A 72,089-nucleotide genomic window follows, 5' to 3' on the forward strand; every position below is an offset into this window, starting at 1 on the left:
GATGAAACGAAAATGGGGTTCACCTTACGGCCTATGAGGGGGTGAATTTGCTGAGCACAGTTGACAACAGGTGGGGGTGGGGCCTCAGGGGTGGGGCCTTGAGGGTGTGTCTGCCCAGGGCCTCGGCAAGGGTTAATACGGCCCTGAGCCATTTATTTTTTATTAGTTTATAATGATTGTTTAATTTAGTCTTCAGGAGAGACTGCCTGCACACAGTACTAGTATTAATAGTTTTTTTCTTACATAAAAGCTGAGGCATTTATATTATATTTTAAGGTAACTTCATGTTGTGCTGTGAGGTTCTATGCACTTTAACTTTTGAACCAACAGGTGCATTTGGATAAGTAAAGTCTATTTTTCTGCATTTTTGTAGTCCTGGTAATCTTTTATATTGGTAAAGTTGTTTATAGGACCATTAATATTTAACATATCACTCAATTTTAATCACAAAAAGAGAAAATTGCAACAATTTCTCACAACTTTCACTTCCTCCCACAATGTAATCGCAACAAAACCTAAAAAACACCGCAACTTTCATCGCGATTTTTTGGAAAACCCCCCGCAACATCAGACATTTTAGCCCGCAACAATCACAAAAAAGGCCTGCGAAATCCTGGGGGGACTGGTTAATATGACTGTCAGTGCTTTTACATTCAGAAGAGATTCATTTTTTTGTATTGAATTCTTGTGAGTATGCTATCATTTCAGGTTTGCCCTGGCTTAGAAAATATAACCCCATCATATCTTGGTCTGATAAAGAAATACTCTCATGGTCCAGTTACTGTTATGACCACTGTCTAGCACTTCCCACAGTTATGGTATCATCAACGACTATAGAAAGCCCCAATGCCAATGTTGTAGTTTCTGTTCCCCCCAAATACAGTGACCTGTTAGAAGTATTTAGCAAGGAAAGTGCTACCAAACTTCCCCCTCACAGAGAATATGACTGTTCCATTGAGTTAATAGATGATGTTATTCCACCTAAGTCTAGGATTTATCCACTTACTCAGGCGGAGGAGCGAGTGATGGAGGAGTATGTTCAGGAGGCTTTATAACAGGGTTTCATCCATCCTTCTACTTCTTCTGTAGCTGCAGGGTTCTTTTTTGTCAACAAGAAAGATGGGGACTTAGGCCCTGCATTGATTATCGTGGGTTAAATCAGATCACTAAACCCTATTCTTACCCGCTGCCTTTAGACCCCGTAGTGCTAGAACAACTTCGTGGAGCATCTATAATCACAAAACTTGACTGAAGAAGTGCCTACAATTTAGTCCGCATAAAGGAGGAAGGTGACAAATGGAAAACTGCATTTCTTACCACTTAGCGGGCACTATGAGTATTTAGCAATGCCCTTCGGGTTGCATAATGCCCCGTCCGTATTCCAAGTGTTTATAAATGATGTCCTCAGGGACATGCTTGGCTAATATGTTATTGACTAAATCGACAACATCTTGATTTATTCCTCTAATCTCGAAACTCATATTAGTCACGTTCATTCTGTCCTTATGCATCTGCTTGAGAACCAGCTGTATGTTAAAGGGGAGAAGTGTGAATTTCATCTCCCTTCTACTTCTTTCCTAGGCTACATCATCAGTCCGGAGGGTGTTGTTATGGACAATAAGAAGGTAGAAGCCGTAACTAATTGGCCCGTCCCTACTTCCATAAAGGAACTCCAGCAATTTCTCGGGTTTGCTAATTTCTACCATCATTTCATTCGCAATTTCAGTAGTCTAGCAGCTCCTCTTACCACCCTCTTGAAAAGAAATGCCAAAAAACTCTCATGGAATCCCCAGGCGCAGGAAGCATTTGAATCCCTCAAGGTAGCCTTCACCTCTGCCCCCATTCTGAAGCATCCTGATCCCACTCAGCCTTTCATGGTGGAGGTGGACACCTCTGAGGTAGGCACTGGAGCTGTGCTGTCCCAGCGTGTAGGTGACCCCTGTAAATTACATCCGATAGCCTTCTACCCCTATAAACTGACCCCTGCCAAATGTAATTACGGTATAGGAGATAGAGAATTGCTGGCCATGAAACTAGCTTTCGAAGAATGACACCATTGGCTAGAGGGAGCTACGCATCCCTTCCTAGTGTTAACGGATCATAAAAACCTTGAATATTTACAGTCAGCTAAACAGCTCAACCTCCGTCAGGCTTGGTGGTCCCTATTCTTCTCTTGATTTAATTTTTCAATTTCTTATCATCCTGGTTCCTGTAATACTAAAGCAGATGCCCTTTCCTGTATATATCCCAGTCCCGAGTCCTCCCCTGAGGTTGTTAATATACTACCCCCATCAGTTGTGGTCGCCCCATTAGATGGGAGATAGATGAAGAGATTGACCAGGAACTATCTGTCACTCCTGCCCCTGAATTTTGCCCTGTAGGAAGGAAGTATGTGCCCACTCAATGCAGGGGCAAATTAATTATGTGGGCCCACTCATCTTTGACTTCTGGCCATCCAGGAGAGACACGTACACACCAGTTATTGTCTGGCAGATATTGGTGGGAAAATATGCTGGCAGATATCCATAGGTTTGTCTTCTCATGCACCACCTGTTCAAAGTGCAAAACACACAAAACTCTCCCTGCCGGTAAACTCATGCCCTTGCCTGTCCCTTCTCATCCATGGTCACATATAGTGGGAGACTTTGTTACTGACCTACCCCCCTCACAGAACTACATGGTCATTCTGACCATTGTTGATAGGTTCTCACGAGGAGTTAAATTTATTCCCTTTGTTAGCCCACCTACCACCTTTCAGACAGCTGAAGCCCTTTTTAACTATGCGTTCCATATGTTTGGTATCCCAGAGAATATAGTATCTGATTGAGGGCCTCAATTCACCCCTCATGTATGGTCAGCATTCTTTGAGAGACTGGGAGTTAACATCAGTCTCACCTCCGGTTACCATCCCCAGTCTAATGGTCAATGTGAAAGGGTCAATCAAGAACTGGGAAAGTTTTTGAGAATGTACTGTCACGATAATCAAGCCGACTGGTCAAACTATTTGCCCTAGGCAGAAATGGCCCAAAACTCATTAATTAGTTCTGCTACATGGCTCATACCCTTTCAATGTATGCTGAGTTACCAACCCCCCTTAATGCCATGGTCTGCCACACCCTCTGACAACCCAGCCATTGATGATTGGATGCAATAGAGCGAGCAGGTCTGGAAACAGACCCACCAGTGGATCGAGAACGTCCTCTGCCGACACAAGAGACTGGCGGATCATCAGAGGTGACACACCTACCTACCTCCCTGGGGACCAAGTGTGGCTGTCGACCTGGGACTTCAGGTTTCCTGAGGGAGGTAGAAAATTATTGCCCAGATACATTGGTCTGTTTAAAATTCTCCAGCAAATTAATGAGGTTACTTACAAATTAGATCTGCCTGTGCATTACCGTGTTTCTAACTCATTTCATGTATCTCTCTTGAAACCTGTTGTCTCAGGTCAATTGGACAAGGCCACACCCAATATCACGCCCCCACCTCCAGTGTACACAGAAGGCACCCCAGTGTATGCTGTCCGCCGGTTGCTGGACTCCAGAAGGAGAGGAGGGACTCTGCAGTACCTTGTGGACTGGGAGGGCTATGGGCCCAAGGAGCGTAGCTGGGCTCCCACACAAGACATCCTGGATCCGGGGTTGGTGGAGGAGTCCCATCAGCATCATCTAGAGAAGCCCGCGCCTCGGCCTAGGGGCCGTCCCAGGCGCCATGTGTCCAGCCCTCCCGGCAGTCTGTGCAGCAGTGGTTCCAGAGGTCATCCGTGGCAACGGCCCTCTGTCCAGCACCACGGCAGTTCTGATGGCTCACTCAGGAGTGTTCCCGGCAATGTGGGTGGCGGTCGTCGTGGTTGTCCTCGTCCCTTGGCCTTCTTGGGGGGGTTACTGTCACGCTCCCGGGCTCATCCAACACTCAGGATTCCACTTCCCACAATCCCCCTCACACCAACCTGGAACCACTTCCTAGGAGTGGTTCCCCCGAGTTCTAATCACCTGTACCTTTTTGTTTCCATTTGTATTTATACCCCTTTGTTTTGTTCGTTGCACAGTATTTCCTCTACATTTTGTGAGCCTACTGAGCATTATTATTCTGATTGTTTACCTATGTATGACCCTTTTTGCCTTCCGTTTTTTTCCCATTTCGCCAAGCCCTTGTGTTTGTTTGCCCGTTTCTCTTGCTTCCCGGTTTTTTTGATCATCGCCTTTTTCCTGACCACGATTTGTCTAGCCCTCGTTACTGTTTTGGATCTCTCGGTATTGACCTGGCCTGGCTTTTGTACACTGTCTTTTGTCATTGTTCTGATTAAAACCTTGGGTTTATTCACAATCCATGAGCGTCTGGTTTGTCACAGCCATGTTATAGTATTAAGTGTATAAATTAACATACTTTTCAGAAGTTGGACATTTCTGTATTGTAAATCTTTTTTGATTGATCTTAGGAAATGTTCTAATAATTTGCGATACTGGATTTCTGATTTTCATCAGCTATAAGCCATAATCATCAAAGTTAAAACAAAAAAGGCTTGAAATGTTTCACTTTATATTTAATGAATATAGAATCTATGAAAGTTTACCTTTTTGAATTAAATTACAAAAAAAATAACTTTTTCACGATGTTCTAGCGGGGCGGCACGGTGGTGTAGTGGTTAGCGCTGTCGCCTCACAGTAAGAAGGTCTGGGTTCGAGCCCCGTGGCCGGCGAGGGCCTTTCTGTGTGGAGTTTGCATGTTCTCCCCGTGTCTGTGTGGGTTTCCCCCAAAGACATGCAGGTTAGGCTAACTGGTGACTCTAAATTGACCGTGAATGTGAATGGTTGTCTGTGTCTATGTGTCAGCCCTGTGATGACCTGGCGACTTGTCCAGGGTGTACCCCGCCTTTCGCCCATAGTCAGCTGGGATAGGCTCCAGCTTGCCTGCGACCCTGTAGAACAGGATAAAGCGGCTACAGATAATGAGTATAACATGACTTCAGCATGACATGACATAGTTCTGCAGGAAGCAAAACTGGATCTTTGTAAAGGGATTGTAATAGAAAATGACTGCCACTAGAGGGCAGTAAAGTCGTACATATGTAGGACTCATTTCTGCCAACTCATTTCCCTGTATCACATGGTGCACTCCTAAACTGTCCTAAATTGAATCCTAAATTGTTTCAGACTGCACATATAAATCACTAGATTTAAATCACTACGGTTTGTATACCTTTGTAGGGCGTGTGGACACAAATTGTTGTCTATTAGAAAGAGAAAACGATTCGTTCTTATACGAGATGAATATATAGTCCACTATGTAGGGTGGAAAAACTATTAATTTGTACTCTATGCATACCCAGTGCACTTCATTAGGCAAAATACTTTATACGCAATACATACAGAAATGCACTATATAGGGGACAATCTACACTCTCGTGCACTACTGAGGTGTATATACAGTATAAATCATAGAGGCTGTTATTATATGCACTGAACTAAGATATGTATTTATATCAAAAGAAATCATCAATAAGAGTCAATAAGTGCTCCATATTTTTGTTTTGCTTCTTTCATATTTCCATTAGTAATAGAATTAGTGCAAAAAATATTGAGATCATATCCAAACTAACGAATTAATAAGGAACTTACAACACAATCTGACATTTGTTGTTGTTATTTATCTTCATTTCTGTGAAGATAAATTATAGGAAGAAATAAATAATTTAAAAATAATAATGATTAGTTAATAAGAAATAATAATAATAACAATAATAATAAGAAGAAATTAACAGGAAGAAATATGCTTATAAAATTAGTTTTTGTTTTGAAGGTGTTCCTGGCTCCTCCTTTCCTGTGTGCGTGTGTGTGTGTGTGTATAAAAGGCAGGACGTGTCTGCAGCAGATGTTCGTGTCTCACTCCATTACCCCATTACAGGTACACAGTGAGAGAACACAAGAGCAAAATGGTGAGTACAAACTTTACAGAAAAACATTTATTCAATATTCCTGAATATAAATAACAATAATTACTCAGACAGTGATAATCTGATGAAAATGTAAATTTAGCACTAATTTGAACTAACAACGTGATTTATTAAATTGACTATAGACTAAGCTACATGTGGAAACAATAACTTTGCTTATTTATTTATTTAGCTTTGTTTCAAACGATAATTACGCCATAATTACTTATTACGCAAAACCCTCGCGCCAGATATATACTCGTGTCCGCCGAGGAGCGGTTTGCGCATGCGCAGAAAAGGGCGGCTGGGCTCTGGGCGCTCATTTGCAATATTTCAAACATCACCATATTATTTACAAATCAAACGTGTTACGTCAGAGCTGAGGGAGTTTGACTTTTTTTTTTTTTTGGTTGTGTGTTTGGTGGCCTGTTTACTTGACAGATGATTATTAGGTGGGGTTTACATTAGAGCGGATCATCAGATTAACGTTTTTAAAAACGATTCGCATACACGGAGACGCTAATCACATGACTAATTCGGCACGTAAGTTGAGAAATGTGTCAGTGCGGCTCATCGCTTCCTCCTCAGCGGCTGCGCTCCAAATCACTCCGCCCTGAACAGCGAGTGCCCTCTGGAGGGTGCGCACTCCGGCCCTGCGCAGCTCACAGAGCGCGCGAGTGTAGTGTAGTGCACGAGCAGTGATTCGGGACTGAGCCGCTGTGCGCAAGTCACTTACCACTTGCAAGTGGAAGGATGGCAAGCCTAAAGACCATCATAACTACACAATGGGCAGTATTTGCATCAGTATTTGCAGTATTTTCATACTTTTATACTCTTTAATGAAAGGTGATACAAGGCGGAAGTCCGCGCTGTTTTTCAGCAGTCGCGTCACATGACCGACGCCAGCGAATCAGGAAGGTGGATGTCACAGTGACGTTGTCCAATGACGACGCCAGCTAGAGCTCAGCACAGCGTATCCGCGTATTCTCACTCACTACGTTTACATGCACGTCCAAATCGAGCTGCTGTCGGTAATCGAGCAAAGGGTCCCAGCAGGGGTGCCAGAGAAATCCAATCCTACATGCACAAGTGAAATCGGGCTATTGTGCAAGGTGCATTGTGCACCCGAGCCACACGTGGCGCTACACGCCCCATCGTGTTGGTACACTTCCGGTTGTCGTCATGAAGAAGAGCTTAATAGTGTTGCCAGATACTGCTGACGTTTTCCAGCCCAAAACATGTTCAAATCCGCTAAAATGCACTTAAAACCCCCAATCTGGCAACACTAGCAGTTCCGTGCTCAAGCTGTTAGGCTTGCTCTAACAGACTGTATGGCTACAAACTGCCCGGCGCAGACCACTGTTTTGTAAGACAACTTATTTTGCACAATATTTTTCTAAAGTCCATTTTTTGCTTACAAAAAAAAAAATATATATATATATATTTTTTTTTTTTTTGCTTACAATTTAACTTATGTCTTAATAAACACACAAAAAGTTAAATTGTTTTGTTTTTATTGACATTCTTCAGATGTTGGACATATATACACACAAATACAATGACTTGTTTATGTACACAATTCACAGCTATGCAACAGCTGTACAGATGTATTTGGTGATACAGTAAGTGAGCTAAATTTTAACAGTGCAAACAATGCCACAAAAAGAAAAGATTCATGCCGTTGTCATGATTCGTTGTCATGCTGACCGAGGCTGTTGTGTTTCCCGCTTGTGGTCTCGTCACTCGTCACTTCCGGAAGTAGCTCGACAACTAGCTCGATAGGGTATACATGCACAACGTAGCTCGGCAGAAATCGCATAAACTAGGTCGTGTAGCTCGAGTCCGAGAAATCAAGTTTGGTTCAATTTCAGCCGAATTAAGGTGTATACATGGCATTTTGAACTTCAATTTCAGTCGAGCAACAGCAGAAATTCGATTCTCTCTATGTGCATGTAAACGTAGTGAATGTTTACACAGCACCGGACCAGACACGATCTGGATTACGTGGACCCTGGCGGATTCCCGTTTCCCGGCGTTTTAATGTAAACGGACAGTGCATCTGCGAAGAAAACGAGACAGATACGGTCTAATGTAAACTTGGCCTTAATGTCGTTCTGTTTTACTGGTGATCAATTAGTTTTCTCTTAGTAATTACTGGTAATTAGTGATTTAATGTTTTGTTTTTTTAACAGTGAGCAATGATTGGTCATGTTCAGTCGTGAACAGCGATTGTTTTTCAGAATGGTTTGTTAATTGGGGTATTTTTAATGGTGATCAATGAATGGTTATTTTTCAGTAATGGTCAGTGATTGGTTGGCTCTCAACTGACGATGAATGATTTTTTTTTTTTTTGGGGGGGGGTTTTAGAGATTTTTCAGAGATTATAATGCTCAATGATTGGTTAGCTTTCAGTGGTGATCAGTGATTAATCATTTTTCAGTCATGATCGTTGGTTGTTTTACAGACTGGGTCACTGACCTGCTGTTTTTATGGTAGCCAATAATTAGTTTTTGGAGTTGATCAATGATGGGCCATTGTTCAGTCTTGATCCATTGTTGGCTGGCTGTTTTTAGTGTTGCTCAGTGATTGGCTCATTATCAGTGATCTGTATTTGGTTATTTTTCAGTGATTTGTGGTTGGTGGTTTTTTAGCAGTGATCCATTGATTAGTGGACAGTGATTGGTTGTTTTTCATAATGGGACACTTTTCAATGGTGGCCAACGATTAGTCATTTTCAGTAGTTATTTCTTTTGCAGGGGTGACCACTATTCAATGTGTGAGGTTTTTTTTTTTTTTAGTAACACGGTTCTCATCCAGTCATTCTAACACAAATTCACTTGAGTAGGTCAGAGAGTCAGACTCGGATTGCTTCCTATTTGGCACACCATGTTCAAGCTATGATTTCACAATATAATGTACTTATGAGCCAAACACAAAGGATCCAAAATGTCTTCCTTTGTGCAACTCCTGAAATAAAACCAACTGACAAACAACATGAAGAGAACTGATTGTTACTGCAGTCAGAAATGATCTCCTCTTTAGTGCTCCTGTCTGTATATCCTCATTAAGGCCTGAGCTGTGTGATTAGTGGGTGTGTTTGTTAGCTTTACAACTTCCTGTTTAACCACTTTGTGACCAGTTGTTCTTCCAGTCATTTTTACAGCTTTATGAATAGTTGTCTGTGCGTGTAAAAAGAAAAATCAAAATTGGAAGGCTGACCTATGAAAGCTGTACTGGACACTTAGACACACACAAAACACACACTAGATTTTTTTGAAGTAGCATTTGTCGTCTTAAATCCTGAGAAGTGACACACAGAGGCTTGTGTGGTTACACTGACTATAAAAGACAAACGTTTCTCACAACTTTTTCAAGCCAGATGTCATTTTTCTTCCCACCACCCCCACTACCACCACCATCATAGTGAAGGAAGTCATTTGGAAGTCATGTTTGTGTAAGTGGAGTTTAATGTCGCCAACAGCTGTTTCTTTAGTTTGCTTGTTCAAGCAATGAATAACCACTAATAAGCATATACACAAACTACTTTATATTCATCTTTAGTAACTGTGTTTATCCTGGTCAGAGTCTCATTGTCTAAGTGACTTTGTTAATATTTTATGAAATAGTACCAACTTTGTTTGATAGATAGTATCTTGGGCAGGCTGAGCAATAAGCCATAACCTAATGGTTAGAGAAGCAGATTTGGGACCAAATGGTTGCTGGTTCAATTCCCTGGACCAGCAGGAATGGCTGAAATGCCCTTGAGCAAGGCACTTAACCCCCAACTGCTCCCTGGGCTGCTCTGAGTATGTTTTACATTGCTCTGGATAAGAGTGTCTGCTAAATGCCTTGGATGTAATATAATGTAATAACCAGGATAAAAATCTTTGTGAGGTCCACATTGCAGAAATGCCGAATGTGTACTACATCAATTTCTAATCTTTGTTATCTTTCTATTTTTCCATAAATTGCTCTGACTCAAGTTACACCTTTTAATTTTAATAAGTTCAATATTTTGGTTAGCAGCCACCCTAGTGTTTATGGATTGCCAACTAAAGGACTCAATATACAGTTAGGTCCATATATATTTGGACACTGACACAAATTTTGTTTTTTTACCTGTTTACTGAAACATATTCAAGTTATAGTTACATAATGGAAATGGACATAAAGTCCAGACTTTCAGCTCTCATTTGAGGGTATCCACATGAAAATTGGATGAAGGGTTTAGGAGTTTCAGCTCCTTAACATGTGCCACCCTGTTTTTATAGGGACCAAAAGTAATTGGACAGTTGACTCAAAGGCTATTTCATGGGCAGGTGTGGGAAATTCCTTCATTATGCCATTCTCAATTAAGCAGATAAAAGGCCTGGAGTTGATTTGAGGTGTGGTGCTTGCATTTGGAAGATTTTGTTGTGAAGAAAACATGCGGTCAAAGGAGCTCTCCATGCAGGTGAAACAAGCCATCCTTAAGCTGTGAAAACGGGAAAAAAACATCCAAGAAATTGCTACAATATTAAGAGTGGCAAAATCTACAGTTTGGTACATCCTGAGAAAGAAAGAAAGCACTGGTGAACTCATCAATGCAAAAAGACCTGGATGCCCACAGAAGACAACAGTGGTGGATGATCGCAGAATAATTTCCATGGTGAAGAGAAACCCCTTCACAACAGCCAACCAAGTGAACAACACTCTCCAGGAGGTAGGCGTATCAATATCCAAATCTACCATAAAGAGAAGACTGCACGAAAGTAAATACAGAGGGTTCACTGCACGGTGCAAGCCACTCATCAGCCTCAAGAATAAAAAGGCTAGATTGGACTTTGCTAAAAAACATCTAAAAAAGCCAGCACAGTTCTGGAAGAATATTCTTTGGACAGATGAAACCAAGATCAACCTCGACCAGAATGATGGAAAGAAAAAAAAGTATGGCAAAGGTGTGGTACAGCTCATGATCCAAAGCATACCACATCATCTGTAAAACATGGCAGAGACAGTGTGATGGCTTGGGCATGCATGTCTGCCAGTGGCACTGGGTCACTAGTGTTTATTGATGTGACACAGGACAGAAGCAGCCGGATGAATTCTGAGGTATTCAGAGACCTACTGTGTGCTCAAATCCAGCCAAATGCAGCCAAACTGATTGGTCGGCGTTTCATAATACAGATGGACAATGACCCAAAACATAAAGCCAAAGCAACCCAGGAGTTTATTAAAGCAAAGAAGTGGAATATTCTTGAATGGCCAAGTCAGTCACCTGATCTCAACCCAATTGAGCATGCATTTCACTTGTTAAAGACTAAACAAACAGCAACTGAAAACCGCTGCAGTAAAGGCCTGGCAGAGCTTTTAAAAGGAGGAAACACAGCGTCTAGTGAGGTCCATGAGTTCAAGACTTCAGGCAGTCATTCCCAACAAAGGGTTTTCAACCAAGTATTAGAAATGAACATTTTATTTACAATTATTTAATTTGTCCAATTACTTTTGAGCCCCTGAAATGAAGGGATTGTGTTTAAAAAATGCTTTAGTTCCTCACATTTTTGTGCAATCATTTTGTTCAACACACTGAATTAAAGCTGAAAGTCTGAACTTCAACTGCATCTGAATTGTTTTGTTCAAAATTCATTGTGGTAATGTACAGAACCAAAATTAGAAAAATGTTGTCTCTGTTCAAATATTTATGGACCTAACTGTATTTCATGTGGAGGTGACATCTGACTGGTTTCAACAAATAATGACATAGCAAATGGATATTGTGTGGAAGCTTTTGTCACCATGTCATGCGCATGGCAGCTGGACAAACTCTGCAGACAAACATGCTACGTGATCAAGCCTTTGATTTGGCAAGTGAGGCATGCCAAAGTTGATTCATTCCAAGATGGCTGACCTTAAGAAGTTGCAATGTTTTTCCTGGAGTTATGAAATTGTCATGAAATTTTGATAGCACCACCTACAGTACTGGAGACCTTGTACACAATGGCTAATACGAAGCAGCAGAGAGTATGCGAGCTAGTAAATTTGCAGCAGTCGTTTGGTCTTCACACAACCCTCACAGACATTTTCTCAGCATTGTTTTCTTAGGCCTTGTGGAGCTTGCACCCTAACATGATCAGCTGGCTAGCAAGCTGGTTTGATTAGCAATGTTGCTCAGTTCTTATGATTTTAGTTCACTGCTGAATTTGCACATAGTAAGCTAAGTTTTGCCACCACATTATCAGGGCTTTGCTGTTTCATATCGAATTTGACAAGTGGAGAGGTAAACATTAGCAAGTTACACCCATGTGGTTGGGTCCAATCAAAAGCAATAACTGGGTTAGTAGGATTAAGAAATAAACAGTAGTCTATGTAGAGAGAGAGAGTGTGTGTGCTGGAGTCATTATTTCCTCCCCCATGTAGTGCACTTGTGTGTAAGGGTTTTGTGTGTGTGTGTGAATAAACCCTTATAGAAATTGTTTTTCATATATAATTAGAAAAGACATGGGGAAAAAAGAGAATGCATGTTTAGATTGTCAGTGGGAAGTTAATCATTGACTAATTCTGGTGTTTACTGTGCCAATAAAGTATAACAGTCTGCCCACATTAACCAATAAAGAAAGAGTGTGAGCTACTCTTACATATATAACTAGCAGATATAGTACCTGGACATTGGATCTAACATTTATGACCTTAAAAAAAGTAATTTTTTGTGGAAGCCGGTCAAATGTCTTCCCTGGAAGCTGTATGCTGGGGTCTTAATGGTCTTACTCAGGCACTGATAAGGTTCTGGCACCTCATCTGGATCTGGAGCCAGTTCTTAGCTGGCAAAATCAGTTTGGTTCTAGTACCAGCTTTTACTGTAGGTCTTGAAATGAAGATGAGTGACATTTAAAGGGTTACACCAAGAACATGAGAAACCAGAGTTATTTCGATGACAAAACAAACAAAAAATTTTGCCATCTTGAATCAATGGTATGGGGAATGAAACAACCATTTTGTGAGTGATTAAACTGAATACAAGCTGCTTACCGTAGCTATATCGCTTATTTGTGATGTGTGGAGATGTTGAAGGATTTGACTTTGGTAAAATATCTTCTCAAAGCTAGAAGATTTGGGGCATAGATGTATATTGCTAATGATTTCCAGAACAATTGGTAAGAAACATCATTCATAACATGTTTGGTTAATGGTCCAGCTCTCAAACTGGAAATGGGTTCACTCAAGTGTTCTTTGATCAAGATAAGACTTCTTAGCTTTTCAAACTAGTTCAATTTGGAATCCTTAACATGACAATCACACAGTTGTAGTATTCTGTATCAAGGGCAGCATTCCCTAAGGATTCCTAAAGAGGGACAAACCAAAGAATGCTTCACACTTATCATTTTAATTTGTATTATAGCGTAGTCTTTTTACTGGTGCCCTGGATAAAATCAAACGAACAAGCAAACTCCTTATGAGCCAGAAAGAGAAGACTTTATATTATTAAACACTGAAACTCTGGAAAGGTCTTGTGATGTGGAGTCCTTAGTTTTGAGGAAATCACCTTTTCAAAATCAAAAGTACAAGCCACAGCTAGTATACTCACGCAAATCAGCTGCTGTGGACGAAACAAAGTCAAGACTCAATGCAAATAACCAATGAGCAATAGAAGGGACAGGCTCTAATGCTTTCCGTGACAGTATTATGAAGTATCCATGATAATCTGTGGTGTGTTGATTGTTTTAGTCTCATACAGTGGTGCTTGAAAGTTTGTGAACCCTTTAGAATTTTCTATATTTCTGCATAAATATGACCTAAAACATCAGATTTTCACACAAGTCTTAAAAATAGATAAAGAGAACCCAGTTAAACAAATGAGACAAAAATATTACACTTGATCATTTATTTATTGAGGAAAATGATCCAATATTACATATCTGTGAGTGGCAAAAGTATGTGAACCTCTAGGATTAGTAGTTCATTTGAAGGTGAAAATAGGGTCAGGTGTTTTCAATCAATGGGATGACAAGGTGTGAGTGGGCACCCTGTTTTATTTAAAAAACAGGGATCTATCAAAGTCTGATCTTCACAACACATTTGTGGAAGTGTATCATGAAACGAACAAAGGAGATTTCTGAGGACCTCAGAAAAAGCATTGTTGATGTTCATCAGACTGGAAAAGGTTACAAAACCATCTCTAAAGAGTTTGGACTCCACCAATCCACAGTCAGACAGATTGTGTACAAATGGATGAAATTCAAGACCATTGTTACCCTCCCCAAGAGTGGTCGACCAACAAAGATCACTCCAAGAGCAAGGCGTGTAATAGTCGGCGAGGTCACAAAGTACCCCAGGGTAACTTTTAAGCGACTGAAGGCCTCTCTCACATTGGCTAATGTTCATGAGTCCACCACCAGGAGAACACAGAACAACAATGGTGTGCATGGCAGGGTTGCAAGGAGAAAGCCACCGCTCTCCAAAAAGAGCAATGCTGCTCGTCTGCAGTTTGCTAAAGATCACATAAACAAGCCAGAAGGCTATTGGAAAAATGTTTTGTGGACGGATGACACCAAAATAGAACTTTTTGGTTTAAATGAGAAGCGTCATGTTTGGAGAAAGGAAAACGCTGCATTCCAGCATAAGAACCTTATCCCATCTGTGAAACATGGTGGTGGTAGTATCATGTTTTGGACCTGTTTTGCTGCATCTAGGCCAGGATGGCTTGCCATCATCGATGGAACAATTAATTCTGAATTATACCAGCGAATTCTAAAGGAAAATGTCAGGACATCTGTCCATGAACTGAATCTCAAGAGAAGGTGGGTCATGCAGCAAGACAATGACCCTAAGCACACAAGTCGTTCTACCAAAGAATGGTTAAAGAAGAATAAAGTTAATGTTTTGGAATGGCCAACTCAAAGTCCTGACCTTAATTCAATCGAAATGGACCTGAAATGAGCAGTTCATGTGAGGAAACCAACCAACATCCCAGAGTTGAAGCTGTTCTGTATGGAGGAATGGGCTAAAATTCCTCCAGACTGGTATGCAGGACTGATCAACAGTTACCGGAAACATTTATTTGCAGTTATTGCTGCACAAGGGGGTCACACCAGATACTGAAAGCAAAGGTTCACATACTTTTGCCACTCACAGATATGTAATATTGGCTCATTTTCCTCAATAAATAAATGACCAAATATAATATTTTTGTCTTATTTATTTGTTTAACTGGGTTCTCTTTATCTACTTTTAGGACTTGTGTGAAAATCTGATGTTTTAGGTCATATTTATGCAGCAATATAGAAAATTCTAAAGGGTTCACAAACTTTTAAGCACCACTGTATGACATAATGGGTGACACTGAAAAAGCAGTTCAGGATCGTTACTGCATAAAAGTTTGATGCTAACAAATGGCTTAGCACTAGTAAAGGTGGAGAAGGTGCTGTATATGAGAAAATGGATAGTTATAGCATGTTATAAATAGCTTCCTGACCAAACTAGGCTGTTCCCAAGTGCCTGACTTGATCTTCCCCAGTAACACACCGCTGCAGGGGGCAGGAGGGTAAAAATAGAGGATGACCCGGATGAAATGAGAAGCTGACTCAGAGACGAACACAGGCACTGTTTTGAGAACGTTGTTAAAGTGGGACAACTCTCTGGAGCACCGTCCCAGATTCCCAAATCATTACTAGGCTTTTAGGATTCTTTTTTAATCATAAAACATGACGTTATGTCTGATGCGTTTGATTTTAAAGTGGTGTATGTATACGTGTAGGATAATGTGCTAGCATAGCATTCAAATTCGAAGCACATGTTGACTAAGCTTCTGAAAAATGCTAGCTTGAATTGTGAAACCATTTTTAGCATTGCAAAGACCCATTAAAACCCAGGATATACTTTTATACTTTGTTTCACTTTTACACCACAATTCCAAAGTCTGTAGGTAACATGTAGGTCACATACAGTATATTTACAATTATAGTAATGGATTTATGGATTTAAATGTTTTATTTACTCTGTTTCCCCATCATAACTAGCAACTTCTTAAATTATTTTCTTTTATTTTGTTGTGGGTTCTGGATTTGTCCTTCTGGTAAAACTCTCAATGGTTCTATGTTTAAACCAATTAGCCAGAACCTTGAAGGAACCAATTTTTCCAAAGATTACACATATTGTCTGTACATATTCATTCTTCATAATACTAATGTCACAATATGTATCATTTCACATTATAGTCATTATAAATGTGTTTTTCCACATAAATACTGTAAATAAATAAATAAATAAATACTCCATCAATGTTTTAGTCATCTGGGAAATTCAACTGGTTGTTTTTAAACCTCATGCCCATTTGCAGTTCGCTCCCTTTTTCTCAAGGGCATGCTGAACATTCCATGTAAGGGCGTAGACTAGTAATGCTTCATCTCTCACCCAAACCTGCTGAGACAGATTTTCACAGTTTTGGCCTTGCGGGCTTGGCAGATAAACCAAACTGGAACTCCTTCTCCTCTGTATGTGTAAACGTAGTTAGCAAAACTTCACAGAGCAATGACTGTTCAGCAGCCTCGATTTTCAAAACAATCCACAACTTGAAGCCTGTGTGGAATTCAGAGGCTTTAAAATGGTGGATGGTGGTTTTGCAACCCGGTTGGAAAGTGTGTGTGTGTGTGTGTGTGTGTTTGCTCTGCCCAGTGTCCTTAACCTAAACTGTCACCTGCAAATGTCAGTCATGTTGTGAAACTCCTCAGAGAGACTCGAATAACTCGTTTCTGCCACCTGGTGGTAAAATTAAAATTAAAAAAAGCATGCCAAAATTAAAAAATGCCCATCAAGAAAGAGCACTGTGCGCGCGCACACCTGTCAAGCGTGCAGTGCAAATTTGCAAAAAGAAGTCCTGTGTATTTCTCCAGAAGTTTATAATCTAATCATGTCTTGCTAGTATCGTGCGAATGACACCAGTTGCCTTTTTTCTTGCCCCTTAGCGTGAGTGCATCTCTGTCCACGTTGGCCAGGCCGGTGTTCAAATGGGAAACACCTGCTGGGAGCTATACTGTCTGGAGCATGGCATCCAGCCTGATGGTCAGATGCCAAGCCAGAAGCCTGTTGGTGGCCATGATGACTCCTTCACCACCTTCTTCAGTGAGACTGGAGCTGGAAAATATGTACCTCGTGCCATCTTTGTGGACCTGGAGCCAACTGTTATTGGTAAATTAGGTCTTATCTTGGATTGGAAACACAGCATACCAAATTTTTACCCCAAATTTGCCCTCGGGGATCGATACATCCATCAATCAATCATATGGGACTGTTAAGATGCAAGCAGATATTTTAATAGTACATAAAAATAAATTGTGGAATAAGATAATCCTCTGCATATTTGTCCATCAATATCCTACAGTGGCATGCAAATGTTTGGGCACCCTTGCTGAAAATGTCTGTTACTGTGAATAGTTAAGTGAGCAAAAGATGAACTGATCACCAAAAGGCATAAAGGTAAAGATGAGACATTTCTTTTCAGCGTTTTATGCAGGATTTGTGTATTATTTTTGTTTTGTACAATTGAAGAGTGAAAAAAGAAAAGGAACACCATGTGAAAGTTTGGGCACCCCAATACATTTGAGTTCTCAGGTAACTTTTACCAAGGTTCCAGACCTTAATTAGCTTATTGAGCTGTGGCTTGTTCAAATTCTTCGTTAGGAAAGGTCAGATGATGCAGATTTCAAAGCTGTATAAATTCTCTGACTCCTCAAACTTGTCCCTAAAATCAACAGCCATGGGCTCCTCTAAGCAACTCCCTCACATTCTGAATAATAAAATAATTGATGCTCACAAAGCAGGAGAAGGCTACAAGAACATAGCAAAGTGTTTTCAGGTAGCCGTTTCCTCAGATCGTAATGTTATTAAGAAATGGCAGTTAACAGAAACAGTGAAGATCAAGGTGAGGTCTGGAAGATGAAGAAAACTTTCTGAAAGAACTGCTCATTGGATTGCTAGAAAGGCAAATAAAAACCCGTTTGACTGCAAAAGACCTTCAGAAAGATTTAGCAGACCCTGGAATGGTGGTGCACTGTTCTACTATGCAGCGACACCTGAACAAATATGACCTTCATGAGAGAGTCATCAGAAGAAAACCTTTCCTGCGTCCTAGCAGGGCTTTCCACAAGCGCCGGCTGCCAGCCATACAACCGACTACACAATTAAGTCCAGCCGGCTACTTTAATGACTATTTTTGTAGCCCACAGGCTCTAAATATTAATTTTCGATTTTAATAAAATTAAATGTTTATCTAACGGACTGACAATAATGTCAAACTGAACCGCACTCATTTAAGTTGTGATTCGCGCTGTTTGTACCGATAATAACCACAAATTCCCCGCCAACTTCGTTGATCAAGGGAGAGTAACTCATCCGCGGCCCCAACATGTGTGCGCGTGCACTCGGCGGAGGCAGTAGTGTGTCGGAGGGAACAGAAGCAGAGATAACGCTTATTGTGTCTCCGGTAAACCAGTCTTCTCTCGTTCAATTACGTGCTGGCATCAAAAGACACCGTTGGTTGTAAATGAAACCAAACTGAGTCGTTGGAGTGTATTTTCATACACAAATGGAGAAATGTTCGCTGAGTGTTTGTGTAGCCCCACTGCAGACCGTTGTCGTTGTTAATTCATAGCATGCTCAGCTGCGTGAATGTGTCATGCACTGAAAATAGATTTACAAGCCAGGAACGCCTCATGATGCAATACGCAAGAAAAGAGAAGATTTACTGCCATTTTACTTTGTATTTGAGTAAAGTGAATAAATAAATGGTCTGTGGAAAATACATTTAATCCTGGGAACTGCGCGCGCAGGAGTTTATTTTGTGTTTACTCCCGATCAACTCTGGAGAAATTCAGGCTTTATAATGGGTGTCTATGGCGTTACACACCAGTGGAGCTCGTTAAGTTAGAGTGTAGAGAGCTTGAAAAAGTAGCTCAAACTTTCTCATTTAAACTGTGTTTTCAGCCACAAATTTCACTCTACAGACATAATTTTCTCAAAAGTGGCAGTCACACTTGTCTTGATTCACACAATGTGTCTACCTAAACGATAGGATTTACAGTTTTTGAATGAGAAGCCTGAAAGTAAGGAGAGGACGGGCGCGCTGCCCCATTGACTCCCATTATAATCCTGACAGCGATTTTACTACAAAATCACTTGTTTTCAACTCACTCTATTGTCCACATTTTTTACACTAGAGACAAAAAAATTACATCAATGTGTTCATGAGAGCCTTGTAGCGCTCAATGTGCAAGAATTTTGTGAATAGCTCCTTTCGTTTCCGTGTAAATCACCGTTGTTCGAGGAGAAGGAACTCTGAGAAAAAGCGCTCTTTGCTTGTCATATTGTGTCTCTTCCCTGCACCTGAGCACCGTTACCAAGGCGCCGAGCTCCACTCAGGGAGCAGAGAGGGGAGGGGCTGCTCTCTCTCTCTCTCAAACACACACAGGCTCATAGCATCGTAGCCTCATAGCCTGCGATAGCGGCTGCTACGCACACTGCATCACTCTCACCATTTCTCATTCTCATCTCATTATCTCTAGCCGCTTTATCCTGTCCTACAGGGTCGCAGGCAAGCTGGAGCCTATCCCAGCTGACTACGGGCGAAAGGCGGGGTACACCCTGGACAAGTCGCCAGGTCATCACAGGGCTGACACATAGACATAGACAACCATTCACACTCACACCTACGGTCAATTTAGAGTCACCAGTTAACCTAACCTGCATGTCTTTGGACTGTGGGGGAAACCGGAGCACCCGGAGGAAACCCACGCGGACACGGGGAGAACATGCAAACTCCGCACAGAAAGGCCCTCGCCGGCCACGGGGCTCGAACCCGGACCTTCTTGCTGTGAGGCGACAGCACTAACCACTACACCACCGTGCCGCCCCACTCTCTCACGATTTCCCACAGGGGAATTGTCATCTCTAGTTTTGTGTTTACTCTCCCCCCCCCGGCTGGCTACTTATTTGTCATGGCTGGCTAGTATGAGCCTTAGTGGAAAGCCCTGGTCCTAGCCACAAAATTCAGTGTCTGAAGTTTGCAAATGAACATCTAAGCAAGCCTGATGCATTTTGGAAACAAGTCCTGTGGACTGATGAAATCAAAATAGAACTTGTTGGCCACAATGTGCAAAGGTATGTTTGGAAAAAAAGGGTGCCAAATTCCAGGAAAAGAACACCTCTCCAACTCTGAAGCACCATCTGTAAAAAAGTTGAAGTTAAAAAGAGGATGGGTCCTTCAATAAGACGATGATCCAAAACACACCTCAAAATCTACAATGGAATACCTCAAGAGGCACAAGCTGAAGGTTTTGCCATGGCCCTCACAGTCCCCTGACCTAAACATCATTGAAAATCTGTGGATAGATCTCAAAAGAGCAGTGCATGCAAGACAGCCCAAGAAACTTGTAGAACTGGAAGCCTTTTGCGAGGACGAATGCGCGAAAATACCCCAGGTAAGAAGTGAAAGATTATTAGCTGGCTACAAAAAGTGTTTACAAGCTGTGATACTTGCCAAAGGGGGTGTTACTAAGTACTGACCATGTCAGGTGCCCAAACTTTTGCTTCAGGTCCTTTTCATTTTTTGGTATTTTAGGGCGTCATTTCACCGAGTACGATCTGGAAAAATTGCACGCGACTATGATCGCAGCTATGTTTCCCCGTAGTTGCGGGCAAAATCCGTGCGACCTAAACCCATTATTTTCTGTGTACGCTCTATGTTCGATGTTATCTCGTTCGACCTTCAATGTGTACGCTCTACCTGCGTCCTATATGCTCTGTAGACACTTTACATACGCTCTACTTGCGTCTATCCACTCGATCTGATGCAATCTTAACACGACCAAGGCTCGTTCTGTTCAACCAATCTGCGACATAGCGTTGATCTCTTGGCGATCTATCCTCGCAAGTGCGCGACCTCGGCTGATCAAGGCTCAATCTTGGCCGATCTAGCTACGTACGAGTTGCAACATACCCTCGATCAATACGATTTAGCCTGCAATATAAAGGTTCTAGCCTCGCTCTGTACGCTCAATTCTTGATTTTTCTAGACAGATTCTCGCCTGAGCTACGCACAAATTTGTCACGGTCACCCGGATTTGCGTGCGACCCACTACGACCGTATAAAAAGGCCCGGCGATCGGTGGCCGACCATCAGTTTTTGACCAGCCTCCGAAGGGACAACATGGACTCAATCGCTCTGCATCATGCTATGTTATGCGCCCTATTTATATGACATTCAGTAGGCGTAGCTTAATCGGATTAGGTGAAGGTAGGTCGCAACTTAAGCGATGGTCGAGCTTTATTGGTTGAAGTAGGTCGCACCTTAATCCTCTTTAGAATCCAATCGTGCCCATGGGAAGAATAGGGAGCGTACGGGTCTAGGGAAGGTCTGGGACAGGTTGCACAGAGCGAGGCTTGATTGCGAAAGAGTGAAGCTAGATCGCATTGATCGAGTGAGTGTCAAGGACGGGCTGAGCATGCGCGCAATCAGTTCTCGCTTGAGAAGACTGAGCATCGCTCATCCCCATTCTAGCCTCGATTGTCTCTTGACCAATGCGTCCTTTCCTCGACCTTGTTCGCTCTTTCGACGCTCTCTGTGCGACTTTTAGGTCGAGGCTCAGTTTTTTGACATGTCAAAAAACCGAGCTACGATCTCTTTGTCAGGGAGACCATTCCTTGACCACGTGCAACCACGGAAGACCAAGGCATGACCAACCCTCGGTCAACCGTCAACTGCGTACAACCTGCGGCGACCAAGCCACGCTCTGAGATCGCGGCTTGGTCTTCCAGGAAGATTTCTCGGTGAAATGACCCCCTTACACCTGTAAATGATGGAAATAAAAATGTAATCTTGCGGAAAATATTAAAGAAATGTGCCATCTTTACCCTTATGCCTTTTGGTGATCAGTTCATCTTCTGCTCACTTAACTATTCACAGTAACAGACATTTTCAGCAAGGGTGCCCAAACTTTTGTATGCCACTGTATTCAGGTTATATTTACAGCCAACGTGCAGGAAACTAAATTTACTTTATGGGAACTTTTTGTTTCAGATGAGGTCCGTACCGGTACCTACCGCCAGCTCTTCCACCCAGAGCAGCTGATCTCTGGCAAAGAGGATGCAGCTAATAATTATGCTCGTGGTCACTACACCATCGGCAAGGAGATCATTGACTCTGTCCTTGATCGCATCCGCAAACTGGTAAGATGGGGAAAAAATGATTACTCAAAGCTAAACTTTTTGTTTATTAGTAGTCATCAGTAGTCTTGTTGGCATTTTGGATGAATGTTTCCTTATCTCTATACATGAAAATCTCTAACAATGGTCAGTCAAGGCAACTGGACCATCTTTGTTCACCCAAGTAGCTTCATTCATTTTCCTGAAAGTTTAAATAAGTAGCAAGACATCCTCAATAGTCTATCTTGACAAATCCACTCAACCTTAAAAGTGAATAGTGCATTATTCTGGGATGTCTTATTAATTTTAATAAGGAGTATTTTCTGAAAATTTACATCTCCTAGCCTAGCATCAGTATTGCATCTGGTCACTTTTTCTGTACAGGCTGACCAGTGCACAGGTCTTCAGGGCTTCCTGGTCTTCCATAGCTTTGGAGGAGGCACTGGCTCTGGCTTCACTTCCCTCTTGATGGAGCGTCTCTCTGTAGACTTTGGCAAAAAATCCAAGCTGGAGTTTGCCATCTACCCTGCGCCACAGGTGTCCACTGCTGTGGTGGAGCCATACAACTCCATCCTGACCACCCACACCACACTTGAGCACTCTGATTGCGCCTTCATGGTGGACAACGAGGCCATCTACGACATCTGCCGCAGGAACCTGGATATCGAGCGCCCATCTTACACCAATCTCAACCGGCTCATAAGTCAGATTGTGTCCTCGATCACTGCTTCTTTGCGCTTCGATGGTGCCTTAAATGTCGACTTGACCGAGTTCCAGACCAACCTGGTACCATATCCCAGAATCCACTTTCCTCTTGCCACTTATGCACCGGTGATCTCTGCTGAAAAAGCTTACCATGAGCAGCTCTCAGTGGCCGAGATCACCAATTCCTGCTTTGAGCCAAGCAACCAAATGGTCAAGTGTGACCCAAGGCATGGCAAATACATGGCCTGTTGCCTTCTGTACCGTGGTGATGTAGTGCCCAAGGATGTCAATGTAGCCATTGCAGCTATTAAGACGAAGAGAAGCATCCAGTTCGTTGACTGGTGTCCCACTGGATTCAAGGTGGGAATCAACTATCAGCCACCCACTGTGGTGCCTGGAGGCGACTTGGCCAAGGTCCAAAGGGCTGTGTGCATGCTGAGCAACACTACAGCCATTGCCGAAGCTTGGGCTCGTCTGGACCACAAGTTCGACTTGATGTATGCCAAGCGGGCCTTTGTGCACTGGTATGTTGGTGAAGGCATGGAAGAGGGTGAGTTCTCTGAGGCCAGAGAAGATATGGCTGCCCTCGAGAAGGACTACGAAGAGGTTGGGATTGACTCTTTTGAGGAAGAGGAAGGAGAAGAATACTAAGATGGAAGCAACCTCTGGAAAGCCACCAACTTCCTACCATCATTACCAAAGAAAGCACAATGTCATATTGTCATAAAATATCAAAATACAGCTACCGTACTACATGTTGTTTGTCATTTGGTCAAATCTTTTTTTTTACCATAAGTGTGCAAATAAATATGAAATTAAAATAAAGCTGTAAATTGTTTCATTGGCTGTTTTATGTTATGTTCTCTTAAGCATATAGTATTCTATCCAAGACATCTTCAGTCATCATTCTAGTTAGACATGCACAGTGTACAATACCCCAGAATCCAGGGATGATTTTGCCTGGATATTTCAAACTACTGTATGACTCCTATATGATGAAATCCATGTCGGGTTTTCTCTGATTACGGCATTCACAAAAAAAAAACCTCCAGCTATGATCCAGATTCTTGCAAGAATTTACAAAGATATCTCCAGATTCTTGAGGTTTTGGCACAGTGAGGATCATGTGCACTGACTATGTGCAAATGTTTAATATTAGCATTGGGACAGCACGGTGGTGCAGTGGTTAGCACTGTTGCCTCACAGCAAGAAGATTCTGGGTTTGAACCTCACAGCCGATGGAGGGCCTTTCTTTGTGGAGTTTGCATGGTCTGCGTGGGTTTCCTCCAGGTGCTCCGGTTTCCCCCACGGTCCAAAGACATGTGGTTAGGTTAACTGGCTACTCTAAATTAGGTATAGCCCATAGGTGTGAATGTGTATGAATGGTTAGGTGGGAACTGCGCCACATCCTTGACAGCCACCCTGGGTAGTGCTCCTGAGCTAGCTAACAAATCTGCAGTAAAACAGTCAACCACAGCTGGCATGCAAGAAAAAAATGTTAGCATTAGCCTCTCTAAATAGTTCACATCCTCAAACTGCACTTACAGTGGTGCTTGAAAGTTTGTGAACCCTTTAGAATTTTCTATATTTCTGCATATATGACCTAAAACATCATGAGATTTTCACACAAGTCCTAAAAGTAAATAAAGAGAACCCAGTTAAACAAATGAGACAAAAATATTATACTTGGTCATTTATTTATTGAGGAAAATGATCAAATATTACATATCTGTGAGTGGCAAAAGTATGTGAACGTTTGCTTTCAGTATCTGGTGTGACCCCCTTGTGCAGCAATAACTGCAACTAAATGTTTCCAGTAACTGTTGATCAGTCCTGCACACCGGCTTGGAGGAATTTTAGCCCATTCCTCCGTACAGAACAGCTTCAACTCTGGGATGTTGGTGGGTTTCCTCACATGAACTGCTCGCTTCAGGTCCTTCCACAACATTTCGATTGGATTAAGGTCAGGACTTTGAATTGGCCATTCCAAAACATTAACTTTATTCTTCTTTAACCATTCTTTGGTAGAACGACTTATGTGCTTAGGGTCGTTGTCTTGCTGCATGACCTACCTTCTCTTGAGATTCAGTTCATGGACAGATGTCCTGACATTTTCCTTTAGAATTCGCTGATATAATTCAGAATTCATTGTTCCATCAATGATGGCAAGCTGTCCTGGCCCAGATGCAGCAAAACAGGCCCAAACCATGATACTACCACCACCATGTTTCACAGATGGGATAAGGTTCTTATGCTGGGATGCAGTGTTTTTCTTTCTCCAAACATAATGCTTCTCATTTAAACCAAAAATTTTTAAAACCTTTATTCGTCACACGCGCACTTCAAGCACAGTGAAATTCATCCTCTGCATTTAACCCATCTGAAGCAGTGAACACACACACTCAGAGCAGTGGGCAGCCACACCAGAGCGCCCGGGGAGCAGTCAGGGGCCAGGTACCTTGCTCAAGGGCACCTCAGCCCAAGGCCGCCCCACGTCAACCTAACTGCATGTCTTTGAATGGTGGGGGAAACCGGAGCACCCGGAGAAAACCCACCCAGACATGGGGAGAACATGCAAACTCCACACAGAAAGGCCCTCGCCGGCCGCTGGGTTCGAACCCGGAACCTTCTTGTTGTGAGGCGACCGTGCTAACCGCTACACCACCGTGCTGTCCAAAAAGTTCTATTTTGGTCTCATCCATCCACAAAACATTTTTCCAATAGCTTTCTGGCTTGTCCACATGATCTTTAGCAAACTACAGACGAGCAGCAATGTTCTCTTTGGAGAGCAGTGGCTTTCTCCTTGCAACCCTGCCATGCACACCATTGTTGTTCAGTGTTCTCCTGATGGTGGACTCATGAACATTAACATTAGCCAATGTGAGAGAGGCCTTCAGTTACTTAAAAGTTACCCTGGGGTCCTTGGAGACCTTGGCGACTATTACACGCCTTGCTCTTGGAGTGATCTTTGTTGGTCGACCACTCCTGGGGAGGGTAACAATGGTCTTGAATTTCCTCCATTTGTACACAATCTGTTTGACTGTGGATTGGTGGAGTCCAAACTCTTTAGAGATGGTTTTGTAGCCTTTTCCAGCCTGATGAGCATCAACAACGCTTTTTCTGAGGTCCTCAGAAATCCCCTTTGTTCATGCCATGATACACTTTCACAAACATGTTGTGAAGATCAGACGTCGATAGATCCCTGTTCTTTAAATAAAACAGGGTGCCCACTCACACCTGATTGTCATCCCATTGATTGAAAACACCTGACTCTAATTTCACCTTCAAATTAACTGCTAATCCTAGAGGTTCACATACTTTTGCCACTCACAGATATGTAATATTTGATCATTTTCCTCAATAAATAAATGACTAAGTATAATATTTTTGTTTCATTTGTTTAACTGGGTTTTCTTTATCTACTTTTAGGATTTGTGTGAAAATCTGATGAGGCTTTAGGTCATATTTATGTAGAAATATATAAAATTCTAAAGGGTTCACAAACTTTCAAGCACCACTGTAAATATCTCTTTGTTCTCCATAACAAGTCCTATTACTGTTTGCTAGATCCACTAATGATGCCAATGTTTGCAATTCCATTTATTAACATGCTAACTATACAAACTATATTAAGGTATTCAACAAAATCATCCATCAAACAGTGATGGCAATATCAAAACCTGCTTTACATATGGGCTCTAAATGTCCTATTACTCTGCCTCATGTTTAATTTTTTTTGTTTAAAAAATTACCTAGTTTTTTTTTTTTAAGGTTTAACTATGATAATATCTAATGGGAAATGGAATTTCTGATATATGATTATAAAATTTGGCAGGAAAAAAAGGAGATTAGCACTCATTTCATTTATCAATATTTAAACCAAAATAATAAATACTGCACATGTTGTACAAAAGTATCAGAATAAAATATGCATCATCCAAATCTCTAAAGAAATGATGCAGAAATCAATTAAGTTGGATGAAAGTGACCTTTGAGTATTTACAGAGCGAATCATTCGGAATAACTGGTGACTCCGTGGGTAGATTTGCCACTTCATAGTTTCATGATCGCCAATTTGACAAAGAGCAGGTTACTATGTGTTTGTGTGCAATTTCATCTGTTTGGGTTTTTCCAGTTTCCTCCCACACCCCAAAATATAAGCGGGTAAGTGGATTGGCTCCACTAGGTTTGACTGAGTGTGTATCCATGGTGACCTGCAATGGACTGAGATACCATCCAAGGCATATTCCCACCTCACGGTGTTCATGGGATAGGCCCCACGTAGATCCACTGCCACCCTGACCAAGACAAATGCTGCATTTGACTTCTATAGCCTGCTACCATGTGACGTCAGAGGTCATGTGATTTATGTTTGCACAGCCATACTGGCAGACCAGCATGAGAGGCAAACACACTTCACAGGGCCTCTGGTGTTGACTGAATACTTAAGGTTGTATTGTGAATGTGAAGTGGTTCTTTTTACTGGAGGTTATTTTTGTTGAGCATTTTCATGCTGCTGCTGATAAGCATAAAAATAATTTAATCTAGTTCCCACGGGAAATTTATTTAACTTTTTACTGATATTAATCTGAATAAAACATTAGAAAATTACCTTGCATTTCACAACATGATTTTCATTCTTCATCATGATAAACACACGACGGACCCAACGACACACAAACTAATTATAAGCATCCAGGCTTTTGTAGACTTTTAGACTGTCCATGGTGTAGGCACTTGGTGAGAATACCAGATAATTTACTCTGTCTGGATAGGTCACAGCTGGCAGGATGTCAACATCTTGCTCCCACTCAGCCCCAGCATCACTGTAAGGGTCAAAACCATCAATCAGAGTCAGTTTCTCTACATATCGCTTCCTTTCAGCAGGCTTCAGGGTTGTGAAATAATCTGCCATGTCCACAGATCATGCACAGACTAGCCACTGTTTCCCCCTCCCCCCCAAGTCTCACACAGGTTTCTTTCAAGTCTACGTTTGAGTAAATAAATCATAAATAAAACACCTCAGATTTGTTTGTTTAAGTCGTTTGCCACTCCACTTTATTCTCATAGGTTCACTTACCACTGCCGTTATTTCCCCCTAACCACGAGTTTGTTGGTCTTCTAACATGGCGAAGAGTGCTATTACTTCCAGTAGTGATGACGTCAATAGTAGCGGTATTCAGTGGGAAGTTTGAGCCAAGAATTATCTTATCTCATTATCTCTAGCTGCTTTATCCTGTTCTACAGGGTCACAGGCAAGCTGTAGCCTATCCCAGCTGACTATGGGTGAAAGGCGGGGTACACCCTGGACAAGTCGCCAGGTCATCACAGGGCTGACACATAGACACAGACAACCATTCACACTCAATTTAGAGTCGCCAGTTAACCTAACCTGCATGTCTTTGGACTGTGGGGGAAACCGGAGCACCCGGAGGAAACCCATGCGGACACGGGGAGAACATGCAAACTCCGCACAGAAAGGCCCTCGCCGGCCACGGGGCTCGAACCCGGACCTTCTTGCTGTGAGGCGACAGCGCTAACCACTACACCACCATGCTACCCCTGCCAAGAATTATGTCATTTTATTTTATTTGAGCTACAAAGTGGGGAAAAAACACCTTTATGTGTGTCTTTTGTTAGCAACCAAGCAAATGGTATAGTCAGTGTTATATCATTTACATTACAGTCATTTAGCAGACACTCTTATCTAGAATGACTTATGATATACCCAGGGTAGCAGTTGGGGTTTAAGTGCCTTGCTCAGTGGTACTTCAGCCATTCCTGCTGGTCCAGGAAATCAAACCAGCAACCTTTTGGTCCCAAAGCTGCTTCTCTAACCATTAGGCCATGGCTTCCCCATTTAAAGGTAGGAAGTACTACACTGTTAATGTTGTGAGCAGCCATGTTAATTTGCTGTCACTTGTTAAACTTGAAGGAAGTTGAGATCATCTCAGTTTCTCAAGATTAGGGTTGCGTTTCCTCTATTTTTCCTGGGAATTACAAGTTACAGTTAATAGCTAAATGCAGCAAAAGTACTTACTGAAGATGAATGAATGACTAATCCAGTGGGGGTTTTTTTTCTAGATGTACATGAGGATAATTTTTTTTCCAAATGTGACACCCTGATACTAACATTTGGTTGTGATTTTTTTTAAGACTCATGGGGAATTTTAAAATTTAAAGATTTGTTCGGTGAGATTAGACCTCTAACAGTTAAAGTGCTGATGACACGTTTTTGACATCTTTGGCGATGTTTTATAACATAAAAAGTAATTCCCGATGATCCATATATTAATTCACGAAGGCGCCTATTTTACAAGTTATGATAAAAAACGCGGCTATTTGGGCAAATTTGACGGGGCTGCAGCACCCAGGAGACGAAAGAGGAGGAGGAGCTATATGACGTCAGCGAAAGAACCTTCCTCCTAACTTACCAGTTTGTTGTTGATGCGACAGGTGTTCAGTTTATCATTATTAGTATTTTTATTAGACATTATTATATATATATATATATATATATATATATATATATATATATATATATATTATTATTATTATGCCTTCACGTTGTGTTGCCGGCTTTTGCTCCAAAACCCACAAGGATGGGATAAGTTTATTCAAGTTTCCCAGAGATCCCGAGCTGCATGCGAAGTGGGTGAAGCAAGTCAGGCGCACTCGTGACAAGTGGGAGCCCTCACCAACATCCGTCCTGTGCTCTGAACACTTCGATTTGGATTGTTTTGACACCCTTCCCAGCTTAAAAGAATCTCTTGGGTGTTCAGTTCAGCACAAACGTGTGTTACTACCATCAGCAGTGCCTACACAGTGTTGCCAGATTGGGAGGTTTCCCGCCCAGTTGGGCGGTTTCAAGTGCATTTTGGTGGGTTTTGAACATATTTTGGGCTGGAAAACGTCAGCAGCATACTGCCAGTATTCCGGAGGGGGTCTATGGGTAGCTATGCCGGATCCAAAGACAGTCCTCCTGTCAGAACATGTGTTGTGAAACAACATAAGATAAAGGTACGTAGAGCTATAGATTCTCCATGATAATCATAAATGTAATCATAAAGTCGGCGTGATATCAGTCATGTATTTGCTTGTGAAAGCTTGCGGCTTTCATGTAACTGCCGCCTAGCAACGAGAGGCAAAGGGTAAAGAGGGTAGGCTATCATAGATTCTATTCGGAAGAGATCAACACAATTCTAGACTCCCAGAAGAGGAAGAGCTAGCACTAGAGAGTTCACCGGCGTTCTTCTTCTTCTTTGGAGTTTTACGGCAGCTGGCATCCAATATGTTGCATTGCTGCCACCTACAGTATTAATCGGTCAAAGAACTAAATTCTGTTATATAAACCAGAATCTCGTAAAAACTTGATCAAATGCCGTTTGCCCTTCACATTTGTTCCCACGTCCAGTACACTTTCCAATGATATCTCTTTCATGCCATTCTGCATCAAGGAACTGGTCAATACTTTTCTATGGCAATCATAGTTCCTACAAGACAATAAAACATGTTGAACTGTCTCCATCTGCTGGCAAGAGCATAGCCCATCCGGATGTTTCCCTATAACAAATAATGAGCCATTCAGACACGTATGACCTATTCTCAATCTAGCAATAATGACATCTTCCTTACGTTTACCACTTCCGCAAACATTAACTGAGTCAGCGACACGACTATTTATTGAGAATAGATGCCTGCCCTTTATATCTTGTTCCCAAAGATGTTGCCATCTCAAAAGAGATTGCTGCCACACAATGGATTTGCCTTCAGACTTTGATAAGGACAGATTAACATCTACTGTTTCCCGTCGCGTCGCCTCCTTAGCCAGCTTATCCACCTTTTCATTGAACTTGATTCCCACATGAGCAGGTATCCATAAAAATGCCACTGTCACTCCATATCTTCCCACATCTCTAATTGTCAAAAGGATGTCATATATTATGTCTTGTCGCCTCTTGGACATTCCCTTCCCAAGACTCCTGATAGCCGACACAGAGTCGCTGCATATCAGCACCTTCCTGTTCTGAAGTTGTCCAGCCCACTGCACAGCCATCAGGATTGCATACAACTCCACTGTAAACACACTCAACAGATCAGAGGTCCTCTGTTCACCGGCGTTTTCATGCGCCATTTCCATTGAGTAGAACAGCCAGTGAACCGCAGCGTGTTCTTCCGCTGACGTCACAACATGGCCGCGAGCCACGGACCCAGTTTTCGCGTAACAGCTTCTTTTCACGTAATTATAACAGAAATCTAACATGTTTGCCATGTTGTATAGTTTATTTAAGAAATTGCATAGAGTCATGTTCGTGTCATCAGCACTTTAAACAGGTGGATAAAACTCTTGAATAGTGTTGCCACCTGTCCCGGTTTTTCCTGATTGTCCCGGATTTTCATGGTCTGTCCCGGAAAAAAAAAAAAAAATCCGGGACACTGAATGTCCCGGTTTTTTTGTATATAATGGGCAAAATGTGTATTTCAACTTGCGAGCCAGCTGAGAACCAGTTTGCTTTTCCGAGCTCGCCGTGCTAAGCGGAGCCACGTCATTACGTCGCTGCATACGTCAGTTACGGCGCTACGTTTGCATAAACCTTGGCGCGAATATCAAAGCAAAAACACGGAAGAAGCAGCAGCAACAACAATAGTGATGATGATGGCTGACTTCGCGTTTGTACAGCTGCTGCTTCTCGTCGCTTAAAAATGGCGATCTTTCGCGGTCTTGTTATTGTTGTTGGTCTTAACAACTCCGCCCCCCCGCTGACGTAAGCGGTTCTTTCCTCTGGCCCAGCAGAGAGTTGGTGCTAGCCTGGAACCGGTTTTTCTGGCCCCAGAGCCAGTTCTTTGTCAGTGGAAACAGAAAACCCGGTTCCAAACTAAGCACTGGCCCCGAACCAGCCCTGGAACTGCTTTGGTGGAAAAGGGGCAATGGAGGATGCTTGGACTGATAAAAGAAACAGACTCTCTGTTGCAATGGTGAAGGCTGAGCTTCAAGTCAGGCTAAACTTTCAGTTGTCCTGTACTGAGTTCAAGACATTCATTGAAAATCAGCCAGGACTCATAGCAGCAGCAAAGAAAAACACCAAATATAAATGGAAGATTAGGTAAGGTTTTGGTGAATTAAATGAAATCCAAGTAGTCTTATCTGCCTACTCCTGTATGTACTGTATGTGCCCAGTTATATGTCCTCCTATGTATTTGTTTAGCCAAGAGCAGCAGAGGCACAAGCAAAGCACACACCACACTCTAAGCAATCAGGTAAGCTGTTTGACACTACACCTTACATTCAGGTATTCTCAGATACAATAAAAAATTAGATTATTTATTTTTATTCCGGGTGGCACGGTGGTGTAGTGGTTAGCGCTGTCGCCTCACAGCAAGAAGGTCCTGGGTTCGAGCCCTGGGGCCGGCGAGGGCCTTTCTGTGTGGAGTTTGCATGTTCTCCCCGTGTCCGCGTGGGTTTCCTCCGGGTGCTCCGGTTTCCCCCACAGTCCAAAGACATGCAGGTTAGGTTAACTGGTGACTCTAAATTGACCGTAGGTGTGAATGGTTGTCTGTGTCTATGTGTCAGCCCTGTGATGACCTGGCGACTTGTCCAGGGTGTACCCCGCCTTTCGCCCGTAGTCAGCTGGGATAGGCTCCAGCTTGCCTGCGACCCTGTAGAAGGATAAAGCAGCTAGAGATAATGAGATGAGATGAGATGAGATTTTTATTCCACATAAGCAAACAAACAGAACTTAATTATGTATTCCCCTTTTACCTGTGCCCACTACTGCCCCCAGGTGTCCACAACCTAAAACTGTTGGAAATAAACCAAAATAATGAAGACCTGCTATATTATGTAAAGCAATTAACTAAACAAATAACTAGCAAAAGCGTCATTTTTACTAATTAGAGCAATACAATTTCAGCGTAGAAGGGCAATTTTTGTCTTGATTTAGATGTGTGAAGGGCGCTGTTGCTTACAAGCAAAAAGGTCGATTGGATGGTCGAAATGTCCAGGATTTTTGTCAGACACAGGTGGCAACCCTACTCTTGAATGATGTTTAGCCTGTAGAGTAGTACTTGTAAAATGACTGACAGGAGGCGGATCCAAACACAAACAAACATTCCTAGACCGGAAGTCAGTTTTCCAATGGGTTTTCTCAACCACAATACACGCTTGTACTGAGGTCATGGTTTAAAACTGTAGATTTTATCATGGTTTACTTTTCTTCCAGGATATTTATACGAGTACGAAACAATTATTGTATTTTTAAAATCTATAATCAGTGCTGAATGGGTTAACTCCAAAAAGCGCGCGCGCTGAACGTCAGGGTGACGTTGTGCAGTACCCGGATGTAGGTCCCTGTAGTGCAGTGTACCCGGAAGTGTTGCGCTGCTGTAGGAAAGCAGCGGAGGAGGGAAGAGTTATTAAATAAAGGTAAATACCTGTGTTTGCGTTTGATAATGTATGATATATTAATTACTGATTAATGATATCCGCCACTAACCCAGTCCCTTAAGGATACTAGTTTTGCTTCTTTTTTTTTTTTTTAACGGGAAATTTACAGTAATAGCGATTTTCTGTCGATATTTCGTCATGAGTGACACGTTATGGATCGGGGCCAAACATTTCAAGAAGAATTAAAAACGTAAACATCATGAGTACGTTCAAAATATAATAAATCATATATTAATTCTGTTTAAGACAGAAAACGTGCCATTTAATGTAGCTGTGCATCGCAACGACATTAAAGGGCGCGTCCCAAATCGATATTCTTCAAACCAAGGGTGAGCTTCAATCTGCATCTCTCTCTTTACTAACTAGTGCACTTATCCTAGTGTAGAAAGCTGACTGCCATTATAAAACCTTTTGCATTGCAAAGATAATTTCTTTTTAGACGGGGTTTAGTGAGACGTACATTTTGACACACACATCCAGAAAACTAGCAGAATAGTTTAAAAATGTATTAGAACGTGTTAATTGTAAAACACTTTATTTATAGTGCATGCTATCCAAATAAATGTGGTTTAAGCCTTTTATTTAATGAAATATCGACACATGCTTGGCTAATATGTCTTGATATTTGGGGATTATGTTTAAGCTGTTGTCTTTAGTATTTGTTTTTCTTTAGTAGCCTAAAAAGGAATGATAATGTTCGCACCACTCCAAAACCAGCATTGTCTTTCATGTGTAAAAGTCAACTGCTGTTAAATATTCTAAGTATATTTATATTTACGTTTGTTATTTTTGGAGGAAAAAAAAAAGTCCAACTGAATCTGGACCTCTGATGTTAACGAAAACGTGAGGAGAAAAACTGTGTTACAGAGCCCCCTCGGCACGGTGGTGTAGTGGTTAGCGCTGTCGCCTCACAGCAAGAAGGTCCGGGTTCGAGCCCCGGGGCCGGCGAGGGCCTTTCTGTGCGGAGTTTGCATGTTCTCCCCGTGTCCGCGTGGGTTTCCTCCGGGTACTCCGGTTTCCCCCACAGTCCAAAGACATGCAGGTTAGGTTAACTGGTGACTCTAAATTGACCGTAGGTGTGAATGTGAGTGTGAATGGTTGTCTGTGTCTATGGTGGGGTTTACATTAGACCGTATCAGCGGATCATCAGATTAACGTTTTTAAAACGATTAGCGTGCACACAGCAACGCCAGTACACGATTCGCGTGCACACAGCAACGCCAATACACGGATACGCTCGGCTCCGCAGGCATCCTGCGCTCCAAATCACTCCGCCCTGAACAGCGAGTGCCCTCTGGAGGGTGCGCACTCCGGCCCTGCGCAGCTCACAGAGCATGCGAGTGAAGTGCACAAGCAGTGATTCGGGACTGAGCCGCTGTGTGTGTGATCCCAGTGCATATCGGGTATGTGCGTCACTTACCACTTGCAAGTGGAAGGATGGCAAGCCTAAAGACAATCATAACTACACAATGGGCAGTATTTGCATCAGTATTTGCAGTATTTTCATACTTTTATACTCTTTAATGAAAGGTGATACAAGGCGGAAGTCCGCACCGTTTTTCACCAGTCGCGTCACATGACCAACGCCAGCGAATCAGGAAGGTGGATGTCACAGTGTCGTTGTCCAATGACGATGCCAGCTAGAGCTCAGCACAGCGTATCCGCGTATTCTCAATGTTTACACAGCACCGGACCAGACACGATCTGGATTGAATACGTGGACGCTGGCGGATTCCCGTTTCCCGGCGTTTTAATGTAAACGGACAGTGCATCCGCGAAGAAAACGAGACAGATACGGTCTAATGTAAACTTGGCCTATGTGTCAGCCCTGTGATGACCTGGCGACTTGTCCAGGGTGTACCCCGCCTTTCGCCCGTAGTCAGCTGGGATAGGCTCCAGCTTGCCTGCGACCCTGTAGAACAGGATAAAGCAGCTAGAGATAATGAGATGAGATGAGATGAGACAGAGCCCCCTAAGAGTCATTGGTTATGTTTTCACCTCTGTTTGTTTGTTCACAACGTAACTCAAAAAGTACTGAACGGATTTGGTTGAAATTTGGTGGACAGCTTTAGTATCATCCCAGGTTCAAGTGATTTGAGTTTTATGTTATGTGGCTTGGTAGAGGTATGCAGTCCACCATGTGCCCGGCCAGTGTTTTTTTTTTTTTTTTTTAGCAACTTTTGTGTTTCCTTGCAATAATCGTTATGAGTTATGATTAGGTTCATGTGTATCTTCAGTTTTTAATCACATAGGGCAAAGGGGGGCATTAGGCCCTGTGTGGTATTTGGCTCCACTACATTGAAAATGTATGGAATTTATCATCAACATGTCACATTATTGCAGGTTACTCAGGTGCCAGTGGGAATGCATGATAACTGTATCCAGTAAAATGAAATAGAAATTGAAAGTTGGACTTTTCTTCTGGGGCCTTATTGCCCCTCACCTGTGAGGAATTGGCTCTACTGTTAAAAATAAATAAATAAATAAATAAATAGTTGACTTGGAAAAGTGTTGCACTTTTTTCATTGGATTTGATGGCAGTTAATTTGTAATTGTTTTTGTTCTGTTTCACTGTTAAGTTACTTTCTTTATACTTTTTTTTTTTGACGTGTAGGGCCGAATGCCCCCCTTTCCCCTAATGGTGTGGTTTTTTTTTTTAAATGCAGTACCAATAATCGCTTATATTAGCTAGCTACTGGACAAAAATCTACCTACTAGTCACTATGCTTCTTTAAACAAAAGTGTATTTGTATTGAACCAAGTGTTTACATGGTCACAGATTAATATAGTTGAATGCAACAGTTGGTGCTATCATGAAAACGTTAACCTAAGGTACTCCAGGATCTTATTTAGCCGTTCACCCACTGCAATTTGAAGCTGGTATGCACGGTCTTAAATAATTTAGCAGCTTTCTTCCTTTTTTTTCCCAACTGACTGGAAAATTCTTGTCACCTTAAGCTCAGCTTTCTCGGCAGCTTCTGAGAGCAGACAGGTATTTATAGACCTATAGAAAAGAATTTTAAGCAAACTGTACTGAAAGTGTTGAACTAGCTTCTGCTGGAAACTACTAATTCCATTGCCAAACATGTTACAGCTTCCAGATGTCTTTTTTTTTTTTGAATTATGAAAATGAGCATGGTAGCTTTTCTAGGAAGTGGTAATCTGAAAGTGAAATTTTCTGAAGTTTTCTTGCTTAAATGGGGTTCTCTGGGATGACGTCAAAGAAATCCCCATGGCCACCGTAATGTTCACTGTCCCTGACATGGATATGCCACCTCATCCCTTCCTTCAGTATGAGGTGATGAATCCAAATCAAACAGCTAGCTTACTAAAGTGGTGTTCAGAATGATTGAAATTGATGGTTACATGAAGCACCAGATGTGTGTTGGATGAATTCATAAGCATTGCTACTTGCAGTGGTAGGGCTGGTGAAGGGCGAAAGTGTTTTGTAAGTATTTTAATACGTCGTTTCGGATGAACTGAATGGTGTGTGTGTGGCAGATCTGCTCAATGTGTAAGCGATGCTAGGTCGAGGATGGGACATGCACTGTGTATCTGCTCTCGCAGTTCCATCACCATCGACAACAAGAGATACTACTTCATCCAGAAACTTGATGAGGGGTAAGACACAATTTAAGCCGTTTAATTTCTTGAATTAATTATTAACCAGGTGGTGTGAGGGTGTGTTCGTTTTTGTGGCATCACTTTGAAGGATCACTGAAAGGAGAGGCTGGATTTATTTGGATTTTGAGCTTTAAATTAGCTAGCTAGAGCTAACTGTGGCTGAATCTTTGCTGATTATATTTATGTAAAATATCACATTAAGTAAGAATGTCTTTGTAATAACCTACCTAAATTTGAAAATCTTTTCAAATTTAAAATTTGTGTATAAAGGCCTATCCATACTAGATTTGACAGGAAATTGTGGTGGAAAAATGAGTCGGATACAAATTTTTATATATATTTAACGTTCTATTTCCTGCCCCTTTCATGCAGGTTTGGCACCGTGACTGTCAGTACTGTCCTGAGTGAATGATGGACTTGTCTATTAGTGATGAAGATGTAGTAATTTATAAGCACATTCTCAAAGTTTTGAATACAGCCATTATGCTACTTTCGATGTAGTTTTGCCGGATGTTTCGGATTAATTGCACCACCAAAAAAAAAAAAACCTGCCCCCAGTGTGTAAAGGCTTTAAAAGTGGTGCAGCTGTGTAGGAGCTTGGTTTGTGATGTCACTCAACAACCTCATTGGGTTCCGGTCCAGTTGTGTCCAAGATTAGAGAGGTGTCTTAACACTTGTATCTGAAGAACCAATGTGCAAACCAACCAGTTAGCCAACTTATCAATGAAGAGAGAAATCACTGAGCAAATGATGATGCAATTTAAAGGAAAAGGCAACTTTTGTACAAAACCAGGTGTGTAATAGGAGAAAAACATATACGTAATCGATTCCGTTAATTATTTCCATTATATATCGAACATGAAAAAATATTTTTAACTTTGAAATCATGAATTGATACAGAGGAGTCGAAGTTGGAGGAGTCAGCCATTTTGAGATTGTGGGCAACTATAAACCAATCAGAATCTTTCGTTAATGCGCCTCCCTCTGATCTGTGACGTCACTGGGCCCATGAAAACAGTGTTTACAGACAGATCACTGTGATTAGGAGTCCCGGCGGGTGGCTTGTATTCGATTCATTTATATCCCGACCTTGTCAGCTGTCAGATTTATGTTCATGGACCCGGTAAGCTGGTAAATAATATTTATTTTTTTCTTTACCAAATTCTAACAGAAAACAAGAGCGCCCGAAAGGGAAAACCGAGCCGAGCCGCTTCACTCATGCGCAGTAGGCTTGGTAGGACAAATCCAAATAGGAGTCATTCAGGATTCAGCCATGTTTTTGCTCCGTGTTTTTACTCAACCAAAGTTATGGGCAATTCCATGTAAATGTCAACCTCACCATGCAAAAATAAAGCAACATGTAATACATCAAAACCACTCCCAGAGATATCACCTAGGCCTGTATTTTACAGATGTGAATAAGTTGAACCAATTTGTAACCAACCTAATATGTCACTGTCAGTCTTTCTTTCTTATAATGTAAACCCCAAGCTAAAATCAACTTTGATCATGTACAATTCTATATTATTGCCACAAGCCACAGAAATGTATGCTAAAATCCACAAAACAGCAAAACAATAGCCATCCTAAATATTATTTAAGAACTTTGATAGTTTTAGCTGATATTTAGAGAGTTTTTCAAAGGGTTATGGTGGTTAAATTGCTGATTTTCTAAACATACGCCATGTCTATTTCAGACGCGTCACATCCATAACGGAATTTCGTCACATCCATAACGCTGACTTTTCCTTCCGAAACTCTGCATGAAATACAAAATATTTTAAACAAAGATTTTTTAATATTCACCTTGGACCCCTCTATCAAATGGATATCTCCATTTCGACATTAGGTTTACGATTTCAGAGTTTGATAAAAATGTACAGTCACCCAAGAAAAGTGATACTTTTTCTGTCCCATCCATAACGCATCTTTTATTGGCGTTTTCTGGCATGCCCTAGATGTACTATGGGAATTGTTCTTGTTCTATCACTTCTCCAGTATGGTACAGCCTTAAAATATGCAACACCTGTTTAAATACTGGGAGACAATAAAACATGCACTGGGTCATTTGTTGCCATTTTGAGTTCAAGTGTCACGTCCATAACGCTGGAATTGCTCTTATACAGTATTATGAGCTTTAAGTTGCATAAATAAAACCATTTGGTGAAACTTTGAAGAAGCGATTGTACTGGTTTTTTACCTTATTACCATGAAGCACTGAAGAGTTCTTTTCAGTGGTGGGCCGCATGACGTCACACAGTAGATCAATATGGCGGAACGCATCTTCGCTGAGCTCAGCGCAAGCCCATATTATTAAAAGTTAAAAGATACTTTTATGCGGTCTGTTCTTTCTCTATAAATTCCATGATTGATTACTTTATATATTTATCTATCTATTTGTGGTGATTTTGTACAAAAGTTGCCTTTTCCTTTAAGACTCCACTTTTCACATTTCAACCTACAATTAACTAGCCGGCTAGTTAAGTTGCTGAATGAACAGATGGTGGTTGCTATTGGTAAGGTTATAGTTTGGCTATTTAGCTGCTCTTAAATAAGTTGCTGAAGAAAATTACTCTGCAAATTTGATATTTTGATTCAGCTTAGCTTTTAACTAGGTGAGTTAGCTAATGTTAGTGATATTAGGCTGTGTATCATGCTTAGTAGAGGGCTTTTATTGTACATCGTGCACAACTATAGATAAAGTCTGAGTGCTCTGGTTTCTTTGCGGTGTTCCTCCTTTAGCGGCTTTAGCTATGTCGATCTGGTAGAAGGAGCTCAGGATGGCCGTTTCTACGCTCTTAAGCGAATCCTGTGTCACGACCGGGAAGGACGGAAGGAGGCCCAGACGGAAGTGGAGATGCACCGACTGTTCAACCACCCCAACGTCTTGAGTCTGATGGGCCACGCCTTCATGGAGCGTGGAGGAAAGACCGAAGCCTGGCTCCTCCTGCCCTACATCAGTGTATGCCTTCTTCACCCAAAAGCTTGTACCAGTAGCCCACTTTAGAGGACTTTTATATGGGAACTCTGCTCCTGAGTGATCCTGTTACACAAATACATCAGTATCAGTAACTGTCTAATCAAGTGCACTAACAGCATGCTACTGATCAAAAACAGGCTCGGTGCAGGGCCAGTTAGCATGATGTTAACCTAAAAATGAAAGCTAACTGGGGAGTTAGTGTAATGATAACTCAGAATTACAACTAGAAAGAGTCTGCTAGTATCATTATATCTGGAGAATTAAAGCTGGTCAGGGCCAGTTACCATAAGGCTAACTAAAGAAATAAAGGTAGCAATGACAAAAATAAGTTGAGGAGGAGGGAGGAGGCCTTTTTTTCTTAAAAAAAAAAAAAGTTTGTTTTTCCCAAAGAAACTACAGCAGGCAGTTTATTTTTAATGTTAGCATAAAAGGCTAAAGATGATGCATTACAAACCAAGTCAAGAAGGCCACACAGTCAGTCGGTGCTCTCTGAAGATGATTAGTTTATTAAATTACCCAAATTAAATGACTGGGCAGAAAAGTAGCCTTTCTAGCTTATTTTCCATTTTTAAAGTTAGCACATGTTGCCTGTTGCTATGCTTAGCCTAGTTATTCCTAGAATGGTTTAATGGCTAATGGTGGTCAAACAGGACTCTCTCAGGAATATTTTATCGTCTAGCATGTTTACTTCAGCTGAGTTGAGGTTTTACCTGTGGGGCTTTGTGTCCTGTTGCAGAAAGGAAGTCTGTGGTCTGTTTTGGAGAAGCTGAGGGAAAAAGGTAGCTCCATGCCTGAGAGCCGGATCCTGCACATTTTCCGTGGTGTCTGTGAAGGTCTAAAAGCCATCCATGACAAGGGATATGCACACAGGTAGTTTACACTCTTAGCTGCAAGGCTACTGTTGCTAGACCAGTGGCTACAATTATCAACACCTTAACAATCTTTTGTCCATTGCAAAAGTTGAAAAGACTTTCAATACATAAATTGTGCATGAATAATTACTGAAACTTCCACTGGAAGGAAAAGAGTTGCTTCCCGATCACTGAGCGTATCAGATCAGGTGACACCATTCCACAATTATCGACATGTTTGTCCACAATTAAACACGTTCCACAATTATCAACATCCAGATGATTATTTATGAAAAAAAATCGGTATGTGGTATTAACAAAACAGTTTTTATTTAAATTTTGTTTTACATAAATGTTTGTATTTCTAGTTTTGTCGTTTACCAATGAATGTCAGCAGGTAATTGACATCATAACCACATTAAAAATCCAGGTCGAAGGTCACGTCATTCCTTGAACCAAAACTTTTTTTATATTTATATATATTTATTATTATTTTTTTTTACATCTAAAAATAGGGGCGGCACGGTGGTGTAGTGGTTAGCGCTGTCGCCTCACAGCGAGAAGGTCCTGGGTTCGAGCCCCGGGGCCGGCGAGGGCCTTTCTGTGTGGAGTTTGCATGTTCTCCCCGTATCCGCGTGGGTTTCCTCCGGGTGCTCCGGTTTCCCCCACAGTCCAAAGACATGCAGGTTAGGTTAACTGGCGACTCTAAATTGACCGTAGGTGTGAATGTGAGTGTGAATGGTTGTCTGTGTCTATGTGTCAGCCCTGTGATGACCTGGCGACTTGTCCAGGGTGTACCCCGCCTTTCACCCGTAGTCAGCTGGGATAGGCTCCAGCTTGCCTGCGACCCTGTAGAAGGATAAAGCGGCTAGAGATAATGAGATGAGACATCTAAAAATAAAAAATGTCTACTGATATTGTAATATGTGGTAGATATTTACAACAAACTGGAAGAAAAAATTTCTAAATGGAATAGAAAAATCTGAATATTTCAAGCATGTAATTTTTTTTTTTTTTAAAACCCCTTCGGACATAATGTGTACAATTGTACACATGACGTTCCAATAGATAGTTTTCACTGACGTCACAGCATTCTGGGGAACACCCTCCAGCCGCCATCTTGTGAGGCAAACGAAACGGACCATCCCATTACCGGCTACATTATCTCGGACGAATTTATGAAGTTATATAGTCAGTTTTCTAAAATAAAGATCAATGTCTGCAAAATCAAGCAAACAGAAGTATATAGATACATTAGACGACATCTCACGACAACGGTATGCAGCCAAACTGGCCTTGATTGGGGGAATTGACCCCTACGAAGTGGACAAAGATGCATTTTCAAGTGACTATGCAGGGCTGCCAAAGCCTGAAACTGCCAAAGCCTGCTCCAAAGCCTGAAACTGACTTCATCAAACTTTAAAGGCTGTCTGATATATACAACTTTTATATATTCACAGCGCGCCTTTTGTCGGATGCCGCCTTTTTCACGGCTGAATCGCGCAGATCCGATTTTTTTTTGGGGGGGGGCGTTGGAGTGTCTCATTATAATTTCAAAGTAAATTCTGTATTAAAATTACTAAATAAGCAAATCCATTACAGTCCATGAAACAGGAAGTATAAGGATGAGAAAAAAACAGTTTAAATCGGAAAGCTGCGCACATTTGCGCAGTCCTGCACAACGCTCGGGCTGCGCAAATGTGCGCAGCTTTGCGATTTAAACTTTTTTTTCTCATCCTTATACTTCCTGTTTCATGGACTGTAATGGATTTGCTTATTTAGTAATTTTAATACAGAATTTACTTTGAAATTATAATCAGACACTCCAATGCCCCCCCTAAAAAAAACGGATCTGCGCTATTCAGGCGGCATCCACCAAAAGGCGCGCTGTTTGCATCCCAAACACAAATCAAATCATACAGAATAGACCTAAAATGTTTTTCAAAAATGACCCTTGCGTGAGTGAAGTGACAAGTTTCAAATAGAAACGTGACAAACGAGCAATATTAAGTGTACATTACAATGTAAACGTACACTCAGCGGTTCCAGTTAGGCATTCTCCAGAGATTGTTCACATGATGTTTTGGTTTCCAAAAACAAACTTAAACACAATTGATTGTTTATTTAAGCAACTTACCTCTTATAAAATGATCAGAGCAGACTTTGCTGTGTTTGGAAGGCTGATAATCCTTGCGGTTGATTCTCGCAAACCATAGATTTCTCCTTTGTATGCTGAGTTTCTTTGTTTGCTCCCATACAGTGGGAGTTCCATAAAAGCTCCGCTTGACGTCATCATCTGACCTATTACGACAGCCGTGAATACAACAGGTGTGCACCATTGCTAGCTTTAAATAGCCTGCTTGGGTTCTTTTGAAGACTTTGTACTCGCGCGTTACAATGTGTGCTCAGTCACCCGTACGGTAAGCTTGACCCGCAAGATGGCCGCCACTAGGGAATCCCCGACTCTGTGACGTCATGTGAAAACTATCTATTGAATTCTGGTCTAATTCTATTTATTGCAATGAGATTCCAAATCCTCTAAGCATTCCATTCTGTTATGAATCAGGAAAAAAAAATTATCAATCACAGCACTTTTTTTAAAAAAAAATTTTTTTTAAAGCACTTCATCTGCTTCAACAATGTTACACAAAGATCGATACACAAGTTGTAAATGTCACTTAATTCCACAGGGTGTCGATAATGGTGGGCACCGGTGAAAGTGATCACCATTATCGACACCTCACATGACTTCTCAAATGCGCGTTCAGATACAAAATGGCGACTGTCAAACGAAAGAGTAGGAAACAAAATAGGTTTCGACAAGGAGATCATGAAATATCGGTGAAGTTGATGAGTATAAACATGTCCATGATCTTTCCATCATGCTTACCTACAATGATGTCCGGGTTTTCCTCAAATTGCTGATCATGCTGAAAAAAAAAAATCCATCTCAGGTAACGAGCTGTGTTATCAGACGACAAGCTCAAAGGGCGAGGGGGGTCTTACTGTTGATTTACCTAACTAATAATAACTGTTGTAACTGAAACTCACCTTTGTAAAATTGTTTATTGGTAAATCTGAAAAGATGTCGATAATTGTAGCTGCCACTCTAATTGGAATGAAAGTCTACTCACCAAACATCTCTTTCTGTAAATATGTATGATTTTAAGCTGTGCTCACCTTGCAACATAAGACATGGCCAGAAGTTTGTAATGGGGAGAAAAAAAGTCTGCCATTTTGTTTGTTAGCAATTTAGTGGTGACTCGCATTTAAGCCTGTTCCAGTAATTGTATGCTTGTTTCACAAACTTTATGAATGCCATTCAACTTTTCTGAAGTAATTTAGGGTCTTGGTTTACAAACCTGCCAAAAATAAACAGTAGAAAAAAAAATAAGATGTTTGTACTATGTAACTGGTACATAGTTATTGATTGCTAACTGTTGTCTTATGTGTTAGCAATTCAACAGTGATTCTGCATTTTAGCCTATTTTACTTGCTTTATCAATTCAGTTCAAGTTTTTAAAATCAATTTAGGCTATGAAACAAGTCCTACATTGGGAGTTTGTTGGTAGCCTGCTTAGCTTGCTAACGCACCCAAGGTGGTTGCTAGCAGGGTAGCTAACTAACACGCCAACTAGAAACACCTTAAGCAATCAACACAGCCAAAGCAGTTGTGCTGTTTAAGTCCTTCCCATGCTGCAAGGCACATTGGGCAAAGCCAATCTCTATTACATAACTCCGGTTACAGTGGGGGGGGCTGGTCTTCTAATAATCACGTGAGTTTGATTCCCTACTCGCATCTGTATTATGGCGTGCCTCGCCAGATGGCAGTAGGTACCATTTTTATGATGGTCTTTGATATGACCCAACCACGAGTAGACCTCATGATTTCCCAGTCAAGAGGTGGATACGCTAACCACTAGGCCAACTCGTGCTAAGTTTTGCTGTTATCTGAATACACACAACTTCACCATCTAGTTGAATAGTATGTGTAACATCATTAAAGCAGGCGGCACGGTGGTGCAGTGGTTAGCGCTGTCGCCTCACAGCAAGAAGGTCCGGGTTCGAGCCCCGTGGCCGGCAAGGGCCTTTCTGTGTGGAGTTTGCATGTTCTCCCCGTGTCCGCGTGGGTTTCCTCCGGGTGCTCCGGTTTCCCCCACAGTCCAAAGACATGCAGGTTAGGCTAACTGGTGACTCTAAATTGACCGTAGGTGTGAATGTGAGTGTGAATGGTTGTCTGTGTCTATGTGTCAGCCCTGTGATGACCTGGCGACTTGTCCAGGGTGTACCCCGCCTTTCGCCCGTAGTCAGCTGGGATGGGCTCCAGCTTGCCCTGTAGAACAGGCTAAAGCGGCTAGAGATGATATGAGATGAGATCGTTAAAGCAGCCATCTTGGATAACTATCCAGCAGTCCATGGTTTCCACTGCACAATATGGTGTCACTTTGAGCAACGCATGTAGGGCAATTCCATGTAAATGTCAACCTCACCATGCAACGTGTAATACATCACGTAATAAAGCAACGTGTAATACATCAAAACCACTCCCAGAGATATCGCCTAGGCCTGTATTTTACAGATGTGAATAAGTTGAACCAATTTGTCACAAGAATTGTTCCCTTTGCCTTAATATGTCAGTCTTTCTTTCTTATAATGTAAAACCCAAGCTAAAATCAACTTTGATCATGTACAATTCTATATTATTGCCACAAGCCACAGAACTGTATGCTAAAATCCACAAAACAGCAAAACAATAGCCATCCTAAATATTATTTAAGAACTTTGATAGTTTTAGCTGATATTTAGAGAGTTTTTCAAAGGGTTATGGTGGTTAAATTGCTGATTTTCTAAACGTATGCCATGTCTATTTCAGACGCGTCACATCCATAACGGAATTTCGTCACATCCATAACGCTGACTTTTCCTTCCGGAACTCTGCATGAAATACAAAATATTTTAAACAAAGATTTTTTTAATATTCACCTTGGACCCCTCTATCAAACGGATATCTCCATTTCGACATTAGGTTTACAATTTCACAGAGTTTGATAAAAATGTACAGTCACCCAAGAAAAGTGATACTTTTTCTGTCACGTCCATAACGCATCTTTTATTGGCGTTTTCTGGCATGCCCTAGATGTACTATGGGAATTGTTCTTGTTCTATCACTTCTCCAGTATGGTACAGCCTTAAAATATGCAACACCTGTTTAAATACTGGGAGACAATAAAACATGCACTGGGTCATTTGTTGCCATTTTGAGTTCAAGTGTCACGTCCATAACGCTGGAATTGCTCTGTATCAATTTACAGCTCGTGATTATGCTTACAATGGTCACATTTTATAACATGACCCCTAAGGCCCCACCTCCTTAAATTTAAAGGTGGAATTGTTTTTAAAAAATGCTAATTATGTGAATGCCCATAAAGTTAAACTTTTGCTAGTCTGCTATAAACTACCTGGCTTTTGTGTTTCGTCTTAAGTGTTTTATGTAATAAATTAATATTGCTAAATTTAACAACTGAAACATTTTGAGGAAAAATGGACTTGTTGGCTAAGTTACATTTGGCCTCAGAATTCCAGGAAAAATGTAAAGGAATAAATGTCCTAGTTGGCGTTTATGCACCAGCGATGAAACCAGTTTATGCTAATTTCAGTGTGTGAAAGCCAATTAATTCAATATACCTTACTGAATGTAATAATCAGGGACTTGAAGCCCACTAATGTGCTGCTGGAGGAGAACGACAAGCCGGTACTGATGGACCTCGGTTCTATGAACAAAGCCCGGATTGAAGTGAAAGGCTCCAGAGAGGCCATGACTGTACAGGTGGGAGGAGAAATCGGCCGTCCTGTTAATTGATTAATTGATGCCTGGTTTTTGTAAAATGCCTCTTTCTCTCTTTCTTTTTCTGGGTCCCCCCCCCCCCCCCCCCCCCCCCCCCGCTCAGGACTGGGCAGCTCAGAGATGTACCATCTCCTACAGAGCACCTGAGCTTTTCAACGTGGAGAGCTACTGTATCATTGACGAAAAGACGGATATTTGGGTAAGAAACCTATGAAGCAAGATTATTTCCTCGAGCTATGCGGTAACAAGTCATGGAAGTGAATGGCTACCAGTTTAGCATAGTAACTGTTCAAGCCTTCTATTCATTAACCGTGATGGAGAAAATACTGGTTAGAACCAGTATTTCCCCCCCAAAAGAGAGCTTCTCATACTTTTCCAGGTACTGTTTTAAAAACACCAAGCATGGACATGGGTACTTAAAGCAGATACGCAGAGCCTTTATTTTTAAAGAAATTTCTGAGTGGATAATATCTCCATCCTTGACTCTTGTATGCTGCATAAATGGGAATAAAAAAAAATATTTTTGAGGGTTAAAATTGACTGCAAATTTGGCATTTGAGCTACGCCACTGAGCCAGCCATGCCTGAGTCCGTGACGTCACTGCGGGAACCGGTTTTAAGACCAAGGCCTTTTACAGCTATAGACCAAAGTCATATAAATAAACATTAATGGTGAAAGGAAGAAATACCGTTACCGACTTGCTCAACTTAGACTGATTTGACTTCACTGATTGTGGGTTGACTCTCATTAAAACAGGATAGGTGTTAACTTATGCAACATACATGTACAGTGGTGCTTAAAAGTTTGTGAACCCTTTAGGATTTTCTATATTTCTGCATAAATATGACCTAAAACAACATCAGATTTTCACACAAGTCCTAAAAGTAGATAAAGAGAACCCAGTTAAACAAATGAGATAAAAATATTATACTTGGTCATTTATTTATTGAGGAAAATGATCCAGTATTACATATCTGTGAGTGGCAAAAGTATGTGAACCTTTGCTTTCAGTATCTGGTGTGACCCCCTTGTGCAGCAATAACTGCAACTAAACATTTCCGGTAACTGTTGATCAGTCCTGCACACCGGCTTGGAGGAATTTTAGCCCATTCCTCCGTACAGAACAGCTTCAGCTCCAGGATGTTGGTGGGTTTCCTCACATGAACTGCTCGCTTCAGGTCCTTCCACAACATTTTGATTGGATTAAGGTCAGGACTTTGACTTGGCCATTCCAAAACATTAACTTTATTCTTCTTTAACCATTCTTTGGTAGAACGACTTGTGTGCTTAGGGTTGTTGTCTTGCTGCATGACCCACCTTCTCTTGAGATTCAGTTCATGGACAGATGTCCTGACATTTTCCTTTAGAATTCGCTGGTATAATTCAGAATTCATCGTTCCATCAATGATGGCAAGCTGTCCTGGTCCAGATGCAGCAAATCAGGCCCAAACCATGATACTACCACCACCGTGTTTCACAGATGGGATAAGGTTCTTATGCTGGAATGCAGTGTTTTCCTTTCTCCAAACATAACGCTTCTCATTTGAACCAAAAAGTTCTATTTTGGTCTCGTCCATCCACAAAACGTTTTTCCAATAGCCTTCTGGCTTGTCCACGTGATCTTTAGCAAACTGCAGATGAGCTGCAATGTTCTTTTTGGAGAGCAGTGGCTTTCTTCTTGCAACCCTGCCATGCACACCATTGTTGTTCAGTGTTCTCCTGATGATGGACTCATGAACATTAACATTAGCCAATGTGAGAGAGGCCTTCAGTTGCTTAGAAGTTACCCTGGGGTCCTTTGTGACCTCGCCGACTATTACACACCTTGCTCTTGGAGTGATCTTTGTTGGTCGACCACTCCTGGGGAGGGTAACAATGATCTTGAATTTCCTCCATTTGTACACAATCTGTCTGAGTGTGGATTGGTGGAGTCCAAACTCTTTTTAGAGATGGTTTTGTAACCTTTTCCAGCCTGATGAGCATCAACAACGCTTTTTCTGAGGTCCTCAGAAATCTCCTTTGTTTGTGCCATGATGCACTTCCACAAACATGTGTTGTGAAGATCAGACTTTGATAGATCCCTGTTCTTTAAATAAAACAGGGTGCCCACTCACACCTGATTGTCAGCCCACTGACTGAAAACACCTGACTCTAATTTCACCTTCAAATTAACTGCTAATCCTAGAGGTTCACATACTTTTGCCACTCACAGATATGTAATATTGGATCATTTTCCTCAATAAATAAATGACCAAGTATAATATTTTTGTCTCATTTGTTTAACTGGGTTCTTTTTATCTACTTTTAGGACTTGTGTGAAAATCTGATGATGTTTTAGGTCATATTTATGCAGAAATATAGAAAATTCTAAAGGATTCACAAACTTTCAAGCACCACTGTACATGCATGCATTTTCACTGATAAAACATAAAAGCCTAATTAAATAATCAGAGGAACTGAGACAATCACATTCTGGAGCAAATTAAATAATCTTATACCGGTAACTTAAACACACAATAAGTGTTTATATTGTTGTTTGTTTTTTCAATTATTCTGTTTTTATTTATTGCATTGCCTGTTTGCCTGTTTCAGTCAGAGAGGACTGAAATTTCATCTGTGCTGTATGTCGAGCATGTATAGCATATTTGACAATAAACTTGACTTGACTTGACAATACAAGTTACATGTATTAATCTCAATGAAAGTAAACGACATTGTTGTTTTGTTTTTTTTTTGTTTTTTTTATCCAAATGAGAGTCGGAGCTTACCCGCCTGTGTTCTCGCTTCTTGAAGGCCGATCTTGTGGCCGATTGTTTTGAAACAATCTGACTTTCAGTTGTTCGTTCAGTTCTCCGTTCATTCACTTCCACGTAAGGGAGAGATGGCAGCAGCATCCAGTTTAGAAGTAAGACGGCTGGTCCACTCTTTCCATGCTGTGTATTCCGCCATTACTGCTAGGCTCAGGCAATTACTAAAACCCGGGACGGAACGAGATGTCACCGGTTTTAGCAACAACCGCGGAGAGGTCATTTCCCGAGCGATATGTCCCGTCCTGTTCCATCCCGGGTTTTAGCAACAACCCTCGGCTCACACTCCAGGAGGACTGGTGCAACTGAACTCACTTTAAAAAACTAAAATACATACTTTCCTTTTCTTGTACTTTTAATTATTGATACTGCACCCTCTTTCAATACGGGCTTATAGCCAACGTTCAACAGATCAGAGGTCTCATACGAGTCTTCAGTAAAATGTGCAGAGGAGAGACCACTTCGTAGGCGCCCAATGTGCCTGTGAACTTGTCGCACAACGCGTCCAAATCTTTGCAGTTTGAACATTCTTGGGCCATGAATGCAACATGAATCCACTTTCTGTCGTGTTGCTGCACCGGCCAAAAACACATCTATGTGGCATGGTGTTAAATTAGCTCAAACTGGAGGATCGGAGTTGCAGTATACCGGAAATGGCGATGAGACCGATAGACTTCCTGTTGTGACATTACGGACGTTAAGGTCATTCACGCAGACCGCTACCTATATAAATCACTTTAATCATAAAAATTACTATATTAGATTTATTGTTAGCGCTTAAAACGATTCCTGTGCCATTCTTGAGGTCTCAAGGCATTTATAAATGAAAGTGAGGCCGTGGCTCTGTGTATATGCTTTAACCAAAGTAATTAACCAATAGTTCTGGATTCAGATTTGTAACTGTGCAATGCCTTTCCACGTTGTCCAAGACTGTGTCTGAAATCAATTTAGCAAACATTAGATACTAACAGATGATGGAGACATGCAATTTGCACAGTGATGCTGAACTGGTAGCCATAAGTTATTACCTGTTTGGAACATTAGCCTTGTGCAGAATGTCCTGATGTAGCTAAACTGAATAAGTGCTAGGTAAATGTGAGACATTTCTGTCTTGTACTGACTCTTCTGGTGTGTGTGTGTGTGTGGTGTTAGTCATTAGGGTGTGTCCTGTACTGTATGATGATGCTCGAAGGACCGTATGATCTGGTGTTTCAGAAAGGAGACAGCGTTGCTCTGGCTGTCCAAAACCCGGTCACCATTCCACAAGTGTGCAGGTCAGAAATCCTGTCAGGTTAGCTTAAGCTGGCTAGCTAGTGTCAACAGTGAAGAGAGAGAATCTTTTATTATGTGCACATTCTTTCATACTGGTCACATTAATTAGGCAATATTATTAGTGCTTATTAATTGTACATGTACAAACCCTTTCATAAACCCTGTCAGATTAGCACACACATTGAATGTTAACTAACTGGCGTTAGCATAGAAGATTATGAACATTTGTGAATGATTTTTAAATCTTGACAGTTGAACTTGTGTTAGCCAACTGGCTAGTGTGAACATTTCAGACAATTGTTTGAAAGTACTCCCAGAAATCCTTAGTTTAGCTTATTCTAGTTAGCTTATGAAAATTTCTGAATAATTTTAAAATCCAGGTCAAGTTAACTCGAACTAAATAGATAGCTAGCTTTACATGTTAAACATTTGTATTAAAAATACTCCCAGAAATCCTGTAAGGTTAGGCCATTATTAAAAAATGTTCTGTTTCCGGTCCACCGGCCGGGTGAGTGCCGTTTGTGCGGTTGAAAATTTTTTTTTTAACGCCGGTTTTTCGACATTTTTTTTCGGGTTCGTAAATCTAAAATCGAACTTGACATTTCCGCATTCCCAGGGCTTTCCACTAAGGCTCATACTAGCCAGCCATGACAAATAAGTAGCCAGCCGGGGGGGTTTAAACACAAAATAAACTCCTGTGCACACAGTTCCCAGGATTAAATGTATTTTCCACAGACCATTTATTTATTCACTTTACTCAAATACAAAGTAAAATGGCAGTAAATCTTCTTTCTTTTCTTGCGTATTGCATCATGAGGCGTTCCTGGCTTGTAAATCTCTTATTTTCGGTGCATGGCACATTCACGCAGCTGAGCATGCTATGAATTAACAACGACAACGGTCTGCAGTGGGGCGACACAATTACACACTCAGCGAACATTTCTCCATTTGTGTATGAAAATACACTCCAACCACTCAGTTTGGTTTCATTTACAACCAACGGTGTCTTTTGATGCCAGCACGTAATTGAACGAGAGAAGACTGGTTTACCGGAGACAAAATAAGCGTCATCTCTGCTTCTGTTCCCTCCGCCGGCCCCGACACACTACTGCCTCTGATATGTTGCAGCGGCCTAACCCAATCAGATCTACCAGATCGCAACAGAAAAATTTAATATTAAAACCAGTTGTTAAAACAAAGTGTGGTGAAGCAGCTTTTAGCTACTATGCAGTACAGCTATGGAACCAACTGCCAGAGGACATTAAAAATGCTCCTGCTGTTGGCAGCTTCAAATCTAGGTTAAAGACCAAGCTGTTTTCAGATGCTTTCTGTTAAATAATTAATATTTTTACACTTTTTTTAATCTTTACTTTCTCTGCATGTTTTAAATTTACTTTAATTTTATTCTATTTTATTCCGCTGGTTTCTTTTTCTTTTTCTCCTTTTTTCTTTTTGGCATTTTATTATTTTATTTCTACTGTTGTTTAATTCTTATTATTTTCTTTTAATTCTTTTAATTAATTGTTTTAGATTAAAAATAAAATTATTTTATGTAATTTTATTTCTCTATTGTTTACTGTTTTTGTTTTTGCTTCTGTAAAGCACATTGAACTGCCATTGTGTATGAAATGTGCTATATAAATAAACTTGCCTTGCCTTGCCTCCGCTGAGTGCGCGCGCGCGCACACCGCATGTCGGGGCCGCGGATGAGTTACTCTCCCTTGATCAACAAAGTCGGCAGGGAATTTGTGGTTATCGGTACAAACAGCGCGAATCACAACTTAAATGAGTGCGGTTCAGTTTGACAGCATTGTCCGTCCGTTAGATGAACACTTAATTTTATTAAAATCAAAAATTAATATTTAGAGCCTGTGGGCTACAAAAATAATAGTCATTAAAGTAACCGTCTGGACTTAATTGTGTAGTCGGCTGTATGGCCGGCGCTTGTGGAAAGCCCTGCATTCCGTGCAGAATATAGAATTGAATCAGCTCTGCGCATGCGCCGTGCGGCACAAAAAAATGGCAGCCACCATGAAGGAAGGAGATCCGGAGTTTTCAAACATTTGCTTAAGTGTGAAATTGCAAAATGGTATTCTAGCGAAAAATTCAGAAAAACAAATCATTCATTGATCATTTTAATAGTGTAATTTCATCCGAACTAGGCCGATTTAGAACTACAAAAAGTCCGTGTGTCAGACATTTTAAGTACCTTTGTAAAAGTTTTGCAAATGTTGCAGTCAGCATTTAAAATGCTAACTTAAAGTTTTTGTACAAGTTTCAGTTGATTAAACTGTCATTTTATTAAATGTGTCTGCTTTTGTAATAAAAAAGTACTGAAAGAAAAAGCAAACACAGCATTGCGATTTCTTATCCATTCATATATAAAAAAAAAAATCCCTCCCTCCCGACTGAAAATTTTTTTGCTCACCCGGTGGACAGGAAACGGATTTTTTTTTAAGGATGGCCTTAGCTGATGTTAGATAACATAATGTCATCAGCAGTCCTGATCATATTTTTTTTTTATCTCTAAATTTTACATTATGGATCCTCTCAGAAAATCCTGTCATGTTAGCTAGCTAGCATTAACAGTAAAGATTATGAACAATTATGAAGGACAAGAAAATCCTCCTACAAATCCTATCATTTAACTTATGTTAGCCAGCGAATTTTACCGGTATAAATCCTCTCGGGACTCTTCTCAGTTTAGCAGATTAGCGTATGATGGCTTTAACTAGCTGAAGATAGATTATGAATGTTTGTTTATTGATTTTGCATGCAAAAGTTCTTGCATAAATCCTGTCGCATTAGTTAGCAATCTTGCATCAGTGGCACTTATAAAGGCTTTTGAATTATTTAAAAATTCTGTCAGGTTAACCCATGTTCGCTAGCATTAGCTGTGAAAATTATGAACATTTATGAATGCATGATAAATCATGTCAGGATAACTTATGTTAGCGTCAGTATTAGCAGTGAAAAATGAATATTTTAATTTTATATGTATAAATCCTCTCACATCTTGTCATATTACCAGTAAAAGATAAGTTTATTTATTTTTACATTCCATATTATGATCCCTCTTGGCTCTAGTGAGCATTAGCAGTCAAGATTATAAACATTTTATGAATTGCTTCATAATTCTGTCATGTTAGCTAACAATAGCCGTGAAACTTGTTAAATCCTAATGCTACTTCACAAGTAGGTTCATAATAAAGAAATTTATATTAGCCCAGTGTAGTGGAAGACCAAGAAGTAAAATTTGCACTGTTGGCTCTGTAACAGCTACTCTGAAGGACTCCAGACGCTCCTGAGCTCCATCATGGTGACGAACCCTCAGGAGCGGCCCAACATTGACTGGGTGCTCGAACGGGTCAAAAACCTCCAGAGTACAAATGGAGGAGCGATCGAAACCGACAGAGTATGACAAAGGGAGCATGCTTTTAATCTTCTTTCTAGACTTTTTTTTTCTTACTTTTACCTCATTAAAGACATCGAGAATACATGCTGAAACACAGTTCCTCTTACACACACACACCTGCATCAGCCATGATGAAGGACATCGTTCATTGCGTTGAAGGTTTTCAAAGTTGCACCATGCAAATTTGGATTTTTAGTGTTATGTAAGCACTAAAGCTAATCGAGTGTGCTCCACCTGCTCGAGTGTTCTTGTCGCAGCAAGGGCAAGAGCATAAGTTGAATTTAATCAGCCAATCACAAAATTGACCATGTGACATCACCACTAGCCTTTTTTAATCGTTTCTTTGACTTGGTGTACTGCTTCGCATAAAATAACATTTAGCATATTGAGCTATGCTAGCCATCTATTTAAACTCTGCTACCTGACAGTAACATTACTTCTGTTGCAGCTAACTACTGTGAGTGAAACTATTGTGCTATATAATTACCAGGAGCCAGACACTAGTTCAAATTAGTTTAATTATATTGTGTAGTTAAGATGGAGAACAAGCACGGTAGCAGACTGGTTGAAATTATGCTAGTTATTATATTTTGTGGTGAAGACCAGTACCTAGCTAACATGAAATTAACTATGGTAGATGATAAGGATTGTCGAATTTTTCAACATTATCATTCTGACAATTAAGCATAACTAGAGGTCAAAAATGATGTAGCTATCCAGTTTCTTAACAAGCTAGCTAAGACTTATTATATTGTTAGCAAGCTTCTTAAAAGTAGGCTAGCTTTTATATTTGGTGACCATGACTAGTATTTTATGCTAAACTGTACATCGAGCACAAGCTAGAATTAAGCCAATGCTCTGTTGTATAACAATAGAGAAAAAGATGTCTCATTCTGGAACGTTGATTCATTTTTATGAATAGAAAAAAGGCTAAAGTTGAAGTACATACCGTATGTTAAGTTACTGTGTGTTTGTGTGTGTGGAAGATAAACCTGGGTTTTGAATGGAATTTAAAAATAAAAGCATCTAATAAGGCCAGTGGACATTTGGTACTTTAGCCAGTGTTGCATTTTCTGACAAAATGGCTGTGATGGTTTCATCTAGGACTGGAATGATATGATGGTGCATAGGTTTGATGTCCTGCCCCCTTTCCCCCATCTCTCAGCCAGTGCTTTTGTTTCAACTTGATTTTCCTCACTTTCTGTCATGGTATAATGAAAATGTAACCTTAAACCAGTATATACTATAGTTAACATGAGTTAGCTATATTTGTTAGATATGCACCAAATAATTTAGAAGTTTTTTCCCTCCTGTTCCATTTCTGCATTATTCTTCTTTAGGGTTATCGGGTTCAATCCCATGATGTTTTCAGTCTACTGTCCCAGCTCTAGTGAGTGTTGATTGATACTATGGCCACACACAGTATTAAACAGTATCTAAATGTAATGTTGAGTACAGCGTGAGTGAGCAGTGTCTTTGTTCACTCTGTAGTATGTAAGTGCAATTTCATTTGCTGCAGTGTGCGTCTGTGTTACGCTAAAGTATGCGGTTTAATTTTTCTTAACCAAATGATGTGGTACAAGGGATCATCATGTTCAACAGGCATGTGCTGAAATTTCATCACCATATCATTATACTTAATTCCCCAAAGTTTTATCAAATCTTATGACACTAATATCGCCACCAAATTCAAATGTTCATCTCTCATTGGGCAGTGTTTTAACAAAAAAAAAAACACGTATATTGGCAAGCATCATGTTCACGAAACACCCTTCTGTGAATTAAGTTAACTTGGTGGGGAAAAAATCACTTGAATGGGAAAGGACACTGGAAGGACAAGCTTGAAAGTAGTAGCCGATAGAAAATAAGAAGGCGGCGCTGTTGCTATTTTAAAAAAAAAAAATGGTGCTTATAAAATAGGTAGCTATTTTCTAAATGGGACGAGTAAGGAATGGTTTCCAAAAATAAAATGTTAATAAATTTTAATTAGTTTGTTGATTCCCCTTACCCCCACTTTGGGCTTCCGTAGCACTACTTTGTAACATTATTTATTACTGAAAGAACATTTCCAAGATTTTCAGGCTTAACGTTGAAGCTAATTTAATTGCAAATTTAAAATAAAGCGCCACATTCCATACATTTTTCTTACATAAAAGTACAACCCCGATTCCAAAAAAGTTGGGACAAAGTACAAATTGTAAATAAAAACGGAATGCAACAATTTACGAATCTCAAAAACTGATATTGTATTCACAATAGAACATGGACAACATATCAAATGTCGAAAGTGAGACATTTTGAAATTTCATGCCAAATATTGGCTCATTTGAAATTTCATGACAGCGACACATCTCAAAAAAGTTGGGACAGGGGCAATAAGAGGCTGGAAAAGTTAAAGGTACAAAAAAGGAACAGCTGGAGGACCAAATTGCAACTCATTAGGTCAATTGGCAATAGGTCATTAACATGACTGGGTATAAAAAGAGCATCTTGGAGTGGCAGCGGCTCTCAGAAGTAAAGATGGGAAGAGGATCACCAATCCCCCTAATTCTGCGCCGACAAATAGTGGAGCAATATCAGAAAGGAGTTTGACGGTGTAAAATTGCGAAGAGTTTGAACATATCATCATCTACAGTGCATAATATCATCAAAAGATTCAGAGAATCTGGAAGAATCTCTGTGCTTAAGGGTCAAGGCTGAAAAACCATACTGGGTGCCCGTGATCTTCAGGCCCTTAGACGGCACTGCATCACATACAGGCATGCTTCTGTATTGGAAATCACAAAATGGACTCAGGAATATTTCCAGAGAACATTATCTGTGAACACAATTCACCGTGCCATCCGCCGTTGCCAGCTAAAACTCTATAGTTCAAAGAAGAAGCCGTATCTAAACATGATCCAGAAGCGCAGACGTCTTCTCTGGGCCAAGGCTCATTTAAAATGGACTGTGGCAAAGTGGAAAACTGTTCTGTGGTCAGACGAATCAAAATTTGAAGTTCTTTATGGAAATCAGGGACACCGTGTCATTCGGACTAAAGAGGAGAAGGACGACCCAAGTTGTTATCAGTGCTCAGTTCAGAAGCCTGCATCTCTGATGGTATGGGGTTGCATTAGTGCGTGTGGCATGGGCAGCTTACACAGCTGGAAAGACACCATCAATGCTGAAAGGTATATCCAGGTTCTAGAGCAACATATGCTCCCATCCAGACGACGTCTCTTTCAGGGAAGACCTTGCATTTTCCAACATGACAATGCCAAACCACATACTGCATCAATTACAGCATCATGGCTGCGTAGAAGAAGGGTCCGGGTACTGAATTGGCCAGCCTGCAGTCCAGATCTTTCACCCATAGAAAACATTTGGCGCATCATAAAACGGAAGATAGGACAAAAAAGACCTAAGACAGTTGAGCAACTAGAATCCTATATTAGACAAGAATGGGTTAACATTCCTATCCCTAAACTTGAGCAACTTGTCTCCTCAGTCCCCAGACGTTTACAGACTGTTGTAAAGAGAAAAGGGGATGTCTCACAGTAGTAAACATGGCCTCGTCCCAACTTTTTTGAGATGTTGTTGTCATGAAATTTAAAATCACCTAATTTTTCTCTTTAAATGATACATTTTCTCAGTTTAAACATTTGATATGTCATCTATGTTCTATTCTGAATAAAATATGGAATTTTGAAACCTCCACATCATTGCATTCCGTTTTTATTTACAATTTGTACTTTGTCCCAACTTTTTTGGAATCGGGGTTGTAAGCTACTGTTGCATATCAGCTGCATTTATTATATTTCTGCACAAATCCTCTTAAAAGGGTCTTTTCTGGTGATTAAAATCAGATCTACTCTAGTTTACTAATAAATTCTTCCTTGGTCAGATAATTATCTCTGGAGATACTTTAACATCCACGATAACTATATTGTGGTGCTGAGGATCACAATATGCTGTATGTAACAGACTGTCGACATATGCACGCTTGTATTTGGAAACTGTTTGTAATTTATGTAATTTTTTTTTTCTTTCAGTAGTTCTAAGAACTTGATGTTAATTTGAGGATGTTGATTTTCAGTCAGTTTTACAAGATCATATTGTATTTTATTTGTATGTATTTTAGCAATCGTGTGTAAATATGTCTTGGTTTTTATTTCACAATGATTAAAACGAATTCATGCTTTCAACTCGGGTTTTTTTTTTTTTTTTTAAATCACTGGAAATTTTGTGGAACTGCTTAAAAAGGTTTCATTGTTGGATCAGAATTAATCAGTGCTGATTTTGACCAGCAGAGGGCGCTGAGCACTTAACAAATCTGCTTTTACACTTGGAGCCTCTCTCCAATGAACTGACCTAAATATATAGCTTGCACTTGTTTTAAATGTGATATGGTTTCTTAGTAAGTATAATCATTGTGTAGCATATTTATAATTTAATATAAATGTCCATCAGTAGATCGATCATCTGTAACACTAAACATCAAGTGTTGAATAAAATCTAGTTGATTAGTAGTATATTTATCATTTATACACACACCAGCCACTTTTTAATAGAAACTTGTTGATTCTAAGATTCCTGTTCGTGGCTGTGGGAGTGGAACCCAATGTGGTCTTCTGTTGTTGCATGCTGAGGTGCTTTTCTGCTCACAGCAGTTGTAAAGAGTGATTTATGAGTTACTATATCCTTCCTGGCAGCTCAAACCAATCTGGCCATTTTCCTCTGACCTCTCTCAACAACAAGGCATTTGTTTCCACCCACAGAACTGTCACTCATTCGATGTTATTTGTTTTTTGCACCATTCTGTGTAAACTCTAGAGACTGTTGTGTGTAAACTCCAGGAGATCAGCAGTTTCTGAAATACTCAAACCAGTCCATCTGGCTCAAACCAACACCCATGCCACAGTGAAAGTCACACTTTGAGATCACAATTTTTCCCATTCTGATGTCTGAAGTGAACATTAACTGAAGCTCTTGATTTGTATCTGCATGATTTGATGCATTGTGCTGCTGTCAAGGGATCGGCTGATTTTAGAGAACTGCATAAAACAGCAGATGGATGGGTGTACATACAGCAATTACAAATGCTCAACTTTGCCAGTTTAAAACATTCAGCGAAGATGTCAACAATGAGTTTTCTCATTTTTAACATTAGCTGTGTTTATATATAAAATTTCTAGATATGAAACTTGTTCAAGCATGTCAATGAACATCTAATTGACTTTAAATTGAAACTTGTTGCCTGCACCAGTTTTAAATATTGGCTATGCAATTAATAATGCAAATTGCATTAGTGATGCAAGCTCCCCCCCCCCCCCCCCCCCCCAAAAAAAAAAAAACTGGAAGAAACTTTTTTCTGATAACATGTTAGAAGGGACTTGTTTGGTGGACAGATTAGAAAAATGTTTCAGTTTGAACATTCCACAATCTTAAATGTAACTGTTAACGGATAAAAACTATGACGAGTTGTTCTCAATAAGATTTATATTAATTCATAATATAATTGTTGTGGGATACATATTGAAAAACAATGTTCTTTAGATGTAGTAAAAGGTTCGTTATAGCAATAGACAGAAGCTGGTAAATGCTGACACACATGCCAAGCTTGCTAAACGTTTTAACTGGCTACAACACAATAAAGCTAGCTTTCTGGTGTTGGACTAATCTGTAGATGTGATCTGTGTAACTATCACGATCTGATGTTCTCATTTATCATTTCTATTGACATTCAGTTTGTAAAATGCAGTCACGTACACTAACATCTATTTATCTGCTTTGATATCTGTAACACGCACACTTTAAGCATTTCACCCCATGAGTTAGAGGGTTAAGGCCTTCTCTATTATTCATTATGCAGAAACCGTCTTTATGGTTGGCCTTCTTTATATCCTCCATGTGTGTTGCACAGTGATGTCATGCAGCAAGGTCAAAGCAAGTCGTTTTTTTTTTTTTTTTTAAACTGAAACATCATTTTGGTCAATAAAAGGTGCAATGTGTTGATGCTAATTATAGAAATGTATGTACAGGATGAAAAATAAATACAATTAAACAAAGTTTGCAGAATTTGACTGAATCTAAGCAAAAAAGTATAGCTTTATACAATATAGAATTCATCCTGCTACTTCTATCAGCAGTCCCATCATCAATAAACACCAGGGACCCAGTTTCACTGGCAGCCATAACATTGCCTCCACCATGTTTAACAGATGATGTGGTATTCTTTGGATCATGAGCCCTTCCTTTCCTTCACCACATTCTTCTCTTCCCATCATTTAAGTACAAGTTAATCTTGGTTTCATCTGTCTATAGAATTTTGTTCCAGAGCTGGGCAGGCTTTCTAGTGAAGTCTAATCTGGCATTTCTATTCTTGAGTGTTACCATTGGTTTGCATCTTGAGGTAAACCCTCTGTATTTACTTTCATAAAGGTGTTTCTTGATTGTTGACTTTGACAATGATCGACCTCCCTCCTTGAGAATGTTCTTGACTTGGCTAGATGTTGTGAAGGGTTTTTTCTTCATCAATGAAAGAATTCTGTGATCATCCACTTCATTTGTTTTCTGTGGTCTTCCAGACCTTTTGCTGTTGCCGAGTTGTCTGTCTTCTTTTTAAAAATGCACCAAATTGTTGATTTGGCCACTCCTAAAGTTTCTGCTGTCTCTCTGATAGGTCCATTTTGTTTTTCCAGCCTAATAATGGCCTCCTTCATTTGCATCGACACCTCTTTGGACCACAAATTGAGAACAGCTGCCATGACCAGCTGCCCAAATGCAAATTAAAGAGTGCAGTCAGTTGTCTGATTACTTTTGAGCCTGTGAAAATATAGGGACTATGGAAAAAACAAACAAACTGTAATTCCTAAATGGTTAGTGTGAAATGATGTATTAAAATTAAAATAAATAGGAATTAAATTAAATACAAGCGAAAGTGTAATATGAAGTACAAATGCAAACAAAATTAAATCACCTTTTTTTTCTTTTATATTTACATTTACAGATGAAATACCAAAATATTGTAGTGTGACTTAAATCCTAATGTTTGATTTGCTGATGCACTTTCTGCTTCTACTGGCCACCTGACCAGACCTAAAAGATAATTTCTGCTTTGATAAAACATTTCATTAACTCGAGCTCCATCATTCATACATTTATATGCTAAACATTCTGCTAGCTCCAACAGAGAAAAAGCCCTGCCTTTTCAATACATTTCATTACCTCAAAACTTGGCCCTTTTTTTAGGATGGGTGTGAAATACGACCTGCAACACTTTTTTCTTTTACCGCCCCATTAGCTTAAGTGACACAACAAGGCCGAGGCAAAATCTTGAGCAATATGGCCGATTACTTTAAAACCTCCCGCAATCTGTTCATGTTCCCGTAACGACGCAGACATTTCAGCTGATTGACTAAACTACAGGGTGTAAAGACTTCACAAGGTCGTGAGATTTATAACCTGAGAAGCATGTTTATTAATTTTAACTAAGAAATGAGGCCTTGTTTGGGTAAATACGTGAGTGATGTACAGTGATAAAATTATTGCATTTTTACTTTGTATTTCAGCACTTTTGTCATGTTGACTTTTAGGATATTGACATAAGGCTGTGAAATTTCAGGACAAAATTCCAGTCATGTTTCATGCAAAAAAATATATATATACAGTACAGTCAAGCCAGAAAGTCTGCACACCCCTTTCACCTTCTCCACATTTTATTGCGTTAGACTTATTCTACAAGAGATTGAGTTCATTTTTTGTCACAAAATTCAACACAAACTAGCCTATAATGACAAAGTGAAAGCAGGTTTTCAGAAAATATGCAATTTTATTTTACTGACTGTGGCAGCGGGGGCATGGCCTAGCATCAGTTTGTGAATGGAGGGTGGGGCCAGGGAAGGTGAGTGGCAAAGTCAATGCACCTGTGCTTAATTAACAGTCTTATTTATGTAAATAATGTCTTAATGTCGTGTGTCTGTGTTGCAGCGACAGAGGATAGAAAAGGAGGGAGAGACCAGAAAGAGGGGTGCTCTCCCGACCACATGTGAGAGTGCATGACTGAGTGAGTGAAGCTGAAAAGCTAAAAACAAGTCAGATAAAGAGTGTGTGAGAACATTAACTCCCACCTGCCATGCTTCTGTACTCCACTCACATCAGGGATTGGTATAGTAGTGCTGAAACCCGGGATGTACAGGAGGGAACCACCACACGGAGTCCTCCACATTCAAAGAACTCATCCAGGCTGTTGCTACCACCCAGCAGAACCAGCATCAAGTGCTGACCGCCCTCCAGAAGGAGCAAGAGCAACGCTTTGAAGCCATGATGCTGGCCCAGCAGGAAACTTGCCAGGCGTTCCGGCATCTGCTCGCATCGGCAGGGGCTTCGATCATCACCTTAGTGGACCCTCCCCACGTCACCCTCTCAAAGATGGGCTTGCAGGACTATCCGGAAGCTTTCCTCACTCTCTTCAAACAAGCGGCCAAAATGTGGGGGTGGCCTCTCGAGCACCGCACAGTGTGCCTCCTCCCACTTCTGACTGGTGAGGCACAGCTCCCTGTTCACAGCCAGCTCAGGTATGCCGACCTGAAGAAAGCCATCCTGCAGCGTGTTGGCCGCTCCCCGGAACATCGCCAGCGCTTCCGGATGCTGACGTTGGAAGAGGTTGGCCGGCCGTTTGCATTCGGCCAGCAACTCCAGGATGCTTGCCGGCGGTAGCTGAGGGCAGAAGACCACGACGCAGATGGGATAATCAATCTGGTGGCACTGGAACAGTTCACCTTTCAACTTCCGGAAGGAACGGCGGAGTGGGTCCAGTGTCCTTGCCTGGCGTCGCTGGAACGAGCCATCAAGTTGGCAGAAGACCATCTGGAGGTGGTTCCAATGACAGGCAGACAAGATGCCTCTCCTCATTCTCTTTCTCTCCTTTTCCCCCTCCATCTCTTCCCCGCCCCATTCCCCCCAACGTGGAGGCGGTGGCCAGCTCCTCCCCAGCTGGCCCATCGCACCCACGGTGTCCTCCCATCTCCCTCTTCTGTGTCTGTCTTCTCCCCCTCAGGTGAGTGACGCCCATAACACCAGTGCAGAGGGAAAGCCTGAGCCGGTGTGCTGGCGTGACAGGGAGCTGGAGCATCTCTCAAGTCAGGGGTCAGCAACAGAGGTGGGAGCTGTGATCCTCATCCCTGACGCACCAGAGACCGCCCCCGATCGGGCCAGAATGTATTGCATTACCGGTAAGCGTTCAAGGGGATACGGATCACGCGTTGGTGGATTCCGGTTGTAATCAAACCTCAATTCACCAAAGCCTGGTGCAAGGTGAGGCATTGGGGAGACCACAAGCAGTGAAGGTGTTGTGTGCGCATGGGGATGTTCACAATTATCCTCTAGTATCCCTCCATATTCCAGAACCAAAAGCATAGAATTAAGGCAGCAGTTAATCTTTGTCTCATCCACTCTTTGATTTTGGGGACTGATTGACCAGGGTTTCAAACCTTAATGGAATACGTACTAGGGAGTGGGTCCTGCTGTAAAACGTCATGGGGGATCCCGGTGTGGAATTGACTGGAGAAGCTGTCATAGAGCCGTCCACATCATCACCACTTCATAATGATACGAGGAGTGAGGAGCAGCCCTCCCCTCCTTCCACTCTCGGGGATTCCCTCGAATATTTCCCTTTAGAGCAGTCACGGGATGAGACTCTGCGGCATGCGTTTGACCAAGTGAGAGTAATCAATGGTCAAACTCTCCAGCCAAATGCAGCACCCATCTTCCTGTATTTCACAATTATTAAAGTTAGACTGTATCAAGTGACGCAGGACACTCAAACTGGGGAACAAATAACCCAGTTGTTAATCCCAAAGAGCTGTAGGGAACTTGTATTCCATGCGGCTCACTTTAATCCCATGGCTGGACACTTAGGGCAGGATAAAACACTAGCCCGAATAATGGCCCAGTTCTTTTGGCCAGGGATTTGCGGGGATGTTCGTCGGTGGTGTGCAGCGTGCCACGAATGCCAATTAGTAAATCCCGCGGCCACTCCAAAAGCGCCTTTGCGCCCTCTCCCTCTAATCGAGACCCCCTTCGAAAGAGTTGGTATGGATCTTGTTAGATCCCATTAGATTGGTCAGCACGAGGGTATTGCTTTATTTTGGTTCTGGTGGACTATGCAACGCGATATCCGGAAGTGGTGCCTCTCCACAATATCTCAGCACGCAGTATTGCGGAGGCGCTCTTCCATGTTATCTCCCTGATCGGGATTCCAAAAGAAATCCTGATAGACCAAGGCACTTAGTTTATATCATGCACACTTCACGAGCTGTATGGGTTGTTGGGAATTAAATCTATCTTCACCAGCGTTTATCACCTACAAATGGATGGTTTGGTAGAGAGATTCAATCAAACACTTAAAAATCTAATTCAGAAATTTGTAAGTGAGGATGCACGTAACTGGGATAAGTGGCTTGACCCCCTGTTATTTGCAGTACAAGAGGTCCCACAAGCCTCCACAGGACTTTCCCCATTTGAATTATTATATAGGCGAAAGCCACATGGCATCTTGGACATGCTGTGGGAAAATTGGGAGGAGGGACCTTCGCCTAGTAAGAACGAAATTCAATACATTCTCGACTTGCGCACAAAGCTCCACACCCTCATGCACTTAACCCAGGAGAATTTGTGGCAGGTACAAGAACGCCAAGCCCAGCTGTACAACAAGGGCATGTGCCTTAGAGAGTTCACTCCGGGAGACAAAGTACTCATATTATTGCCCATATCGAGTTCCAAATTAGTTGCCAAGTGGCAAAGGCCCTTCACGGTCACACGGTGAGTCGGGGACGTTGACTATGAGGTGAGGTGAACGGATAGAGGTGGGGCTCTACAAATATACCACCTCAACCTATTAAAGCGTTGGAATGAGGGGGTCCCTGTGGCGTTGGCGTCAGTAGTTCCGGAGAAGGTGGAGCTAGGGAAGGAGGTAAAAAAAACAACTATAAAATCATACCCCGAACTGCTCTGGTCCCTTGTGGAGACTACCTCTCACCAGCCCAACTCGCAGAGGTAGCCAAGTTGCAGGAGGAATTTTCTGACGTGTTCTCACCTCTTCCCGGCCACACCCACCTCATAGAACACCACATTGAAACACCCCCAGGGGTGATGGTGCGTAGCCACCCTTACCGCTTACCTGAACACAAAAAAAAGGTGGTTCAGGATGAACTCAAGGCCATGCTCGGCATGGGCATAATCGAGGAGTCACACAGTGACTGAAGCAGCCCGGCGGTTCTGGTACCCAAGGCCAATGGGTCAGTCCAGTTCTGTGTGGATTATAGAAAAGTCAACGTGGTGTCTAAATTCGACGTGTACCCAATGCCTCACATTGATGAGCTGCTCGATTGGTTAGGTGCTGCTCGTTTTTTTCAACACTGGATTTGACGAAGGGATATTGGTAGATCCCCTTGACTCCTCTATCCTGAGAGAAAAGGGCTTTTTCCACACCATTTGGATTACACCAGTTTGTCATGCTTCCTTTTGGGTTGTTTGGGGCTCCCGCTACATTCCAGTGGCTCATGGACAAGTTCCTCTGCCCCCATGCCACCTATGTGGCAGCCTACTTAGATGATATAATTTATATACAGTAGTGACTGACCGCAGCACATAGAACACCTTAGGACCATCCTAAAGTCGCTTAGGTGGGCGGGTCTCACAGCCAACCCAAAAAAGTGTGCAGTTAGGTGGGTGGAAGTATGGTTTCCACTTGGGTCATAGGCAGATGCATCCCCAAATTGACAAGACGGCAGCAATTGTGGCCTGCCCGAGGCCGAAGACCAAAAAAGGGGTGAGACAGTTCCTGGGGCTAGCTGGCTACTATCGCAGATTTGTACCTAATTATTCAGATGCTACCAGCCCGCGGATTGATCTCTCTAAAAAGGGAGCACCAGATCCGGTCCAGTGGACGGAGCAGTGCCAAAGGCTTTCACCAGGGTAAAGGTTGCACTGTGTGGGGGACCACTCTTACACTTCCCTGACTTCTCTCTCCCCTTAATTTTGCAGATGGATGCATCGGACAGAGGGCTGGGGACTGTTTTGTCCCAGGAGGTGAAGGGTGAGGAACGCCCTGTGCTGTACATCAGTCACAAGCTCTCAATGCACAAGAGCAAGTACAGCACCATCGAGAGAGTGCTTGGCCATCAGGTGAACAGTCCTCACCCTCCGGTACTCCCTGCTGGGGCGCCCTTTCACCCTCTGTTCGGATCATGCGCCTCTCCAGTGGTTCCACTGCATGAAAGATGCCAATGCGCGGATCACCCATTGGTATCTAGCCCTCCAGCCATTTAAATTCGAGGTGGTCCACAAGCCAGGGGCGCAGATGGTAGTGGCGGACTTCCTGTCCCATGGGGGGGGTCCGCTGCAGGCCGGACGGCTCCCCGGCCGGAGTTGGGCGGTGGGGGGTATGTGACAGCGAGGGCATGGCCTAGCATCAGTTTGTGAATGGAGGGTGGGGCTGGGGAAAGTGAGTGGCAAAATCACTGCACCTGTGCTTAATTAATGTTGTGTGTCTGTGTTGCAGTGATGGAGGATAGAAAAGGAGGTAGAGACCAGAAAGAGGGGAGCTCTCCCGACCACAACATACGTGTGCGCGCACGTTGTGTGCGTGACTGAGTGCGTGAAGCTGAAAAGCTAAAAACAAGTTAAATAAAGTGTGTGAACATTAACTCCTGCCTGCTGTGCTTCTGTACTCCACCCACATCAGGGACAAAAATACTGACAAAAATAGGTTATTTAGGGGTTACATCTGTACACACCCTTAGCCTAATACTTGGTTGATACACCTTTGGCAGCAATTACAGCTTCAAGGCATCTTGGGAAAGAAGCTACAAGCTTGGCACAATTGTTTCTGGACATTTTTGCCCATTCATCTTGGCATATCCTTGCAAGCTCTGTCAGGTTGGAAGGTAAACCTTCTCCCCAGTCTGAGGTCCTGAGCATTCTGGAGCAGGTTTTCTTCAGGGATCTCGGTGTACTTAGCTGCACTCATCTTTCCCTCTATCAGGACTAGTTGCCCCATTCCTGCTGCTGAAAAACATCCCCACATCATGATGCTGCCACTGCCATGCTTTATTGTAGGGATGGTATTAGCCAGCTAATGAGCAGTGCCTGGTTTCCTCCAGACATGACACTTGGTATTCAGGGCAAAAAGTTCAATTTTGGTTTCATCAGACCAGAGAATCTTGTTTCTCATGGTTTGAGAGTCCTCTAGGTGCCTTTTGGCAAACTCCAAGCGGGCTTTCATGTGCCTTTTACTAAGGAGTGGCTTCCGTCTGGACACTCTACCATAAATGCCTGATTTGTGGAGTGCTGCCTGGATGGTTGATCTTCTGAAAGGTTCTCCCATCTCCACAAGGATACACTGGAGCTCTATCAGAGTGACTCTCAGGTTTCTGCTCACCTCCCTGGTCAAGGCCTGTCTTCCCCAATCGCTCATTTTGACCAGGGGGCCAAGTCTAGGAAGCTTCTTGGTGGTTCCAAACTTCTTCCATTTACGAATGATGGTGGCCACTGTGCTCTTTGGGACCTATAAAGCTGCAGCAATTTTTCTGTACCCTTCTCCAGATCTATGCCTTGACACAAGCCTGTTTCTGGGGTCTGCAGATAATTCCTTTGATCCCATGGCTTGGAGTTTGCTCTGACATGCACTGTCAACTGTGGGACCTTATATAGGCAGGTCTTGACAATCCCCAATCATGTCCAATCAATTGAATTTAACACAGGTGGACTCCAATTAAGTTGTAGGAACATCTCAAGCAGTATCAGTGGAAACAAAATGCACCTCAGCTCATTTTTGGGTGTCACATCAAAGGGTGTGCACACTTGTGTATGTATATTTTACATTTTGATTTTTAATAAATTAGCACAAATGTCTAAAAAACTGCTTTAACTTTATCATTGTGGGCTATTTTGTGTAGAATTTTGGGACAAAAAATGAACTAAATCTATTGTAGAGCAAGTCTGTAATGTAATGAAGCATGGAGAAGGTGAAAGGGGTGTGCAGACTTTCCAGCTTGTCTCTCTCTCTTGCTCTCATATACGGGACACACACACACAACCCCAGTTCCAAAAAAGTTGGGACACTTTCTAAACTGTAAATAAGAACGCAATGCTATAATTTGCAAATCATGGAAACCTTATATTTCATTGAAAATGGTACAAAGACAACATATCAAATGTTGAAACTGACCAATTTTATTGTTTTTTGAAAAATATATGCTCATTTTGAATTTGATGTCAGCAACACATCTCAGAAAAGTTGGGACAGAGGCAGGTTTACCACTGTGTTGCATCACCTCTACTTTTAACAACACTCTGTAAACGTTTGGGAACTGAAGAGACCAATTACTGTAGTTTTGAAAGAGAAATGTTGTCCCATTCTTGCCTGATATACAATTTCAGTTGCCCAACAGTTTGGGGTCTTCTATGTCGTATTTTGCGCTTCATACGGTAATGCACCAAATGTTTTAAATAGAAAACAGGTCTGGACTGCAGGGAGGCCAGTTTAGCACCTGGACTCTTACTACAGAGCCATGCAGTTTTAATATGTGCAGAAAGCGGTTTGGCATTGTCTTGCTGAAAGAAGGAAGGCCTTCCCTGAAAAAGATTTTGTCTGGATGGCAGCATATCGCTCTGAAACATGTATAGATCATTCAGCATTAACAGGGATGAGAATTTTCCGCCGATCGGCAGATTTCCGACTTTTTCAGACCAAAATGATCGTTTTTGAGATCGATGTAAATCCGTTGAGAAATTTTCGGGGGGGGGGGGGGTATGGTTAACGATCTGTGGTCCCCTAAAAACATCTTGATTCTTGGTGGGCTCCGGGTTAACACACTCGAGTCTTTCAGCATGTCGTAATTAACATTCACTTTTGTGACAATGTTCGACTTATTTGCGGTAGAATTTTTGGGAAATCCCATTGCGTGCAGTGAATAAACACAAGTATGCATGCTCTTCATGCGTGGCTTGCAATCACCGTTCACTGACCGTACACACTGTTTGACGATATGTATTTGTAACATCGGAATTTTAGCATGTCGACAATGGCAAAAGTCCTAGATAAGAAAGAAGAGGATCGAGCGAGGGAGATTGATAAAGGTGCAGGAATAAAGAACTGTTTTCGATGGACTTGGTTAGAAAGAACACTGAATGTCGAGATCGACGAGCAGACTGTCACAGTGAAGCTCGGTGATCACATCCGGAATATAGACGTCCCAGGAAAAGTACTTTGCTCATTGTGTTCTGACATGATAAACTACGCTAGTAGAGGGGCAAGGACTATCGAACTTCACATATACACCAAAAAACACAAAGGTAGGTTTAAAATTATTTTGCCTGTTCAATGATTCATTATATTATTTATAATGTATATCACACGAATCAATGCCATGGTGTATATATTAGGGCTGTCGAAGTTAACGCGATCTCAATTTATCGCGATTTTAAAAAATAGTGCCGTTAACGCAAATTCTAATTTGGCCCTGCGAGTCACCCGTAGTTCCTGTTGAGGCTTGTCGCGCGCTACTTCAATAAGAGTAAGTGTGAGTGATGGAGAAAGGTCTGTTAAATGGGAAGTTTCATTTCAAAAGTAGAGTGTGATTGAGCATAGACATATAAACATAGAAGTCGCCTTCTGCGTAGAATCATACGTCATCCTTGCCGCCATATTGGATGTGGCAAAGTGGAGATTCTTCAACCGTCTCTGGTATAGCGTCTAGACAGTAGCCGAGAATAAAGATGCCTCATTCATGTGCTGCGTTTAACTGTACCAACAGGTTTACCGTCCAAACGAGATCACATGGGATTACCTTTCACAGGTGAGACTGGAAAAATACTTTTCATTATATTTGGTCATTATAACATAATTTTACGAACAGATTTTCCTGACTTTGTGGCTAATATGAAGTCTCATGCATAATTGCCGCTCGGTGAAACCTGTCTCCAAACAACGAAGTATTTCCTTTGTAACTACGCTGATAACACTTTGTGTTTTTGTCAAACATTGGAGCTTTGTATTCATTCTGAAGATTTATAGTTATTAATATTGAATAAAAAGTAACTGGGATATATCATTGTTAATTATCATTCAAATTTTAGGTAAATTATTTTAATTTGCATCTTATACGGATTTTATAAGAGAAATACGGGTTTTGGAGGTTGGTTATACAGGTTTGATTTACCAAAGGTTGACATGTATGTTTATAACCATCACATTAAAAGTTATGTGTTGTTTTGATGCCTGTTTGTTTCCCAAATATATACGTGTGTGTCTTAATGGGTGAATAAAAGGCATCGAGTTAAATATTATTGTAGAAAGGGGCTTTATGAAGTTCAGTCCATTTACTTGCATTGGTTTATGGGGAAGATTTGCCACATCCAATATGGCGGACACTCTGACGTATCCCAGCAACGGGACCACCAGCTCAATGCGGCGTCTATGTTTATATGTCTATGGTGATTGAGTTGGTTTTGGTATGCACTTATACTTTTGCAAAGTGAGATTTCAGTATGCTGTAGCACTGTGATATGACACTAAATGTCTTTATTGAAGTCCAACTGCAATTTATTTTTGTTTGCACAGTACTGTGAAGTCCTATAGGCTGTGACTGAATACAACTCCAGCACAATTGAAGTTTTATTTCATTTTCATTTTCTTTTGTCACACATGTCTGAACTGAGACACAGTAGTATGTGACTACATGTTTTATATTTGAGACTACAGCTCCCTAATCCATCACAAAATCCAATTTGGTGTTTTGTATGTTCAGTACTGCCTAGTATGTGAGTGAATAAACTCCCTTACCATTTTCTCTTGTCCCAGCAGTTTTTAACAAGTACTTTTAGCATAAAATGTGTTCACCATTTTAATTTGTAACATTTCGCTTTAAAAGCCTTATTCATTTACATAGATTTTAAAAAATGCGATTAATCGCGATTAACTATATGAAATTCTGAGATTAATCGCGATTAATTTTTTTAATCGTTTGACAGCCCTAGTATATATACATACACATGTCATATACAGTATAAGTGTGCATCTTTTATAAATGGGGATAGCTTTATCTAATGTAGCATGTTGGGGAGAATCATAGTATCATATCTATATTTCTGATAAAATTTTAGGTATGATACCGTGTATAACTCTCCTACTTATTGCTCATTTCATAGGGGGACGGGGGGGAATTGCTGGCATGTGCTGCGCGGGAGCGTCTGCCCAAATTTTTTAGGTCGAGATGAACTTATAGTTTTTGATTTTAAAAAAATTCCAATATGTAATGCCAATTGTACATGCCTGTTCTTTAATTCAAAATCACCATTTTGATCTTCAAATTGGCTATATGGTATCTGTATTACATTACACAACATCCTGTCCAGATAAAACCTAGTTAGTACACACAACAGTTGAAAGGGAAGTGATAAGTGATGTTGAATGTTGCCTGCTTAATATGCAAGACCTCCTGCTACCATGATAACATCAGAAGAAAGCTTAAGAGAATTATATGATGTAACTTTTTTGTGGTTTGCACTTCATTTTAAAGGATTAGAGTATATCAACAAAGAACATAAATTTCATATGATACTGATGATATCATTTTAGACAAACTGAAACTTCTGAGGACAAACTACCAGTTATCAGCATCACTTCAGACTAATGATAGTGGCAGTGCATCTCATATACATCAACCACTGGTGAAAAGCACAGATGGCCACACTTCCACTGTAAAGCCTCTGATATCAGTAGCTGATTGTGTGAATAATGCTCAGGTATTTTATTGATATATTGTAATATAATGCTTATGAATGTTTGATATAAACTTTAATTTTGTATATAAACTGTACATAAACATGGAAAAGTATTGTAACCTTATCACTATTATGAAAAGAACTTCAGAGAAAGCAGCCCAGTCTCCATTTGGTAAGGTATTTTATATATTTAAAAAATTATATATTCGTTTACATTGATATCCACATGTTAACAAAGACATGAATAGCAAAAATGCAGAAATATTATACTGTAGAGC

At 41.3% G+C, this 72,089-nt stretch overlaps 2 protein-coding genes across 4 annotated transcripts; both read left to right on the forward strand.

Annotated features, from left to right (window-relative positions):
- The first annotated feature begins 5,843 nt into the window (after window positions 1–5,843).
- On the forward strand, window positions 5,844–23,632 carry tuba8l2 (tubulin, alpha 8 like 2). The gene is made up of 4 exons (XM_060898451.1): window positions 5,844–5,935; window positions 16,870–17,092; window positions 21,978–22,126; window positions 22,487–23,632. The coding sequence occupies exons 1-4, from the start codon at window positions 5,933–5,935 to the stop codon at window positions 23,456–23,458; spliced, it is 1,347 nt and encodes a 448-aa protein (XP_060754434.1). The 5' UTR covers window positions 5,844–5,932; the 3' UTR covers window positions 23,459–23,632.
- A 9,518-nt stretch (window positions 23,633–33,150) lies between these two features.
- On the forward strand, window positions 33,151–55,080 carry stk16 (serine/threonine kinase 16). 3 transcript variants are annotated; one of them, XM_060898453.1, is made up of 8 exons: window positions 33,151–33,230; window positions 36,753–36,872; window positions 39,618–39,837; window positions 40,592–40,725; window positions 46,413–46,533; window positions 46,655–46,750; window positions 50,511–50,632; window positions 53,910–55,080. In XM_060898453.1, exons 2-8 carry the CDS (start codon window positions 36,787–36,789, stop codon window positions 54,049–54,051), a joined length of 921 nt encoding a protein of 306 aa, XP_060754436.1. In that variant the 5' UTR covers window positions 33,151–33,230; window positions 36,753–36,786; the 3' UTR covers window positions 54,052–55,080. The 3 variants fall into 3 exon arrangements, with proteins under 3 accessions (XP_060754436.1, XP_060754437.1, XP_060754435.1); XM_060898454.1 differs by lacking the exon at window positions 33,151–33,230 and adding an exon at window positions 33,244–33,580; XM_060898452.1 differs by lacking the exon at window positions 33,151–33,230 and having other exon boundaries at window positions 33,244–36,872.
- The last annotated feature ends 17,009 nt before the right edge of the window (window positions 55,081–72,089 follow it).

This window comes from Neoarius graeffei, chromosome 18 (assembly GCF_027579695.1).
Source record: "Neoarius graeffei isolate fNeoGra1 chromosome 18, fNeoGra1.pri, whole genome shotgun sequence".
In the NCBI taxonomy this organism is placed as follows: Eukaryota; Metazoa; Chordata; class Actinopteri; order Siluriformes; family Ariidae; genus Neoarius; species Neoarius graeffei.

Coding starts and splice junctions, on each gene's coding strand:
- tuba8l2 (XM_060898451.1), top strand. Junction 17,093..21,977: donor CCTGGAGCCAACTGTTATTG/GTAAATTAGGTC, acceptor TTTTTGTTTCAG/ATGAGGTCCGTACCGGTACC. Junction 22,127..22,486: donor TTGATCGCATCCGCAAACTG/GTAAGATGGGGA, acceptor TTTTCTGTACAG/GCTGACCAGTGCACAGGTCT.
- stk16 (XM_060898453.1), top strand. CDS start 36,787: ATGGGACATGCACTGTGTATCTGCTCTCGCAGTTCCATCACCATCGAC. Junction 39,838..40,591: donor TCCTCCTGCCCTACATCAGT/GTATGCCTTCTT, acceptor GTCCTGTTGCAG/AAAGGAAGTCTGTGGTCTGT. Junction 50,633..53,909: donor ACCATTCCACAAGTGTGCAG/GTCAGAAATCCT, acceptor GCTCTGTAACAG/CTACTCTGAAGGACTCCAGA.